At 37.5% G+C, this 69818-nt stretch overlaps 10 protein-coding genes and 2 pseudogenes across 10 annotated transcripts; 8 read left to right on the top strand and 4 right to left on the bottom strand.

Annotated features, from left to right (window-relative positions):
* The first annotated feature begins 11339 nt into the window (after window positions 1–11339).
* On the top strand, window positions 11340–15299 carry LOC137735398 (uncharacterized). Its single transcript, XM_068474825.1, has 3 exons — window positions 11340–13758; window positions 13841–14032; window positions 14561–15299. The coding sequence occupies exons 1-3, from the start codon at window positions 11504–11506 to the stop codon at window positions 15144–15146; spliced, it is 3033 nt and encodes a 1010-aa protein (XP_068330926.1). The 5' UTR covers window positions 11340–11503; the 3' UTR covers window positions 15147–15299.
* A 403-nt stretch (window positions 15300–15702) lies between these two features.
* LOC137735755 (putative pentatricopeptide repeat-containing protein At3g49142) lies at window positions 15703–17953 on the top strand. The gene has a single exon (XM_068475201.1). The coding sequence runs from the start codon at window positions 15850–15852 to the stop codon at window positions 17884–17886; it is 2037 nt and encodes a 678-aa protein (XP_068331302.1). The 5' UTR covers window positions 15703–15849; the 3' UTR covers window positions 17887–17953.
* Window positions 17954–18891: 938 nt separating this feature from the next.
* On the top strand, window positions 18892–19847 carry LOC137735414 (acidic endochitinase-like; annotated as a pseudogene).
* Window positions 19848–21030: 1183 nt separating this feature from the next.
* Window positions 21031–21735, top strand: LOC137735413 (hevamine-A-like; annotated as a pseudogene).
* A 4307-nt stretch (window positions 21736–26042) lies between these two features.
* Window positions 26043–27009, top strand: LOC137735526 (hevamine-A-like). The gene has a single exon (XM_068474954.1). It carries the CDS (start codon window positions 26046–26048, stop codon window positions 26949–26951), a length of 906 nt encoding a protein of 301 aa, XP_068331055.1. The 5' UTR covers window positions 26043–26045; the 3' UTR covers window positions 26952–27009.
* A 1009-nt stretch (window positions 27010–28018) lies between these two features.
* On the bottom strand, window positions 28019–32136 carry LOC137734718 (plastidial pyruvate kinase 2-like). Its single transcript, XM_068473985.1, has 12 exons — window positions 31610–32136; window positions 30859–31137; window positions 30573–30738; window positions 30360–30494; window positions 30135–30245; window positions 29941–30029; window positions 29742–29804; window positions 29459–29634; window positions 29249–29351; window positions 29010–29158; window positions 28670–28778; window positions 28019–28394 (listed from the first exon to the last, which is right to left on the bottom strand). The coding sequence occupies exons 1-12, from the start codon at window positions 31853–31855 to the stop codon at window positions 28287–28289; spliced, it is 1734 nt and encodes a 577-aa protein (XP_068330086.1). The 5' UTR covers window positions 31856–32136; the 3' UTR covers window positions 28019–28286.
* A 2538-nt stretch (window positions 32137–34674) lies between these two features.
* On the top strand, window positions 34675–37682 carry LOC137735736 (receptor-like protein EIX2). Its single transcript, XM_068475177.1, has one exon. The coding sequence runs from the start codon at window positions 34675–34677 to the stop codon at window positions 37567–37569; it is 2895 nt and encodes a 964-aa protein (XP_068331278.1). The 3' UTR covers window positions 37570–37682.
* Window positions 37683–37869: 187 nt separating this feature from the next.
* Window positions 37870–44313, bottom strand: LOC137735737 (uncharacterized). Its single transcript, XM_068475178.1, has 16 exons — window positions 42580–44313; window positions 41748–42153; window positions 41542–41664; window positions 41104–41245; window positions 40662–40954; window positions 40503–40558; window positions 40242–40336; window positions 39845–39947; window positions 39636–39730; window positions 39499–39561; window positions 39170–39245; window positions 38944–39052; window positions 38613–38725; window positions 38419–38477; window positions 38192–38300; window positions 37870–38060 (listed from the first exon to the last, which is right to left on the bottom strand). The coding sequence occupies exons 2-16, from the start codon at window positions 42136–42138 to the stop codon at window positions 37926–37928; spliced, it is 1962 nt and encodes a 653-aa protein (XP_068331279.1). The 5' UTR covers window positions 42139–42153; window positions 42580–44313; the 3' UTR covers window positions 37870–37925.
* A 2294-nt stretch (window positions 44314–46607) lies between these two features.
* Window positions 46608–47688, top strand: LOC137735670 (hevamine-A-like). The gene has a single exon (XM_068475118.1). It carries the CDS (start codon window positions 46633–46635, stop codon window positions 47527–47529), a length of 897 nt encoding a protein of 298 aa, XP_068331219.1. The 5' UTR covers window positions 46608–46632; the 3' UTR covers window positions 47530–47688.
* Window positions 47689–47795: 107 nt separating this feature from the next.
* LOC137733216 (G-type lectin S-receptor-like serine/threonine-protein kinase At5g24080) lies at window positions 47796–51411 on the bottom strand. The gene is made up of 5 exons (XM_068472372.1): window positions 51152–51411; window positions 49147–50501; window positions 48886–49066; window positions 48257–48710; window positions 47796–48146 (listed from the first exon to the last, which is right to left on the bottom strand). The coding sequence occupies exons 1-5, from the start codon at window positions 51409–51411 to the stop codon at window positions 47805–47807; spliced, it is 2592 nt and encodes an 863-aa protein (XP_068328473.1). The 3' UTR covers window positions 47796–47804.
* Window positions 51412–53210: 1799 nt separating this feature from the next.
* LOC137733148 (hevamine-A-like) lies at window positions 53211–54110 on the bottom strand. Its single transcript, XM_068472307.1, has one exon. It carries the CDS (start codon window positions 54108–54110, stop codon window positions 53211–53213), a length of 900 nt encoding a protein of 299 aa, XP_068328408.1.
* Window positions 54111–62073: 7963 nt separating this feature from the next.
* On the top strand, window positions 62074–63231 carry LOC137735583 (probable membrane-associated kinase regulator 6). Its single transcript, XM_068475014.1, has 2 exons — window positions 62074–62919; window positions 63038–63231. The coding sequence occupies exons 1-2, from the start codon at window positions 62211–62213 to the stop codon at window positions 63043–63045; spliced, it is 717 nt and encodes a 238-aa protein (XP_068331115.1). The 5' UTR covers window positions 62074–62210; the 3' UTR covers window positions 63046–63231.
* Window positions 63232–69818: the final 6587 nt, after the last annotated feature.

The raw sequence follows: 69818 nt of genomic DNA, 5'->3' as shown, positions 1-69818 counted from the left end.
ATCTTTGAGTGGTTGATTGGGGACGAAACTGGGTCATTCTCTTCACTGTCAGGAACGATCAAGGTAATGGGTATTTCTCTTACTATTTTGTTTGGTTCCTCAGAATGGAGAAAATGATCAGAAAGTTGGATTTATGTGTTTTATGTGTTGGGTTGTGAGAAATTGAGTTTATCTGTCTAATTGGTGTGATTCATTTATGTACTTTATATATATTACGAGCAGCGGAGCAGAGACAGTGTGGCATTGAAAATCGCAATCCAAACTAATCGATTTCGATTCCAGGAAGAACAAATACAAGCTTTTGTTCACAAGGACATCGAATCGGACTCAGTCGTTTTCGTTCTCAGTGAAGAGCGTTCTGGACAAGCCTTATTAGCTCAAGAATCCGATCATCGAACAAGGTCCTCCTTCTCATCTTCTCTGTTCTTTGATATATAGATATATATATATTAAAAAAAAAAAACCATGCTTTAATGCTTTGATTGTTCATCACTCGCATTTTACCTAGTTAGTTTCAGAAAAGGATTGGGAACCACCATCTGGTTGTGATTAATTTACATGAAAAGTGTATTAAAAAAATCCATTCTTTGTTAGTCTGATGGTCATAATTTGCTATCCGTTTTTCCATTCAAACTCAACTTTTGAGGAGTTTTTGGAAGTGGGGTTTGTTTATTAGATGGCTAAGAGCTTGAAAATCATCTTTTTAAGCTGGACTTTTGCTATCTTGAATCGATAGATGGCACGAATTAGCTGATGGGTTCAGATTCTTTTTTTATGCTGACATGGTAAATATGTGGTTGGTTACAAAATTCATATGGTTGCTTGTTTCATAGAATGGATTTCTGACATTTGTTGTATGTAGCAAGTAATATTATGTGATATACTTGTTTCATTGGATGGGTCTTTGGAGTAGCCAAAATGTCAAATGTTTGAGTTCAAAAATGAATTTTTCATATTTTCTCTGCGAATGCTTTAATGATAGACTTGGGTCTTTGAATTACGTTGTGTGTTTTAACGATGGTTCCTGTTTGGATTTAATAAGAGAAGTCTCGTTTTCATTGTGGTCTTTGAATTAAGTCGTATTGTCATGCATGTGTCCTTGGAAGAGGTAAATGAGTTACTCTTAGGTCACACTACTCTTATTTTGTTTGATACTCGCATGCATAAAATGCCTTTTTATTTATCATCTAGTTCGTGAAAACTGAGTATATAGTACATACTACATAGAATTGAGTATATATGTGTTTTGTGCATTCATAAGTGAATGTAGCTTTTAGCTTTGTATTAATTTCAATGTTTCCGTTTACATTGTTCTAGTACGTGTCCGAGAGATGTCACATAAGGACTTTGAAAATGACCTTGATGATAAAGCTAATTGGGCAAAACCTATTGAAGACTACTTCATTAGTATGTTGTATGAAGAGACAAAAAAAAAAAAAAAAGGCTTGCAAACCAACACTTTAGAAAAGAATCAGTGGGATGCGATTGACATGAAGTTGTTTGACAAATATGGTAAGAGATACACTCGTGAAAAATTGAAGCAAAAATATAATTGGTTGCGGAAGATTCACCGTGAGTTTGCCAAGCTTGTTAATCATACTGGGATGGGTTGGGACCCTGTTGCAAACACTGTTCAAGCAAGTGTGGTCAACGTATATTAAAATTTTACAGAAAAACAAGTTTGCTAGCCGTTTCCGTAGCAAAGGGTGTTCTCATTATGAGGTGCTTGGACAGATTTTCAATAATACCACTGCTACTGGTCAAATGCAGTATGCATCCACCAATTTTCCTCCAAATTCTGATTTTGAGAGAGAGTTAGAAGCTGGGTTTCTTACCACTGGTGCACACATTAGACAAAGTACCAGAAGTGGTTCAAGGGCATTTAGTGAGGGACATGAAGGAACCAGTACCAAGCATTGTGCTCTTTTTCCTCCAAGTGATCTTTCCTCGAAGTCAAAGTCATCCAAGTCAACCAAAATGGACGAAGCTATTGCAGCTTGGGCAAAGTCACTTAATGCCAAGACTGAGGCTACATTAGAAAAGGTTAAGCGTAAAAGAGAGAGGGAAGTACCCTCCCCATTGAGTGAGTTAAGTACCATTGAAGATTGTATGGAAGTACAATCTATTTATAAGATTATTCTCCTAAAAACTTGAATTGTTCTTAAAACTAACTTGAATTGTATGGAAGTACAATCTATAAGATTGTATAATATAAGATTATTCATTTATTTCAAATATTATGAGGCAAGTAAGTGCGGCACAATTCTCATCTAATTAGAGAAAAGCATACACACACACACACACATTTATTCATATTTATTTTCGGAAAAACTTCATTAATATGTTTCAATACAATTACCTTGGGATTGTCAGGGATATGATGGGATTTAATTAAAAAATATCCTTCAACGTAACAGGATGAGATATAATACATACATATTCATTTGAGAAAGCTAAGGGCATGTTTAGTATTCTATTTAAATTTTTTTATTATTTCTTAAAACATTTCTTGAAAACAATTTTCTTTAAGATTCAAAAACTCGATTAGTTTGCAATTTAAAAATTTTAAATTTTACGACTTAAATTAGACAAGGAGATTTAAAAGAGGAGTTCGCAGGAGAGAGAGAAAGAGGAGAGAGGAGGAAAAAAGTAATAGATGATTGAAGGAAGGAGAAAGAAGAGAGGATTGGACGAGACAGATAGGAAGATGAGTGAGAGAAATAACCAAGAGAATGAAGATAGCGGATTGGAAGAGAGACGAAAAAGGTAAAAAAAAAAAAAAAAAAAAGGAGAGAAAGAAGAAAAGAGAGATTTGGAGTGAGATGGGAGGAGGGAGAGAAAAGAAAGGAGTGAATTTAAGTTTAAAAACTCTAAAAACTCACTTTTTATATTTTTAGAGAATAGACTATATTTTTTAATTAGTCTTGAATTCAGTTTTTTAAAATAGTCCTACCAAATAAGTTTTTAAAGCCTAAAACTTGAAAATTGTTTTTGAGTTTAAAAAGTTGGATTCAAGTAGAGTAACAAACAGACTCTAAAGAACTCTCTAAAAATGAGAGTCTTTATGAACTTTCAGGTACTTCACAGTTTAACGTTAATTTTTGTAATAATATTATAAAATATTATGTCAAAGCATAAAATGATAGAGAATTTATTGAGAGCCTCACTTTTTTTTCCTTGAATAATTGATATTATCGACAATAAGGAGAGAGGGGTGGGCTTAGCCTCACAATGGGTTAGCAATAATGTAATTCAAATTCGCCTTTGGCGAGAATCGAACATAAGACCTTTCATTTACCAGTAAAGAGGAATACCACACTAAGTGGCTTGAGAGCCTCACTTTTTGGAGTAGGATTCTCTTCCCTCTTTTTTTCCCTCTCCTTCCCTCCCCTCCTATTTGAACGGTCACGGTTAAGCCACGTTAACATCTTATATTAATTTTTTATAGCAAGAGAAAGACAAAATAAGAGAATGTGAAATGAGAAGATGGAAGTGGATGGAAAGAGGAGGAGAGAGAATTCTAGTCCCTAATTATTAGAGGGTGTTGTAACTTGTAAGTTGTATACATGAATCGTATGTAATTATGTAGCTCTACTCACCCTGTGACGTTTAAAGCTACGGGGAAAAATGGGGGAAAACGGCCCACAATTGTTCTTTTTAAAATTTATTTGGTCAAGAAGCTCACAATTATTTTACTCTAAAGCTAACAATCCACTAACGTGGAGAGTGTGGTGCACAAAGTTCACAATTACGTTTAGTTTTGTCTAGATTGTGGTTGTATTTTGCACGAAGTTCTACTTTGGCTTGTGAAATCTAATATGTCGAAATTCAAAGAGAATGGGTTGAATTTATCGGTATTTTACGTAGCACGTAAGTGTTGACTTCTCACATGGTAATAAAGTTGAGTTTCCAATAGAACATAAGATGATTTCAGTTTGTCCAATAATTATTTATTACATTGGTAAGGCAAGTTTAAGACTAACTTCATAAATCGTGTAGACATTAATTAAGTGGCCACATATTCCCACAATCTGTACACACAAGCTGTGAAGGGATGATGTTGCAATTTGGATAACCACATCTATGGCAGGTTAATGCTTCAAATGGTGGAGCACTCGGCGATATAGATATTGGAGGTAGAATCACTTGAGAATTGTCAGATGTAACACGTGCAGAATCAGACAGTGCCGTTTCAAGTTCTTGTTGCTTTCTCATTTTCCATCCACGATATAGAGAATGTCCCATAGCCCACAGAAAGAAGCCAATGATAAAAGCCATGACAAACCACAAAATCACGACTTGAGTGTCGGATAATGATGGAGCAATATTCTTGAAATACGCCATCTATACATATACCACAAGACAATTACAGCTTGAAGTCAGTATAAGAAACGAAGCCAGAAACCAATTAAACAAGTGTCACCAATAATTTGGGAGGTGGCGGTGGCTAGAGTCGTTGAGGTCGATTGGGGTTTCCATCTTCCGGCCGTGCCGAGTAATTCAGACGGTTTCTTTAATGACAGGTGTGATATTTTGTTGGACCATGTCATCACCTAAGTATTGTCCAAGAAACTAGGATTTTACTTTTGCACTAATTTACCAGAAAAAACACAGATATCGTACGTACCTTTGGTGTCATCAGATCAACTGTTGGGCTTGCATTCACTGGATTGATATCATTCTCATCAACAGCAGCAGCTCCCATGAAAATCTTGTTTTTCACACACACAACAAAAAATTATATTTATTAAAAAGAGAAAGAGCAAAACAACAACAACAACAACAAAAAAAAGAAACGAGCAAAACAGCAAAATGCATCTCAATTGCAATGGAACGAATTAAATAACTAGAATGTATTAATCAATACCCTCACCTTCGGATGGGTGAGAACGATCGCAGCAGCAAAGCATAATAACCACATTATCTTCGTCTTCAAAGCGAGAGCAGAGGAGGAGCTGTGTGATTCAAATGCCATTTGTTTTGGATGCGAAACCTTAATGAACTTTGATAAATACTACGTCAAAACTTTTTACTGCAAAGTGTTTTATAAGTCGTATAGCTTTATTGCAAAGTGTTTTATTGCAGAGTGTAATAAAGCTATACTGACTAATAAGACATTTTGCAATAAAGTCGGAAAACACTTTGCAACGCTTTATTACACTTTTCCCCGCAGCTTCATTGCAAAGTGTTATTTTTCGTGCAAAATATAACCACAATCTAGACAAAACTAAACGTAATTGTGAACTTCGTGCACCACACTCTCCACGTTAGTGGATTGTTAGCTTTAGAGTAAAATAGTTGTGAGCTTCTTGACCAAATAAATTTTAAAAAGAACAATTGTGAGCCGTTTTCCCCCACTTTTTCCCGCAGCTTTAAACTTCACAGGGTGAGTGGAGCTACATAATTACATATGATTTATGTATACAACTTACAAGTTACAACACCCCTTAATAATTAGGGACCATGATTCTCTCTCCTTCTCTTTCCATCCACTTCCATCTCCTCCTTTCACATTCTTTTATTTTTTTCCTTCTCTTGCAAAAAAAAAATAATATAAGATGTTGACGTGGTTTAACTGTGACCGTTCAAATAGGAGGGGAGGGAAAAAAAGAGGGGAGAGAATCCTACTCCAATAATTAGTGGAGCTCACATGCGATAACTGTATACAACGTTTTACTCATAATTAATAATGGGTTGCAAAATGGCCGGGTTAATTACACTAACACCTCCTGAGGTTTATCGAGTTTTCACAAAGCCCCCTCATGTTTTAATTTACTTTCACATAACCCCTTTAGTCAAAATTTTGCTAATAAATGGACAACTTTATCCGTGTAACTAATTAATTAAATAATAAAGTAATATATTAGAAAACAAATATTAAAAATAAATAGATTAAACATTAAAAAATAATTTAAAATTTTAAAATGAAATAAATCAAATGCAAACCTTTATCAGGTTACTGTTAGTAAAAACATTAGGCTGGCATTACGGGAGAGTCTTCATCAATTTAAGAATAGAAATTGCCTCATCAGTCAGATTGTTTAGACAAAGATGAAAAATTTCTTAATTTTTCTTTAGATTAAGGGCAAAAACCTCAAGAGCATAAAGACACTGCTTCTTCTTAATGGCGTCGGACAAGGCCTCGGTGACAGTGTTGACCTAGGCCTTAGCATTGTTCTTTCGATCCACCTTATTCTTCACATTTTTCAAAGAGGAGCGAGCGGAGATGAAGCGGAAAGAGTGAAATTTTTCTGTAAGTCACTGGAGTCAATGTATCCGAGACGCCCGGGAACTCACCTCTCTCCCAATGGAGTTTTTGTTGAGAGGAAGAAGATGCGGGATGAGAAGGGAAGAGAATGAGAGAAAGATTGAAGAAGCCAATGATGTCTTTGGCCTGCAAATTTGTTAAAGTAGTGACGGGGTAGTGAGTAGTGAAGGTGGGGCAAGGGAGAGGAAAAGGATGAAGGCGACAATGGTGGGACAACGAGAAAGGAAAATAGTGGGGAGTGGAATTATGGAAGGGGTTTAGGTTTACTCTTTTTTTTTCCTTTTCTATTTTTAAGTTTTTAATTTATTCTTTTAATGTTTAATTAAAATTTTCAATGTTTAATTCATTTTTAATGTTCTTTTACTAACATATTTCTATTTAATTAATTAGTTATAAGGGTAAAGTTGTCAATTTATTAGTAGAACTTTGACTGAAGGGGTTATTTGAAAGTGAATAAAAACGTGAGGGGGTGTTAGTGTAATGTCTCAAATGTGAGGGGGTTTTGTGAAAACTCGATAAACCTCAAGGGGTGTTAATGTAATTAACCCAAAAATGGTCAGCTCATAAGGCACACTTAAATATGAGGAGCGTACCTTGTATACATCAGTTGCATCTGTTTCTAAAAAATAACTCGTACTTGAGAACATACAAGTATGTGATTGAGTGACCGTTTTATGTTTAACGATTAAATCATCTCTCTCTCTCTCTCTCTCTCTCATGCACACACAACATATATCATTAAAATTTAGTGTTATTTTTCTCCACATGTGATGGAAACATTAAGTTTGATTATAATAAATGACAAATTCAATACTTAATTAATTATTATAAATAAATCATTTCTAACTATGTCCAAATCTCAAATCTGAAAACGCTTAACGTATAATATATATTTTGTTCAATGTTTTTTATTTAACCCATCACAACATATATACCACATAGGTTAGATAGCTTTGTTAATTAATTTGCTTCTCTCATGCCTCCCTCTACTTGGTAAAAAACATTCGCATCATTTCACGTAACCAGCCAAAACGACCGTCCCGTCCCCATTTGATATCTCACGTGATATCTTGCCCACACCCCCTCCCTAATAAAACAAACAATCGCCTCTCTCTCTCTCTCTCTCTCTCTCTCTCTCTCTCTCTCTCTCTCAATCAAGTTCATAAGAACCATGAAAGATACTTGAAGTTGTAATTCAAATATTAATTATTTGTTGTTTAATTTCTACCTGTTCGTTGTTGTTTCATATTAATTATTTGTTGTTTAATTTCTACTTCTTGTTTAATTTCTACTTGTCGTTTAATTATTTGTTGTTTAATTTGTACTTGTTCTTATGATTAGGTTGCTCCTATTATTTGTACTTGTTTAATTTCTACTTGTCGTTTAATTATTTGTTGTTTAATTTCTACTTAGATAATACAAATAGTGCTAGTCATACAACTTACATTGTAGTTATCCATGCAAACGAAAAGTGGATGATCATAAATTCGTAGTAGTCTAACCTTGAAGAGCTAACCATGCATGCATCAGCTCATGCGCCAAAGTTGAACCAGTCCTTACCCTGTATGTATGTAATAAAATATCAAGAAAATATTAAGAACTATTTTAAATTCACACAACACAGAATCTTAAGCATGTGTAGCAATCGATCATAGATTCATAGGTATCCCTCGTGATCAAACTTGTCGGTGAAATTCTGATTTCTTATAGTAATTACCGCATTATTTATCATCCTTAGATTAATTTAAATTTTGAGATCTGTGTCACATCCCGTCCCGGGGCGGATCACTTCCCGGGTCCGCTCCACCACCGTAGCACGATATTGTCCGTTTTGGGCTTACCATTCCCTCACGGTTTTATTTTTGGAAACTCACGAGCAACTTTCCAGTGGGTCACCCATCATGGGATTGCTCTAGCCCCCCTTCTCGCTTAACTTCGGAGTTCCTACGGAATCCGAAGCCAGTGAGCTCCCAAAAGGCCTCGTGTTAGGTAGGGATGAGAATATACATATAAGGATCACTCCCCTGGGCGATGTGGGATGTCACAATTCACCCCCCTTAGGGGCCCGACGTCCTCGTCGGCACACACGCGACCAAGGTTAGGCTCTGATACCAAATTGTCATATCCCGGCCCGGGGCGGATCACTTCCCGGCCCCGCTCCACCACCGTAGCACGATATTGTCCGTTTTGGACTTACCATTCCCTCACGGTTTTATTTTGGGAACTCACGAGCAACTTCCCAGTGGGTCACCCATCATGGGATTGCTCTAGCCCCCCTTCTCGCTTAACTTCGGAGTTCCTACGGAATCCGAAGCCAGTGAGCTCCCAAAAGGCCTCGTGCTAGGTAGGGATGAGAATATACATATAAGGATCACTCCCCTGTGCGATGTGGGATGTCACATCTGTATAATGAATAGACATAAATCTCAAAATTTATACTCATCAAACGGTAATAAATAGAGTGATGAACGTAAAATACACTCCAAATTTAGTAGTTGTAGGACAAAAGGACCATTAGTTGTCAATAATACGGCAACATAATTCATGGGGTCATCTTAATCTAACATGCCGGTTCCATTAGTTATTTTTGAATATGAACATTTACTCATGAGTGTTTGGTGTTTTGTAACTTACAGAAATTTGGAAGTTGCAGAACTCTTTTTAAGTTAGTTTTTTTCGAAAGCTATTTACACTAAAACAACTCACAACAATATCCCGCCTAAAATGAGATTGTCATAACTAAGAATTAAATTTGCATAAGTCCGTATGTTGCAAAATTTCCTTAATTTTTTACCGTAATGATTTTAGAATTTGTCCGACATATGAGTTTTGTAAAACCCACATGTGGTCTCGATTAGATTAATTCATCCAAGGAGTCATATTTTTACATGACTTAGGGTAATGGTTTAATATAGGTTTTGATTGTTTTAGTCTATGCGGTCTCGAATACATGTTAGGCTAGATTTTTGTGTTATCAAAATTTTAGCTGTTTGTGCAAATTTAGTCGACTGTAGTTTAGCTTTTAGAGTTTTTACTTTTGCAGACACGTCCAGATTCATGTCATTTACATATTTTTATGTATTTGTTGTCTTTTTACTAATAAATATCGTTGTTTTTTTATAAAAAAAATCTTAAATTGATGGAAGAAAAATACAACACCTTAAAAATGCATTGGCGAAATCATTTTGAACAATTACAACTAGTAGTTAATTGCACTGGGGTTTGCTCAATAATTGAAGTAGTAAAAAGGAAAAAACAAAACCCTTGGATCCCAAATCCCCTTAATAAATTGTGAAGGGAAGAAACCCTAAGATTTTCCGTGTGGTTAAATAATCTTTTGACTAAAATACGTACAGACGGACAAGTAAAAATAAATAGAGAAATGTTTAGAGTACTCTCTAAAAAGTGAGGCTCTCAAGCCATTTAGTGTGGTATTCCTCTTTATTGGTAAGTGAGAAATCTTAAATTCGATTCTTGCTAAAGGCAAATTTGAATCACATTATTACTAGCCTATTGTGAGGCTAAGTCCACCCTTCTCTTCTTATTGTTGATAATATCGATTGCTCAAAAAAAAAAAAAGTGAGGCTCTCAATAAATTCTCTATCACTTTATGATTTGACACAATATTTTATAATATTATTATAAAAATTAACGTTAAACTGTGAAGTACTTGAAAATTTATAAAGACTCATTTTTAGAGAGTTCCTTAGCTTTCTCAAATGAATATATATGTATTATATCTCATCCTGTTCTATTGAAGGATATTTTTTAATTAAATCCCATCATATCTCTGACAATCCCAGGGTTATTGTATTGAAACATATTAATGAAGTTTTTTCAAAAATAAAATATGAATAAATGTGTGTGTATATATATACACATATATATATGTTTTTCTTTAATCAGACGAGAACTGTGCCGTACTTACTTACCTTATAATATTTGAAGTAAATGAATAATCTTATATTATAAATAATCTAATATTATTCATTTACTTTTAAAAATCACATAATATAATCTTATATAAAAAACGTTGCCTTTTTTTCACATGAAGAAGTACTTTAAATATTTTTAATTTTAGTTTTATTTTTCCCCACTGATGTCAAGAGCTCTTTTATCCTCTAAGGGGGCGTTTGTTTGCCCTCACTAAGTGTCATTGGATTAGACTAGACTAACTATTAGTCAAATCCTGTGTTTGATATCACGCGGAACTAGTGTTAATGAGACTAGCCCGGACTCGCCTAGACTAAAGGCATCACTAAAGGTTCTTAGCGGGAGTCCCTGAAAACCATAGGACTAGCTAAGAACTGCCTTTCTCCGCTCTTTGTTTCACTCTCTCCTACTCTCTCCCTCTCTCCTTGCCCAGAACCCAGAATTATGAGACCTCATATCTGCTTTTCCCGTGCACATCTCTAGTTTATCGTCGAGCTCGCTGTCAAAAGGCAGTGCTTCTCCTCTGTTCAGATCATCGACTTCGTCAACTCCCAATATCGTTCTCGACCATCACCTTCATCCGCCGGGACATCGTTGACAAACTCCACGATGCCAGCCAAAACCCAGAAGACAAAAAATACCAATCTGCCAAAACCCAAATGAAATTCAAAAGCTTGTGAAAAGTTTAGGAAAAAAAAAACCCATATGACAAATCAGAAGCTTTTGTTGAGAATTAATGAAAAATAAAATGGAATTTGAAGATGAGGGAGAAAGTGGTGAAAAAGAATGGTGATGAGGGAGAAAGTAAAAAGAGAGACACAGAGGCAGTTGGACGGGAAGGAGGAAAAAATGGAGAGCATTCTAGAGAGAAAAGGTGCTCTAGAAAGGTAAAAGAAAAAAGAAAAAGAAAAAAAATGTAAAAGATAGAATTAAATATTATTATTTTTATTATTTTAGTTCTTAATCCGATATTACATCAAACGCTTCACTAAGTTAGTCCAGCTTAGTCTAGTCTAAGTCAGTTCAGCTTAATTCCTAAAGTTAGTCCAGTCCGATTTAGTCCGGTGTAACAAACGCACCCTAAAAGCGCTTTCAACAAATTCAGAAGCACGCCAAACAGGTCCTTCAATGTGATTAAAAATATTTCCTTTACCGCCAAAATTTAATTTCCCGCCCAAGCATCTACCGTACCGCCGTTTTCTCGTCGAACGACAGCGTTTGGGTTTACTGCCTTTATTCATCATTTGCATCTCACTTCTTCTCTGCAGTTAAAGTCCGTCTCTTTTTCCGCCTGCAAATGCGATGGCATCTGATCGGAGCTCCGGCGACCCAATCGCCGACTACGGCAAAACGCAGCGCATCGTCCTCCTCCTAGACCTCAACCCATTTCTCCACCTCCAAAACCCAGCTCCATTTCTCACCGCCCTCCTTGCCGCCGTCAAAACCCTTCTCTCCTTCCCTCCTTTCTCCTCATCTCTCTTCGCCTTCAGACCTTTCTTCTCCTCCCTCTCTCCGCTGCTCTCCTCCTCTAAGATCCCCACTTCCCTCTCCCTCTCTTTCCACCTCCCAGGCCCATCTTTCAACTCCCTCTCCCGAACCCTCAATTCCCTCCCCGCATTTCGCCGCGACCCGTTGTCGCCACCCCGGGCTTCTAACCTCGCCGCCTCCTTGCGCCAGCTCGTGCACGATTACGCCTGGGACCCCGTGGTCTGCGATCCGGTAACGGGTATGTTTTCGAATTGTGATTCGATTGCTGTGAGGTCCAATTTGGTTGTTCTGTTTTCGCCCCTTTGTGTACCTACCAACTGTTTGACAGAATTCCTGAATGTGGGTGGTGGTGACGAGTCTTTGGAAAATGTGAATGCGTTTTCCGAGAGATTCCGGGGTTTCTTTGAGAATGTGAATGATGCATTTACAAGTAGGGATATTCAATGTAGTTGGGTTGATGTCAGGTATGAATTAGAATGTGGTGAGGGTGAGGTTGGGAACGATGAGGATAAGACGAGATTTGAGTTTTTCGAGAGTGAGGTTAGGAGTTTGGGATGGGGATTTTGTTCAACTGATTCGATTGTTCTTGGTTCTGCTCTTGTTCCTTTTGGTTTGATTTATCCAGAGATTGGGATTTCATCCAAGTTTTTCGGTTGTAGTGATAGTCATAAGAAAGTCAATATGCAGTTGAGTCTCGAGATATTAGATGTAAGTGGGAAGCCTTTGGAATGCAAGTTTTGTGATCTTCAATTGGTTGATTTGAAGATGTTGCCTAGAAATGCAGCTGATGATGCATTCTTTTCCCTAGAAATCATGAATTCACAAACAAAAAGTGGTAAACTGAAGGAATTGTTCTGGGGGAATTTTGGTAAAGGCGCGACAAAGTTTCAGGTTATGGCTTTGCAAAAGTATAACGAATTTTCGAAATTCAGGGGGCACTTATCTGATCCTCTCCTTGTATGTGAAGGTTCGGAAAAACCTGGTAAAGATGGAAAAGAAAGTTCTGGCAATTATTACGCAGATAAGGTTCTAGAAATGCTAGCAGTGGACTTGGGTGAGAATGCAAAGAGAAAATTGGCACCCAGTTGGCAGATTCTCTTGAGTTTCTTATATAGGAATGGTCATGGAGCATTGGTGTCTCTTTCAAATGACAGTGGTGTATCATATACTGCAATCCTTAAGCCTTTCACAGTTTCTTCGGCTCTGCTGTTTATTGTGGATGAAGGATTTCAGCCTCAGACAGAAGTGCGGGATATTGGTGGAGCAAAAGCGGACCAATTAAGTCCAAAGATGAAGAATGAGATTTGCAAACCGAATGCTGATTTGGACCAAACTGGGCCACCTAATAAGCATTCTACAGGCAAGGATGGAAGGAAGCGGAATATCAAAAGAAATTCACATTTGTTACAAGATCTCACATGGAGTGCTTTCTGCAAGGCAGCATTTGCCCACTCAGAGCTAGGTTTGGAAGAGGTTTACTTTGCCAGGGAATGTTATAACTCAAAAAAGATGAGATTTCTGAAATGCTGGATGAAACAGATTAAAAAGTCTAGCGATCGTGGCCTAATAGTGGAGAAAGAATCCCAGTCAGACGACCTCCATAAAAAAGAGATGGGCATTAGGTTGGATAACTTGCACCAAGAAAGTGAACAGCCAATTTCTTCATCTCCTTCCATTGGACAAAATTCTTTGACTGTGGCTTCTGGTATACAAGATGAAGCTGCTTTGGAATTTAGATCAGAAACGTCGGAAGCTTTTTTCAGTAGTCTATCCAACAAGATCCAGCAAGGACTTGAATATGAAGCGGTAGACTTGGGGGCTTTGGCATATCGGCTTGTGAATTTATCCATATATTGGTTAAATAAAAAGCGGGAAACAGAAGCCCTGTCAGAGAGTCAAACTCCTCTTGTAAATTCTGGTGCTACTGATGATTTGGTTGCTGCTGAGGTGTTAAAACTTCTACTCAGAGAGCCCAAGGATATCAATGCAAGGCAGAAAAGCTGCAGCCTCTCTGTTAAAGCATCTGATTCAGAATCTGAAGGGCTTGCTTCGGGAAATATGGTTCGAGAGTATCCTTTTTCATTTATAACTAAACTACTATGATAATTTGTCTCTGGTTTACATTCACACTTTTCCTTCACCGAGTACTAGATATGAATTGCAGATATTTTTCAGGATGGAGATACTACAATCAGAGGTTGGTGCAAGTATTCCAGAGTCTATGAAACAGAAGTTTGTAAAACATATTTGCTCGTTTTTGGAGAAAATTCGGTGTCATCTGGAGGGAGGCTTCTTTGGTGACTGGAGTGTAGATGATTATGTTGAAAAAATCATAAAAAGCAGGTAATGAGTCTCTACAGGGTTGAAAACTCCTACCTCTGAAATCGTAATCTTTACCTTCTATTGATGTTTATTGAGACATCACGGTCTTCTCTAAAAGGCTAGAGCACACTAAATTCAATCTATGATTCACATCTTAACATTTAGGCATGTCCGGTGCCACTGTTTTCCATTTTTGCTGTTGGATATTACGTCTCGTCTACCAAATGCTGTCCTATGTACTTTTGAATTGTGCAAAATTTAAGGGAAGTGTTTATCTTTATTATTTTAGAGGAGTTAAGTGTCTTTCCATTTTAGTGTAAATATGCAGGATTTCAGCCAGTTATTCGCACATCGTACCCATGTTTTTCTGAGTGAGTTGGGAGTGCACATACAACTTTTGCAATAACATATTAATCTACAATATGATTCTTGAACATGGAGTTAAATGATCTGTCATTTGTTTTCCCTAAAGTACATTTGCCGGCACTCCATTTTTTTTTAGATGAAGATTAAGCTGATAGACTAATCTTTGAACTCCCATACTTTCAGGTACCGTGAGACACTTGAGGACGTGGTTCACAAAATCTATAAGAAAATGGATTTGTTGCTGTTTGCTGACGAGGAAGAACTCCCTAATAGTTTACTCAACAGTGAGGACAGCGATCGATCCTGTAGAGAAAAACCAAAGAGAGATGAAGTGGATGAAAATTACAAAATCTGGGACTCATTGTCAGCAGGTGAGTCCCTTGGTCTGCTGAAAACTGACAGTGGAAGACCGACAGCTGAAGAGGTTAAACAAAATGACGACCATGCTCGCAAGTTAGTTGAAGCTCAAGAGAGGAGAGAGAGAGCTCGAAGATTCGCTTCTTTCACAAGAAGGATGCCCGATTTGCAGAGAGTTTGGGCCCCAAAACAGCTAAAACCATTGAAACCAAAGCCAAATCCGCTTCGAAAGCTGTTTAAAAGGAAGGATCATAGAGGTTCATGTGATGACAGGGTATGTGAAACCCCAATGACAGGAATCAAACGCTCGTGCTCGCAACGCAGCTGGGATGACGATGAAGATTGCCGAGAATACAGTAGCCAGCCATGTGGTTCTGTTTCGAAAGCATTGTTCCAGGATGATGACCAGTGAAATGGAGCTGCAATCGGACATGGAAAGCATATAATATACAGTCTTACCAAAGGCAGTTCAACTTAAACCATTTGATTTTTCAAGTGCAAGCTTTCTCTCTTTAATTGTATTATTAATTTTCTGTAAAACAGTTCTATTATTTTCTTAGCGGTATTCAACAACAAAAATTAATAAAAAACAAGTGTGATTTTTAATTTTTCAGAACTGTCAAGACCCGTTTCATTTTTCCCATTTAACATGCCAAAAAAACTGTCGTTGCTATCTGATCACGTCATTCATAGAGCACTACTCACGTGAGACTATTTCGGTAGCAACGGAATTGGAAAAAGTATACAGAAAGAGTTTTTTTCTTTATTTTTTTATTTTATTTTTTGGGGTAACAGAAGAGTTATTTTATTTTATATTAGCATTAGGTTGAAAGTTGTTGTGGTGATAGCAAAAGCAGGGAAGTAGAAGCAAGAGGTCTTAAAAGAAAACTGTGTAATAAAGCTTCTAAAATACAGAAAAAAGTTATTGGCTTATCAAATTATCTATCGGGCAATGAAAAAATTGTTTTGTATTCTTATCTCATCAAACTCTACATTATTTTTATCAGTGTGAGAATTCTTCTAATCGGCAGTTGTACCGAAGTTTCTTCCAAAAATTAGAGAGTTGCTAAACTAAACTAACCCAAACCCATGTTCACAACACCACAGTCCAATTCATGAGAGCCATTACTCCCATTTCCCGCCAGTTTACAACTGCCAGACAACTACCAGCCATCATAACATCCCCTCGAAAAACCGAGCCTTTGCTACAGGACCCAGTTCTTGCACACCAAGTGTTTGGTAAAATACTAGATCAAATCCCAGATATCAAAACACTGAAGAAACTCCATTCCAGCATCCTCGTCAACCAGAGTCTCCATTCGGACGCATCGCTGGGCATTAAACTCATGAGGGCCTATGCTGCTTGCGGAGAACCAGGAATCGCACGCCACATATTCGACGAAATTCCTGCGAAGAATGTTGTCTTCTTTAATGTCATGATCAGGAGCTATGTGAACAACCATTTGTACCATGATGCTCTCCTTGTTTACAAAACTATGTCTGCCAAGGGTTTTGACCCGGATAATTATACGTACCCTTGTGTGCTGAAGGCGTGTTCCGGGTCGGATAATTTGTGGGTTGGGTTGCAAATTCATGGTGCTGTTGTGAAAGTTGGCCTTGATGTGAATTTGTTTATTGGGAATGGTTTGATTGCCATGTATGGGAAATGCGGTTGTTTGGTGGAGGCTCGGAGTGTTCTTGATGAGATAACTTGTAAAGATGTGGTTTCTTGTAATTCTTTGGTTGCCGGGTATGCTCAAAATGGACGGTTCAATGATGCGTTAGAGGTTTGTAGGGAAATGGAGGCGTTCAGGCTTAAACCAGATGCCGGTACCATGGCTAGCCTATTCCCAGCTGTGTCCAACACTTCATCGGAGAACGTTTTGTATGTTAAGGATATGTTTATGAAATTGGTGAAAAAGAGTTTGGTTTCGTGGAATGTGATGATAGCGGTGTATGTGAATAATTTATTGCCCAGTGAAGCAGTTAATATTTTCTTACAGATGGAAGCGAGTGGAATAGAGCCTGATGTAGTCACAATCGCCAGTGTTCTTCCCGCTTGTGGGGATCTTTCGGCTCTGTTGTTAGGGAAACGAATTCATGAATATGTTGAGAAAAAGAGACTCAGGCCAAATTTGTCGTTGGAGAATGCATTGATTGATATGTATGCTAAGTGTGGATGTTTACAAGATGCAAGAGAAGTATTTGATGCCATGAAATTTCCGGATGTTGTATCATGGACTTCAATGATGTCTGCATATGGTAGGTGTGGACAAGGTCGTGATGCCATGACACTCTTTAGGAAAATGCAAGAATCAGGCTTGATTCCGGATTCAATTGCATTTGTATCAGTAATGGCTGCGTGCAGCCACGCAGGATTGCTGGATGAGGGGCAGCATTACTTTAAAATGATGACTGAGGAGTACAGGATAGAGCCTAGGATAGAACACTGTGCTTGCATGGTTGATTTGTTTGGGCGTGCCGGAAAAGTGGATGAGGCCTATAGTTTTGTCAAACAGATGTCACTGGAGCCTAATGAAAGAGTGTGGGGTGCTCTGCTTAGTGCTTGCCGGGTATACTCTAACATGAATGTTGGACTTCTAGCTGCTGATCGCCTTTTCCAATTAGCTCCCGAGCAGTCAGGTTATTATGTCTTGTTATCAAACATCTATGCAAAAGCCGGTAGATGGCAAGATGTCACAACTGTCCGATCAATAATGAAGAGCCGAGGAATCAAGAAAATTCCCGGTGTCAGCAATGTTGAGCTCAACGATCAGGTCCATACTTTTCTTGCTGGTGATAGATCACATCCTCAATCTAAAGAAATATACGAAGAGTTAGACGTGTTGGTAGGGAAAATGAAGGAGTTAGGCTATATCCCTGAGACTGATTCCGCTCTCCATGATGTCGAGGAGGAGGAGAAGGAATGCCATCTAGCAGTTCACAGCGAGAAGTTGGCAGTAGTGTTAGCCATTCTAAATACAGAGCCAGGGACACCGATCAGAATTACCAAGAATCTTCGTGTTTGTGGCGATTGTCATATTGCAATTAAGCTCATTTCCAAAATAGCGGAACGGGAAATTGTTGTCAGGGATACTAATCGCTTTCACCATTTCAAGGACGGTATATGTTCTTGCGGAGATTATTGGTGACTGATAAGCCTCCACCCGCTACTCGCACAATGTTGCCATATACCTCGGACTTCTTAAAACCTTCAAGCGCAAGACATGAACTAAATGACTCTGAATGGTGACTGCATTGGTAGAGCATCATGTGGTCAGTGGCGGTTTTGGGCATGTGCATATAGGTGCCCTTGCACTGAGCCGCCAACCCTAAAGGTCCCCCCTAAAAGATGATGTCATCTACATATGTAACAACTTGGTTTGTGGCAAAACTTTAATTTTTGAAATTTTTTCTAGGTTCAATGTGTGAATAAGAGAAATATGACCTATGTTTTTAGTTTGGTTATGACAGCTCTGCTGTAAATTGTATTTTATTTATTTTTTTTCATGATTTTTTATTTGAATATAACTCACAAGTAATAATACGCATTTAGATCTCTTATTAATACAACTATGGACAAATAAATTAGCTTTGTAGTAGGAGCTTTTATGCAATGGCCCATTTACTATCTTCCGCACAAGGCCTTAAAATCTCAGAGCTGCCCCTGCATGTGGTATAGTGAACCCTTTGCTGGCTGCAATAGTTGGTCACCAGTCAATTTGTTAACCATCGAAGTTTTGTTTGATAACCATTTCATCTGTACTCTTGATAGCGAAGCATGAACTTCATCAAACAAAATCATCTCTGTCAAACTGATCACAACACAACACACGTGGCTCTCTAGTAGATAATTTTTATGTTCCAAATTATTTTATCAATTATGTAACTTTGTCTTTCAAATGTTTTTGTAAGACCACGAAATAGTTCAAAGTCATGAGACATCAAATTCAAGGTCAAGATATAGCAGCCAGCAATTTGGCATCATCTTAGATGGTATTGGGAGAGTATGCTCCTTCTCTCACACAGCATATTCCATTTGGTTTCCTACTTACAAACTTCCAAACGACACGTCTAAACCTTAAATCGACATGCCCCCTGCGCCTATAAATGCATGTACCCTCCCAAGCACTTTGATCAACAACCAAAAACACACGTACAAAAATGGCAACCAAAACACAAACCCTAGCCCTAACGCTGTCCCTCTTGGTCCTCATTTCTTCATGCAAGTCCTCCGAATCTGCCGGAATTGCAACGTATTGGGGCCAAAACACCAACGAAGGAACCCTAGCAGATGCTTGCAACACAGGCAACTACCAGTTTGTTAACATAGCTTTCCTCACGACTTTCGGCAACAACCAACCCCCTGTCCTGAACCTCGCCGGCCACTGCGACCCCGGCAGTACTTGCAAGGGGCTGAGCTCCGACATCAGAGCCTGCCAATCCAAAAACAAAAAAAAGTCCTCCTCTCGATTGGAGGGTCTGCCGGAAGTTACTTTCTCACTTCAGCTGATGATGCCAGGCAAGTTGCTGATTAATTACATCTGGAACAACTTCCTAGGTGGTCAGTCAGCTTCGCGCCCGCTTGGAGACGCTGTTTTAGACGGCGTTGATTTCGACATTGGGGCAGGTGGTGGGCAGTTCTATGATGAGCTTGCCAGGTCACTCAACGAACACAACGGACAGTCAAAAACAGTCTATTTAGCTGCAGCTCCACAATGTCCGTTTCGGATACTCACCTAGGCGGCGCTATCCAAACCGGCTTGTTTGACTATGTTTGGGTCCAGTTCTACAACAACGCCGAATGCCATTATGCAAACGGTAATGCCGACGCTCTTTTGAGCAAGTGGAACCAATGGGCCTCGGTTCCCGCCAGCCAGGTGTTCTTGGGGTTACCGGCTGCTCCAAGCGGCGGATTTGTTCCTGCTGATGCTCTCAAGTCACAGGTTCTTCCAGCTATTAAGAATTCGCCTAAGTATAGAGGAGTTATGCTTTGGAGCATGCAGTTTGACAACGGTTATAGCGCAACCATTAAGGACAGCATCTAATTAAGTTCTCTACCTGGCTTGCTTGTCCATATTATGTTGCTAAATAAGTTCCCAATAATGTAATCTCGACACACCAGATAAATTAAGTGTTTCAAGGTTGTTTGATTAAAACTATTTGGTTGAGTTGATCTATACTCTCCATCTAAATTTAGGGATCGTTTGGAAGTGATTTTAAAATAACTGAAAACGCTTTTAGAAAAAGTGTTTTTGGGTTTCAAAAGTACTTGAAGTGTTTTCTATAAGAAGCACCAATATATTCTTTTTGCATGAAACACTTTAAGTGATTTTCTGGGATTCACTTGCATTTTAACTAAGGATTGGTTTCAAAAACAGTTTCACCGAAAGCGTTTTCAGTTATTTTAAAAGCACTTCCAAATAAGCTCGCACTTAATTAAGTAATCTAAAATAAGTATAAATTGGGATCAGGATCCATCATCCACCACACCTTCAACAATTCGAACAACTAGTGAAAAGAGCAAGTTCGTTATTCTTAACCAACTCTCACAGTAGCATATGACTATATTCGATCGCTCTAATTCTTCAACAAATGGCAAGGGGTCAATTTATTTGGGGTTTTATCACAAATGATCTATGAAACAGATCTAATACTCATTATTTTGGTCCCTTAATTTGAAAATCGATCAAAATTTACAAACTGAAATGCATCAATTTAATTATTTGGATTAATAAAAATAAAAATTTAGAATTTCCGTGTGAGAAATAAAAACTTGAAATTAAGACCTCAATTCCCAGGTTTAAATTCATGTAAATAGTTGTCCTATTCAAAATTTCGCCAATGAAGTTTAAAAACAAAAAATACAAATAAGTCAACCAAGAACGACCACAACCACCACATGTCATCATCACATACCATTATCATTGTTGTTGCCGCCACCATCATTACCGCATTTACCACCACCATTACTAGCACATTTCCTAACTATAATCTCTCATGTTAATGACTCCCACGTCGATTCAATTTTGTATTTATTCAAACAATAAAGCTCACAAATTCTGAAAAACAAAATTCCCTGTTCAATTTGCGTGTTTAGAATCTTTTACACACTGTAACAGATCATTATTAATCTTGCTTTTAAGTCAATGATAGCTTATGTAAAGCAAACCGTGTCTCCATGGTCAACTGTTCAAAGGTATAATTGGGCACTTCAAACCCATGTAAAAATTAAAAAAAGAAAAAAAAAACATAACTTCATCAGTTTCCACGATAACACTAGAAGTCTAGCAAGCATGGGTGGAAACTCCCGAGCCCCAGTTCTACTCCTTGTCTTCTTAGCGCAGCTCGTTCGATTCAAAATCTGCGACGCCGGCATCGCCATCTACTGGGCCAAAACGGGAACAAAGGTACCCTAGCCGAAACCTGTGCCGCGGGGAAATACTCGTACGTTAACATATAGCCTTCCTCAACAAATTTGGCAGCGGCCAGACCCCCCAAATCAACCTTGCAGGCCACTGCACCCAGCATCCAATGGTTGCGCTATCGTCAGCAGTGGCATAACGAGTTGCCAAAACCGAGGAACCAGGGTGTTCCTGTCTCTGGGAGGCGGAATTGGAAACTACTGTCTTTCATCAGCTGCTGATGCAAAAGATTTCGCTGATTATCTATGGACCAATTTCTTAGGTGGCAAGAAATCAACTTCGCGCCCATGTTTTGGACGGCGTTAATTTTGACGTACAGCACGGTTCTACTCAGTAATGCTGACGCTCTTTTGAGTTGTCAGTGGAACCAATGGGCCTCGGTTCCCGCCAGCCAGGTGTTTTTGGGGATACCGGCGGCTCCTGAGGCTGCTAAGAGCAGTGGATTTATTCCTGCTGATGCTCTCAATTCATAGGTTCTTCCAACTATTAAGAATTCGCCCCAAGTATTGAGGAGTTATGCTTTGGAGCAGGCAGTGTGACAATGGCTATAGCGCACCCATCAAGGACAGCATCTAATTAAGTTCTCTTCCTGGCTTGCTTATCCACACTACGTTGCTAAACAAGTTTTTATTTTTATTAAATGATTATTATTAAAGCGGGGGAAAGGGTTCCAAACTTCTTGGGAATGACAATTTCGAACCCAAAATGCATGAATGCTAAATAAGTTTTCAATAATGCAATCTGAATGCATAAAACCGACCTCATTGCTGAGACATATTTTAAAAGATGTGGGCCATACCACTTATATTAAAGTGTGTTAGCGATGATATTACTTTTGTATGTTTAAATACTCATGACTTTTATTTTAGTGAACGAGTTACTCATAAGTTACGCATCATTGTTAACATGTTTTTCCTTAACCTACTGGCTAGAGTTAATTACATGCATATGTATTTTTGACAGTAAAACATCTTCTTGCATATACTAATTTTTGGAACTGGAATAAAATAATTTTACATGTGTGGGCATGGACGGATGCAGCATATGCGCATCGGGGGCAGCTATTCCCAATCAATTCTTTTTGTCATGAAAAATGCTTCAACTAAAACTGTAAATTACCTATATACTCAGAAATGAAGTTTTATTCCATACACTCAACTCAAAATATCCTCTCACGTTTTATACTTTTCCTACTCTCTCACCCTTCCGAGCCATGTAATTTTTCTATTAGTTAATCGTTTACAATTTTACTGTTCTAAGCACTGTTACTCAAAATCATGTTGGACAATAAATTAATAGCATTGTATCAAAATTTTAATTGAATTTCATTATTCTTTGCCCCCGCTAAAAAATGTTTTTGACTGTCCATTTGGGTGGGTATGAAATGAAATTATATATAGGTCCAAATAAATTGTCAATGGTATGTATGAAGGCTAGCTAGCTCATGCATACTAATATGTGAATAGACTGATAGTGAAGGCTATCTTTATACTATAACTTCGATCAGGGATCCATCATCCACCACACCTTCAACATTCCAAACAATAGTGGTGAAAAGAGCAAGTTGTTTATTCCTAACCCACTAACACAGTGGTAGTCTATAACTATTTGATCGCTCTAATTAAACTCTTCATCAAATGGCATAAGGTCAACTTATTTCAGTTTTGACGTAAATAGTTCATGAAATTGACTCAAACTTATTATTTTAGTCACTCAATTTAAAAATCGATTTAATAAAAAAAAAAAAAAAAAAAAACTTTTAAAGGCAACCATAGCCCAAGAGATGTCATCTCCTCCATCCCATCTGGCATCTTCCACACAGATGGAGATTCTCTCCCCCTCCATTTTTTTCTCTCCTCCCTTCCTCCCCTCCTCTCACAAACTTTTTTCTTCTCTGTCTCTACAAAGATAAAATCTTGAGCGTTCAAACAAGAAGGTAGGGAAGGGAGAGAAAAAAAAAAAGAGAGGAGAGACTCCTTGTCCTTCCCACCCTAATCCCAGCCCAGCCACACCCACACACCTTCGTCTGCCTACAAGAATAGTGATTATTAGGGGCGGTGGATTAGAGGCGGATATAAAGATTTGCCCTTATTAATCTTTATTAGGGACATAAATATAGATTTGTCTCTATTAATTGTAATAGAGGAGAAACAATAAGTGCCCCTATTAGTGTTACTACTTTTAGGGGCAAAAAAAACCACATCTACAAAATTTAGTTATTAGTGGTGGATAAATGAGCCTCTAATATATATATTTTTAACTTAATAATTTACATTAGAAGCATTTATCTCCTTATATTTAACTTTATTTTTTAATTATTAATCAAATAAATAAGACATTTATCAAAACCTTAATTCTAGTATAACCTACACGCACATTCCCCATGTTTCTCTCTTGATCTTCTTTCACGGCACAAACTCCTCATCTCCATTTTTCTTGTTCCTTCATATTCTTCTTATCATCTCCATTTTCTTGTTGATTCTTCATACCTCATTCCATTTTTCTTGCTTCTTCATATTCTTTTTCTCATTTCCATTTTTCTTGTTCCATCGTATTCTTCTTCTCGTCTCCATTTTTCTTGTTCCTTCATATTTTTATCCTCTTTCTTCACTTCTTGTTCTAGATCTGATATTGTTTTCTCTTCATATCTATTTTTTCTTAATTTTCTACCTTTCAATATTCCCTTTGATGAGTCTAATATAGCAAAAGACAGATTTAAAAAGGTTTATAGTAGAGAAAAAAACTAAACTTATTTAGCTTGATTGAAGTTTTTTTTTTCTCTCAAACTGTTGTTTTGCAGGTAAATTTGACGGTGGGGTGTGAAAATTTGGAAGTGAAATTTGTTAGATGTGTTCTTCATACATATTTTTTTTTTCATTTTTTTTTTGTATAATATAGGTGTGTTATCAAAAAGATAAATTACATCATAAACCCCTATTGGTTTAATTTAGGTTTTATTTTTTGTTTGTTTTGGAGGTTTTGTTTTGTTGATGTTTTGTGAACCGTAGGTACATAATTTGATTGTTTTAATTTGTTCATTTCTTTTCATGGCTGTGAGTTCTACATAATTTGATTGTTTTGATTCTTATCTTGTCTAAAAATAGTTTTACTCTAATTTGCTTTTACTTTCTGTGGTGTATCTATCGGATGGATCATGGAAGACACATACTTTTAACTTTTCATCATTTCGGTGTTTCAGATGCAGAAGATTGATAAGACATATAAATTTTGTTTAGACTACCATTTCTATCTAATAGGCTTAAACTTCTTCATGATACTTGTACCATTTGTATATAATCAATGAAGTATGAAGCATTTTAATATTAATTTTTTTATTGACATTTTATTTTTTTGTCTGGGATTGTGGGGGAAAATAAAAATAATCGTAAACATATTTGACCCTAAAAAACGTTTTTAATTAATATAATTTCCAAAATGCAATAACAATAAATATAAATGCATTAAATATATAATAAAGTATGGGCTTTAATAATTGCCCCTAATACTTTAAACATTTGTACCTAATATTGTTTGCACGTCAGACTTGCCTACATAGCAACAAAACTAATAGGGGCGAAAATAAGTGCTTATTTGCGCTTATTTATTAATAGCAACGCTCTTTTTAGATGCAATTTTAATATCCGCCACTCCTAACTATTAGGTGTAGAAATCCTCAATTATTGCCCCTATTTCTAATTAATAGGTGCAAATGTATTGGCCTCTACTTGTTCATAGTTTTGTATTTGTGTATGCATGTATCATGCCAGCTTGATAACAATTCAGATTCCCCTTCAACTAATGAAAAATTAGAAGAATATGTTAGGATGCTAAGTGACATTTTGACAGTATAGGTTATGTTCTGTATCTGAGTAGTTGAAGGGAATCTGAACTGCTATGAAGCTGGCATAACAAGCCCTCAACTCATTAATCTGTTAGACTTTGCCATGAAAAATTACAAGCCCTTATATTTTAATCCACCGCCACTGATCGAGTATATTATACTTAGGACGTGCGAAGTTGTAGTTTGACTGAAATTTTGGTTGAATTTAAATTTATTCTATATGTTTTATGTAGCCTCTAACTCCAATTTTTTATTCTTTAGGTTACCTCTAACCCCAATTTAATTCGCCAATATATAGATAATATCTACAATAGATATAACAATATGTTCGGATGAGAGAAAAAATTTAGACAAAATTCAAAATTTATACAGTGAGATGCATCAATTTTATTGTTTGGATTCAATAAATATAGAAATTTAGAATTTCCTTATGGGAAAAAAAACTTGAAATTTAGGACCTCTAATTCTCAAGTTTAAATGTCATATCCAAAATTCCACCGGAGAGAGTTTAAAATAAAAAACACAAAAATACTCAACTATAAGTGACCACCACTACCACATGTCACCACCATATACCATTATCACTGCTGGCACCCACCTCCATCACTATTGCAACCATAATGCATTACCGCCCGCCGCCACCACCCACCATCATCATAGCAATTGTCGCCACCATTACTAGCACATCTCCTAATTATAATTTTCCATTTATATATTATTACTCTATACACAGATCTAATTTTGTATTTAACTAAACAATAAAATTCACAAATTTTAAAAATAAAATTTCGTCTTTTCAATTTCCGTCATCTTAAAATTTCTTAATAATCTTAAATTTATTCTCCAATCACATTAAAATCATCATTAATCTTGCTTTTAAGTCAATGATACCTTTCGACCGAAAAAAAAGGGTCAATTATTCCTTGTCCAGCAAACCGTGCCCTCTCCACAGTCAACTGTTCAAAGGTATAGTTGGGCACTTTAAACTCGTATAAAAAAACGCAACTTCATTAGTTTTCACGATAACACTAAAAGTCTAGCAAGAATGGCTGGAAACTCCCAAGCTCCATTTCTACTCCTTATCCTCTTAGCGCAGCTCGTTGGATTCGAACTCTGCGACGCCGGCGCCGGCATCGCCATCTACTGGGGCCAAAACGGGAATGAAGGTACCCTAGCCGAAACATGTGCCACGGGGAAATACTCGTACGTGAACATAGCCTTCCTCAACAAATTTGGCAGCGGCCAGACCCCCGAAATCAACCTTGCAGGCCACTGCAACCCGGCATCCGGTGGTTGCGCTATCGTCAGCAGTGGCATAACGAGTTGCCAAAGCCGAGGAATCAAGGTGTTGCTGTCTATCGGAGGCGGAGTTGGAAACTACTCTCTAGCATCAGCTGCTGATGCAAAAGATGTCGCTGGTTATCTATGGAACAATTTCTTGGGCGGCAAGAAATCAACTTCTCGCCCCTTAGGCGACGCTGTTTTGGATGGTGTTGATTTTGACATAGAGCTCGGTTCTACTCAGTACTGGGACGTCCTCGCGCGACGCCTCAAGGCGTATAGCAAGCCGAGAAGAAGTGTGTATGTAGCAGGAGCTCCTCAATGTCCGTTTCCTGATAAGTTTCTCGGGGATGCTCTTAATACAGGGCTTTTCGACTATGTTTGGGTTCAGTTCTATAACAATCCTTCGTGCCAGTACAGCTCGGGTAGCACCGATAACCTTATAAAGTCGTGGAACCGATGGACTACATCGGTCAAGGCAGGGAAGATATTTATGGGGTTGCCGGCCGCTCCTGAGGCGGCCGGAAGTGGGTATATACCGGCTGCTGTGCTGAAATCGAAAATTCTACCGGTCATAAAGAAGTCGTCGAAGTATGGTGGTGTGATGTTATGGTCCAAGTTTTATGATGATAAAAGTGGATATAGTTCTTCCATTATCGGCAGTGTGTGACTTTTGACTTTTGTAACTCTATGTTTTGGTTTGTCCGTAAAATACATCTCAATAAATAAATCGGATTTCATTATCCTAATGAATGTTGTTTAATTTTGTTTATGAAGTCCGTATATATCAACATTTTTTGTTTGACTTTCGAAATTTTGTTAAGATTTATTTTTAGCAACGCCATCTGGAATTCGTTTGTAAATTTATTTTATTCATGTAACTCAAAAGTTGTCATTTTACTCTTTGAAACTCAAAATTCGTTTCACTTTACCCTTTGTAACTCGATTTTGATCTCATGCCCCCTAGTACTCAAGGGTCGTCATTTGCTTTATATAACTCAAAATTCGATCAACATTACCTAATTATGTTATTTTGTTATCTTTGTTTGATTTGGATGGAACAAACTAATCAATTCAATTTTTTTTCATCTTTGTAACTCAAGCACAACAACCCAAAAAAATTCAAATTCTTAATTTCTTCTTTTAAACTTAATATTATTAAATATTTATACATGGTGGAGATTTATAATCAAATTCAATGACATATGTGGCATAATCTTATTGGGTGGTGGGTTTCACATACATACTGGAGCAACTTTTGAGTTTCAAGAGAAAGAGAGTCACAAGTTAAAATAGAACGAATTTTGAATTTCAGAGAATAAAGTGAGAACTTTTGAATTTCAGGAAAAAGAGAGTTCACAAGTTAAAATGCAACAAATTTTGATTTTCAAAAAGTAGAGTGATGATTTTTAAGTTACGGGATAAGTAAGATTAAAATTAACTTTAAAAAACGTAACTATAAATAACCTTTTTCAATAAACAAGAAATCCGCCTCATTCCATCAATGCCCCTTCAAAGTTCTAACCATTTGTAGAATCACGTCATCGGCAGAACAACTTTCAAGCACGAAACTCCCTCAATCTTAGTCCCACACTCGTGCAGCGGACGTAAAATCTACCCTAGCCAGTGGTCAACGGCTATGCGACAAACAGTAAGCAGCGGATATCAGAAGGTGACGATCTGTTTCCTCAATCAAACTATTAAAGGAAATTACAGTTTGAGTAACAAGTTAAGACATTTCATTCCAACTGCCAAATTTATAACTTAATTAACAACTTCTTGTTCTTCTGAAACATACACCAAAATTATTTAAGAAAAAATGGGAAACCAAAAAATAAGCATACAGGATCACAAAAAAGTGTGCAATACAAGAAAAAACAACCAAAGCAAGAAACTACCACAACAATTCTGCTGGAACTACAACAGATATGCTATCGTTGGAAATTATCGTAGTGTAGACAAAGAAATCCATGTTACGAGGGCGACTTTTCCATCTCCGTTGCACCTAAATTTTGCGCACTTGAATGTTGTGAGTGGATTGGAGCCGCCAAATGGGTTGCCTGCCACTTTGAACGAGTGCGACCTCTTCTCCTGCCTTTACCAATCCTTGCTTCTGTAAACAAAACACCGGAAAATGCATCATCAGTGTTGGCATGGTTGAATAGCATATAGCTATGTTAGTACAAATCAGAACCAAAAGTGTCGTATGAAAAAGCTAAGAGAAACGAAAAATATTGATCCTGCCAAGATTGATTCAAGGATGAGCCATTAAGGGAAATGAAACCCGATATAAAAATGGCCGATTGGAAAATTCCCGTATGTGACCAAATGCAAATTTAAATTACTCTATGTCGCCGTGAATTTAGGAAATATGCAGCAAAACGTCACCTTCAGCACGGTCAAGGCATTGCTAAAGCTTGTTTCAGAATCTTCTGTGAACTCCATGTATATGGGACATACGCCTTGATACAAAGCCAACCTCCGTTGTATGCTTTTACTGCATCGCCATCGAAGTACTTGATCAGTCAAAAAATCAAATTCACTTTCCTAATGAATAGAACTTGCACAGCATATTTTAACTGGTACAGTTACAAATTTAACAAAATTCATGCTGTGCACCTGCCCGGAGGAGGGGGATGACAAATCTATCAAGGAGAATAAAAAAAAAAAAAACTCTAGTAACACTATCACAAATAATGCCTTTGTGACAGGTAACATGAAAACTCACTCATTCGTAAAGGCAAATATGGTCCCGGTAGGTCGGTAATGGCTCAATAGAACAGCCATGAAACCAGTTCTGGTAAAGACAACGATTGAGGTACCAAGAGTATTGGACATCATGGTTGCATGGTAAGCAAACATCTCACTCATGTGGTTCTGCAGGAAAGACGACATCAGAGTCGGTTGAAACTGAAAGAATAAGATGCTGCCTACTGAAACTGAATGAATAAGTATATGTTCCCTAACCTTGAAAGCTTTACCAAGATTGGCTGGCACCGCGCCACCCAAGATGGTCGCCTCAGTCCGAAGTGCGACAGTGTGCATAACTTTCACTGCCTTCAAAGGATACCTACATGGATATGAAATCTCTTTATTACATTATGCTACGGTCTAAATGTTAGTATATAGTCCAAAACTGGTTCCGACGGTATAATTCCAATAGCCACAACAACTTACTTTCCATGAGCAGTCTCTCCAGAAAGCATAATTCCATCAGAACCCTCTCTAACAGCAATGGCAATGTCGGATACCTCAGCTCTGGTTGGTGTTGGGTGAACAATCATGCTTTCCAGCATATTTGTTGCCACAATAACAGCCTTTCCCATGCTACGGCATATCCTGATTATCTCTTCCTACATTTTGAAATAAAAGAGAGAGTTCAGAATGCACTAAATGAACTCAACTTAATGTAACAATCTTGTTAAGTGGATTCAATTGCAATGTGTCTGTCGTTAAGTACCTGCAAAAGCGGAACTTCCTCAACAGGGAGCTCTGCACCAAGATCTCCTCTTGCAACCATTGCCTAAAATCAGATAATCGCATGTCAGCATTATCTTCAAAATGTGTTATTCACATAATAAGATGCAAATATCCAGGAGAAAGAGCATGTAAATCATTTATTAAGCATCACGTTTCCACTCATTGATTTGAGAAATTACCCCATCGGATGCTGTGATAATCGAATGCAAATTCGGGATAGAGTCTGCACTTTCTATTTTTACAATAACGTGTATATCTGCATTATTACCTGCAATATAAAATAGGTTAACATACATTCATTCAAAAGCATTACACAAAATGTAGTATTCAGATGTATTATCTGAATATATGATAAAAGTATTTGGAAAGTTACTTTGCAGATAATTCTTCAATTCATGAACAACTTGCGCATCTTTGACAAATGAAACAGCGTAGAAGTCAACTTTATTGTCCACTCCAAATTTAATATCTTCCCAATCTTTCTCTGCAATAAATAAGTTTAGACAACTATATCATTAGGAAAACAGATCATAAAGAAATAAAAGAAAACATCTTTAATAGATTGTAAAGGATTGAATCAACAATTTAGGAGTCCAACCAGTGATAGAAGGCAATGTTGCACTTTTCCCTCGCACATTCAAATGTCGCCTAGACTTAAGCTCTCCTCCATCAACAACTTCACATTTCACTGATTCTTCTGTCTTGGACTTCACCAGAAATGACATCATACCACCTACAGCACAAATCAAGATCCAGAGCATATATAAACATAATCAATTTTTAACCAAAATAAAAGTAAAATTCAGCATACCATCAACCAGAAGCATGTCTCCCGGTGCTACATCATTAACGAAATCATCATAGTTCACACTAACACAATCTGATGTGCCAACCCCTCTTTTAATTGTAAAGGTAAATTCCTGCCCACTTTCTAAATTGATTGACTGTGGCAGGTCACCGCTCCTAACCTCAGGACCCTGATACAGAACAACATCATCAATGGAATGACCTAGATATTCTCCGAATAGTAAAAGATAAGCAATTCAAACTAATGACTTGATATTGAAGGAAACAAGAAACAATAAGGGAAGCCTTGCCTTGGTATCAAGCATGATCGCAATGGCATTGTCTTCATGTTGCTCATTATATTCTTTAACCAAGTCGATAACTTTTTGATGAGACGCATGATCTCCATGTGACATATTCATACGAGCAACATTCATTCCGGCCTCAGCCAACTTCCAGATCATTTCGCGCGTGTTGGTGGAAGGACCAATTGTGCAAACAATCTTTGTCTTACGTTTGACCACAGGCTTTGACCACATACCCACTGCTGTGTTGTCGAGTTGCCGAATTGCCCTCAACTGATCCTCTATCTGATCAGCAACACAAGCTAAACAAACTAAGCATACATTCTAAAAGCACGCAAACTTTAAATGAAATCTCTAAGTCATTCTAATAAAAGTACTTATGAGCATAAGAGCTTTCTATAAAAGCAATTCCAAGGAGGTCCTTCCTCGGCCACCAAAAGAAACATCTCTACAGTCTAAGAAGCTAAACATCGAGTAATCAGTCTAATTACTATCAATTCAACATCGAAAAAAACAAAAGAAATTCACTTTTCGTCATGATTTCCTACAATTTCTGGGCAACGAAACAGATTATACTTTTTTTTCATAATTAAAGTATCAAACTTGCCATCCAAGCGAGTCGAACGTGAGACCTCGGAGTTACTATATAAGGAGGAATATCACTTAGACCACATTGGCATTGTTAATGGGAGCAACCAAACACATCAAGCTCCCAAAAAAAAAAAAGGAAGATTGAATAGTAGCACCTAGCACGAACCTTCGGTGAGTCTTCGGGCGAGACGGGAACGACCTCCGTCTGAAGGGGACTCTTGGCAGTTATCTCAGACCTCCTATTCCCAAACACTCTCCAGCTCCATCCCTTCTGCTTCTCCTCAAAAGCCATAACTTTGTATGCAAAGCTCGTCGGCGGCTTCAGCTTGTCGGCGGCGCGGCCGCGTGAGGATCCAGAGCTGGGAGAGAGGATCGAGCTCTGAATCGCCCGCATAGCCACCACCTGCGCCATTTTGTTTGGAGAGAGAGAGAGAGAGAGGCAGGGAGATTCGGGTTTTTGGAAGGGGAATGCGGAGGTTCTGAAGGAGAGGAGGAAGGTGAGGGGGAAGTGCGTGGCGGAGGGATTTAAAAGAACGTATGTATGTAGGTAGGGAGTGATTAAATTGTGTTGAAGTCGCCGCTGAATTTGGCGGAGGTTTTGAGGCGACAGATGGATAAAGAGTGTTTAGGAGGGACGGGAGGGCTTTGGATGTATCGAACAGAAGTAAAAAGTAGTTCAACTTCTTTCGTTCAAAGCGGAGCTTGTCTCGAAAGGGGCACGGGTGGATCACGATCATGAGACGGTTTTGGGCCTGTTTCGGACCAACACTTCTGCCTACGCATATGCTAGGTATATTTCACATGCGGGCTGCTGGGTTTGCTTGCGAAGACCACTAACTTGCATAACTGGTGTACCGTTATCGTGATTTTCCAGAGTACTTTAGCATTTCTCTTTCATTTGATTTATAAAACTTGGGCTACACCTGAAGAGTGCGGGTAAGGCTGCGTACGTTGGACGTACTCTTGATTCTCACAAAGTGAAGAACCTTGTTGAATTGGGGTCATTCTTTTATTATAGTATGGCAGTGTGATTATTTTTCACCGAGCTTACTAAAGTGGTGAAATCATTCATTTTTCTTAAACATACGATGTAAGGGACTTGTGTGGATGGGGAAGGTTTCTTCTAGGCAATCAAACCTTTAGGTCATCTCTAACCGATCCGGTCAAAGGGTCATTGGGCTAAAAATAGCTTAGAATGACACGAAAACTACCTCCAACCGAGGGCTAGGCCAAAGGGTTTATGGACCCCACTGGGCCCAAACTCCTAAATCAAGCCAACTGCCTGGCCATTTCAGCCCTCCAGCGCCAGAATGTCAAGCTTGAGATTTTGCCAACCCTCCAGCTTCAGAATGTTAAGTTGACATTTTGCCAGCTCTCCAACTTAGCCTATTTGAATGCCAACGGCTGCTTGGCGTCAGCATGACGCCAGCTAGCAATGGCTAGCTAATGTCATGCCGCCATCAGGTTACCGTTGGAATTAGATTTTTTTTTTTTTGGACAAATTAAAAAAATTCTAAACTTTTTTTTTCCTATAAATACCTACACCATTCCTACAATATTGAAAGTTGGAGATAAGAATCCTATCTAATATTTGCACAACCAATTACATCTCGACACGTGACATTCGAAATCATATCTGAAAGATTATTAAGATTACATAAAGATAAGAAATTTGGAGAGTTACTCACTTTAGCGGCACGTGTTACTCGAAATCCTATCCGAAAAATTATGGAGATTATATAAAAATAAGAAATTTGGAGAGTTACTCACGTTAGCGACACATGTCACTCGAAATCCTATCCAAAAAATTATTGAGATTATATAAAGATAAGAAATCTGGAGGCTTATTCATTTGGCGACAAGTGACACTCAAAATATGTCCGAAAACCTTATTTTAATATGGTAGTTTAATTTAATTAACCATATTAATTTAATTAAAATAATAAATTATGTTTGGCCTATGACCCTTTGACCCATTCAGTTGGAGATTGTATAAAATATGACCTATCAATGTTCATTAAAATATAATTTCTTGTCGAGCTATATGGCTAAAGAAAGCCTTTTGACCCTTATTCAGTTAGAGATGACCTTAGATGCCACTCGGGATAACATCCTAAAGATTGTAGTCCCACAATTACCCCAACTGTCACATTTTCCAAATTGTAGAGGTTGGATAGCTGATGAAACTTTTGGATTAATTCTCTCACATGAAGCGATTTATACTACCACATTTGCCCCCAACTGTCATTATAGACCAATGTTCATCCCTTCCCTCTCCTTCTCTCACATTTTTCATTTGTCTTTTTCTCTCTATAGAACAATTAATATAAGGTGTTGACGTGAATTAATCGTGATCATTCAAATAGGAGGGGAGGGAAGGAGAAGAAAAAAAAGAAGGAAGAGAATCCTAAAGAAAGAAGGGAATACTACTCCCTTGTTTTTTGGCTTGAATGCTCATTTATTATGGTCTACTAGTACCAAGCCGCTTAATATTGCAAGAGCAATTTCATGTAATTCTCCTGATCATCTTATTCTAATGGTCTATTCGTCGGGTTAAAACTTATCATTTTGATAATCCAGATCAATAAGTAAAAAATTAACGGTAGATATGGATTAGGTCAATTGGTTAAAATAAATTATCTTCTCCTTTGCACTCAAATTCGAATTCGCCTCATTGTAGATTAGAATAGCGAAAGACTAACACCTAATTCGTTAAAAATACCATAAAAAAAGTCTAAAAGTTGGGACAAAACACCTCAATCCACCTTATTATTCCAATTAAATTCTCATCTTCACATAGCTAGTCCTGGGTTTGATTCGTGGCAATGTTGAATCACGCAATGATGATCAAATGATGCTAAAATACTTTTGTAAGTCTTTTTAGCCTTGAAAAAGTAGACCAGCGTGGCTATGCCACAAGCTGGTCCTTAAGAAAAAAAAAAATGAAATCCCCATTTTTTTCTATTGATTTATAAATATTATCTTGGCATTTACTTTTGAGTTTGCCACCCATAGAAAGCTTAAGAACAAACAAATGGTCATAGACATATATTATATCAAATGAACACAATGACTTTCGGTTCCGTTTTGTTAGCAAAATGTATTAAAGTTAACTACATCCCTTTCACCTCTGCCCATCAGATTCCGTGCTGATATGAAACCAATCACAAACTGCAAATGATCAATCTTTAAAGCAACATCTCTTGCTTTTCACTTCCAAATTCACATACCATGTTGTTCGAAGTCATATATTCTGTCTTGTTTGTGCTTACATCTGTCAATTGTTGTTTGAGTGCCGGAATCAGTTCCAACGTCAGGTGCTTACAAACAGAAAAAACCGCTCTGCTTCAGTTCAAACAAGGCCTCGTCGACGAGTCCAATGTTCTTGCCTCTTGGGAAACCGGCAAAGATTGTTGTGAGTGGAGAGGAATCGCTTGCAGCAACGAAACAGGTCATGTTGTCGCACTAGATCTTTACTATAACTCTTCTGATGTTTATAATGTTGAAACTCCTTTGAGTGGTGTCATTGCTCCTTCTCTACTTGAATTGCCGTATCTAACTTACTTGGACCTCAGTTTCAATAATTTCAAAGGAAAAATTCCCAAGTTCATCGGTTCTTTAAGCCGGTTGAAGCAACTCAAACTGGCAGGTGCTAGCCTTAGCGGACCAATTCCTCCCCAACTTGGAAACCTCTCTAGTTTGTATGCTCTTGATCTTGCAAGGAACTATGTCACATTTGAAAATCTCGAGTGGTTATCTCATCTTTCTTCTTTGAGGTACTTGAACATATCGCGTCTTAATTTTTCCGAGGTTGTAAATTGGCCAGAGTCTATAAGCAAACTCCCTTCACTTGTTGAACTTCAGCTATCTTCATGTAATCTTCCCAATGTTGAACTGAGTTCGCTTTCTTTTGTCAATTCTTCTAAATCTCTTGAAGTCCTTGAACTCTCGGATAATTTTCTTAATCTTTCGATATTTTATTGGATGGCCAATGTTAGCACCAACCTTGTTCACATTGGTTTAGCTGGTGATCAGTTGCAAGGTCCCTTCCCAGATGTTTTTGCAAACATGGTTTCTCTCGTGTCTCTTGATCTCTCGTATAACAAACTTGAAGGCGGGATACCAAAGTCCTTTCGAAACCTTTGCAACTTAGAGTTGTTGAATTTATTGGAAAACAAACTTTCTGACAGAATTGAAGACTCTGTCGAAAACTTGTCTTGTGCTCAAGATACCCTCGAGTCCTTGTCCTTGAGTGGGAACCTATTTTCGGGTTCATTTCCTGATAACCTTACAAGATTTTCATCCTTGAAAGAATTGTACATTGATGGCACCAATGTAAGTGGATCTCTTCCAAAAAGTTTTCAGCCACTCTCCCAGCTAAGATCCTTGAGCCTAGTTCTAAACCAGTTCACCGGATCACTGCCTGATTTTACAGGTCTTTCCTTGTTAAGGCAGTTATTTATCTCCCAAAATCAACTCAATGGATCCATAACTGAGAGTATCGGACAACTTTCCAGCCTCGAAAATTTGGATCTTTCTTGGAATTCTTTAAATGGTGTCGTAACTGAAGCACACTTCTCCAATCTCTCGCGTTTAAACTCTTTGGATTTTTCTCATAATCCTTTGTCTTTCAACTTGAGCTCGGATTGGACTCCGCCTTTCCAAATCAAATCACTAGGATTGTCCTCTTGCAAGGTTGGCCCTGCTTTTCCAAAATGGATTCAAACTCAGACAAAACTTACTTCACTCTACATGGCTGATGCTGAGATTTCGGATTCTATACCTGATAAGTTTTGGGACCTGTCTTCCAGCTTACTCGAGTTAAACCTATCGATGAACCAAATCCATGGAAAGTTGCCAAATCTATCAACAAAAAACAGCACCTTTTTTTCGTTTGACTTGTCATCTAATCGCTTGGACGGTCCACTTCCGCCATTTCCTTCAAGTGTTGCCATCTTGCGTCTATCCAAAAACATGTTTTCCGGACCCTTATCTTCCTTTTGTGAAACAGAAACTCCAAACTTGTCTAATCTAGACCTTTCCGAGAACCAGCTATTTGGCAAACTTCCTAGTTGTTGGATGCAGTTTCAAGGATTGCTCTCTTTGAACATGGCTAAGAACAATTTCTCCGGAAAAATTCCAAGCTCATTAGGCTACTTAAAGAATGCTGCATTGTTACGCTTGCACGACAACAACCTTTCTGGAGAATTGCCTTCTTTGGAGAACTGTACAGAGTTAAGGGTTGTTGATCTCGGTGCCAATAAACTATCTGGAGAGATACCGACATGGATAGGCCCGAGCCTAACAAAGTTGCTGGTTCTTCGCTTAAGGTCAAACGAGTTTTATGGAAGCATACCCTTAAGCCTATGCAGTCTTCCTGCCCTTCATGTTTTGGACTTCTCCAAGAACAATATATCTGGGGCCTTGCCATATTGCCTCCCTAACATAACAGCTTTGTCTTCGATGTCCCCCGAGGTTGAGGATAACATTATTGTTGGGTTTGTGCAACTGATTTGGAAAGGAATAGAGATTGAGTTCGGCGAAAATCTTAAGCTTTTGAGAAGCATTGACATTTCAAGCAACAACTTAAATGGATACATTCCAGAAAGTGTAACAAGTTTGATGAAGTTGATTTCTCTGAACCTTTCAAGAAACAGTTTCACTGGGGTGCTTCCTAACAAATTTGGTCAGTTGGAGATGTTAGAATCGCTCGATTTGTCACGAAACCAGATATCTGGTAGCATTCCTTCGAGCTTTTCCAGCTTACATTATCTTAGTGTCTTGGACTTGTCATACAACAATTTAACAGGAAGGATTCCGCTAAGCACTCAACTTCAAACCTTCAATGCTTCTGCATTTACGGGAAATCTTGGACTTTGCGGGCAACCGCTCACACCAGAATGCCCGGGAGATAAAACAACTGAAGATCCTGCAGTCCCTAATGGCAGTGGAAGTGACAAGACCGAACAAGATGATGATGGTTTCATAAGCTTAGGATTTTATGTCAGCTTGGTGCTTGGTTTCGTCATAGGATTCTGGAGTGTCTGTGGTACTTTGGTTCTCAAGACATCTTGGAGATACGCCTATTTCCGGTTGTTGGATGATATCAAAGGTCGGATTATGTGACGACCGTTGCCTGTGAAGGAAAAGCTGCAGGGGAGATTTCAAAGGTAAACGGTAAAGCTCTACTCTCCTAATCCGTTACATACTTCCGAACTTATACAGAGACATTCGGTTGTACTTTCCGATTTGTAATAAAATGTCATCAACTATGATGCTTGTTTGTCTCAAGGCTTACGTTTCTCTGGCTAATATGATGTAAATATTTGAATTCCACGCGACATTAAAAAAGAATAGCTACACACTAATACAAGACACATTGCTCAGATGAAAGCCAGAACGAAACCAGTTCGAACACACCGGAAGTGAACTTCATTCAATGTCGGGCACACTAAGAACACGGAGATAAAAGTTTCAAACTTTTATGACATAGATGTTACTAGGACAGAGTTATCAGCCGATCCTGTTAAGAAGATGGGTAACGTCGGGTGCCAATCTACAGTAGTTATAGCAGCACTGTGTGGGAGAGAGCTCAACCCATACACATGACCCCGAACCTGAACCAAGTTAACGAAACAAAAATTTGTATCAACACAATGCATCGCCTAGATCTTCTAAATACTGCAATCAGGGAAACCCTAAACATAATGAAGCCACTCACACAAACGCATGGAGAAGAGAGAACAACCTGGTATATGGGCGCTCTTACCGAACCAGACGTTACCAATAGTCTCCTCCCAGTAGCATCTAAAGCCATTTCATGTCTGCAACTTTTTGAGCTCTCGGGGTCACAGAACCTACGGAATGGAAGAGAGCAGCGCTAGTTAATCAGGTGTATGGCGAAATAGTTTTGTTTGACAAGACTGCAGCGTAACTAATATCAACTAATAATATGGGATGCCAAAGAAAAAGTACCTGCTACAGTTTATTGACCAAAGGATTTGACCTTGGTTTTGCAAGCTCCATTCAAACACCTGACACCGCAAAAACAGTTCTGTTAGGCAAATACTTTTGAGAGGACAAAATTATAAGACCAGCAGCAGTTCAAGTAATAACGGGGGCAAATGCTCTAATCAAACTTCATGCGAAAATGAACATAAAGCACTTGCCATTCCATCTACTCCCAAACTGAAAATACTTGTCTCATCAGGGCCGAAAAGAATGGAGCTTATAGCAGAGTCATGCGCAGGCCACCCGGTTATTTGTAGATAGGCAGACATATCTTTGGCTTGTTAAGGTGTTCGTATATGTACGAGTATGTGTACATATACTGGCAAGCTAAGCTATGCAGAAGGGTGCACCAGTTTATGAATCCATTAAGACGAGGGATTAACCATACAGCTAAAATGCCTTCGTTGAGGGCAAAAATTTAACCACCTTGGAAAAATAAAAATAAATAACACAAGAAATGCAAAAGTGTTCAAAAATATGTGTGGATACCAAACATGTGAATCATTCCATCAGTTGCAGCGGCCGCTAAAATTTTCCCATTGTGATTGAAACTAAGGGATGTTATTGCAGGTGGATCTTTACCAAGAGGAAGAACTGTCTTCACGAAACCCAAAAGGTTAAGCACTAAAATTACAAGTGTCAGAAATGAAAGGCTTAAGAATATAAGTTGCTATAGCATGCATATATGATCTTCTGGTACAAAGAAAGCATATACCATAGCCTTCCACGTCTTCATATTCCACACAGTTAATGAAGCGAACCCCATACTATCAACATAACTTGATCCGTGCCTACAAATACAACAAAAGTCATGATTCTGACATTCATGAGAATTTAATCCCCAAACACACAAAAACACACATGAGCATATATGCATGTACGTAACGGTAAAAAGAACGGTTTCATGTTTGAATTATAATCATTTCACAGCAAAGTGCTCATATCATACTTCAGTTGAATAGAGCTGTTATAATAGGGGAAACTTTTTGGTCGAACACGGAGTCTGGTTTATGAAAATATGATAAGATTACAGAAAGAATGTACCCCTTGGATGCTGCCGCAGTAACAAAAATTGGCTCTACAGGGCTGCACTTTATATCCAGGATACTGTAGCAGGGGAAAAAAAGGGTAAATAACAGAGCAAAGAAGTACAGAATTGTACGAGTAATATCAGGAAGAACCTTGGAAATTCTTCCCTCGTGCTAAGATCACAGACAACTCTCTTTGCATCGACATTCCACGCTTTAATGCCTCCATTAGCAGCGCCTATGAGAAGCTTTTGTCAAAAGAACAAAAACACTTAAACTAGATATTCCAATGTCAAATAATCAAGTTAAGATTCCAATGCCAAGCAATATCTAAGTGCATTTTGAAAATCTAATCTGCATACCAATCGGTCAGATTTACACTCCCAGTCAAGTGACATAATCTTGGCTCCACAATAAATGGTTGCATTTCTAGATGCCGGAGTTGATGAGTCATAGGTCCATATCCTATTTAATGAACAAATACAGATTACGATTTGAAATCAGCCGATGGTCAAAGAGTTGAGAAATCAGCCAATAGTCAAGGAGTTGAGCAATAAATGTAGCACTTTCGTAACTACTAACTATAGAAATAAAGGAAAACTAATGAAAAGAGCTTGAAAACTTTGAGTTTTAACGAAAAGGACAAAAAGTTGTTGTAAGTGAATAGTACCAGGATTGACTTTTTAGAGTAAAAATATGGTTTTTCATTAAAGTGAACAGTATCAGGAGCTTTTTGCTAAGGTTGCCTATAAATAATACCTTACTGTTCCATCTTCAGATGCACTGGCTATATTATTTCCAGACGCAGAAAAGCGGCAGCGACTGATTGGACTTGTGTGGCCCATAAATGTCTCCTATGAACAATGATGATTCGAAAGTTACGGAGTATCCGATAAAATATAAACAGCTGAAGCTGAAAAAAAGTATCAGGAAAAAAGGAGCTACAAAAAATGCAAAATCGCAACAAATTGAATATGAGCTTGTAGCATCAAAACCAATCATGACTGAGAAGCAATTTACCTGGAAGTCAACCTTAAATTCAGTGAAGTCTTCTAAATGGCTTTCCCTGCCATTTTCTGTAGTCACATTCCATAGTTAGTAAACAGATAATCTCCGTAACAGCTACTGCACTGTCCCCACAACGCAAAGGGAAAATAATTCAGTATAGAAGTTACTTACCATTATAGGGGCCATCCTTGTATAGCTGAATACTATCAGCAGTTCCACCATCTCTAACGCAAGACGTTGATTGCGAACTTAAATTAGGATCAGACTTAGATATGTTAAACTCTGGTCTGTTTCCCATGTGTCCAGCAACAACCCAATCTGGATCCACCTCTGCTCCCCTTATTTGAAAAGTATCAGGAGGGCAAGTTTCCTGAGTATCTTTGGATATAAGATGATTTTCCTCATGCACTACACTTGATGAACTCCTGGTTCGTTCAGTGCTTGCATCGGCTACTGACGAACAACTACAGAGTTTCAAAAGTAAAATAAAGGAATAAGGAAGAGGCAAAAACATGATAGTCTCAAAATACTGATGATCCCTTGCACCAAGTCTATACAACTTATTTACATGATACTCTCAAGTCTAAAGGGAAGAAACAATGAAAAACTTCACCTTCTTAACTGGCATAATTGACCATCTTTTTCCTCCAACAAAGCCTGAAGTTTTGATAACTTGAGATTGAGTTGCTTGATGTCTTTTTTCAGACGGTTGACAGTAGTCTTTTCTGAGCTAATTTTCATAAGGGCTGGCATGCGTGGTTTAGTTAAGGGCATTTTCTTCAAAATTAGTCATATTGAATAATTAAAGTGCAGAAATCAATGTAAAACTAACCTGGTTTTCACTTGAAATATATAAACTCAAAAAAAATAAGAACAAGGTTGATATAAACAAAACTGGTTTCCATATGGTAGCTGAGAAATTCAAATTATCATAATATCGAAAGTCTACATAGTTGGGTGCCATGTGACAACAAGTACCAAGATCAACGAACAGCCCACTCTCAAAAGACAACATAAATAAAAATGAAATTAGCCAAATTCTGAAGGATATGAGTACCGTTGAAGATCTCACTAAAGAAATTTCTGACAGATAAACGCAAGGCCTCATACCATTCCTTTGAAAAGTATATACGAAACTCAGGATCAGAGTTTGGTTTCTTTACATATGGAATGGCTGCATCACACATATAAAAAGGTAAATCAACAAAAGATAGTAGATCACTATACAAAAATAGAAAGACAAAACGACAAACCCACCAAACCATGCAGTCCAATCCTGGCCTCTTTGCAACAAATCATTCCCAATCATTCCAAAGAACTCTAAAACTTTGTCTCTCCTCCCTGACTGGATGGCATTAACAACGTAGTAGCGTAGAATAGACACCTCCAGTTTTGAAAGAGTAGTCAAAAGTACTGTCTCGGATGATGAAGAGAGACACTGCTTGAAAAAACTGAATAGACCAACTAATTTTTCTGCCTGAAGCTTAGGTACATACACTGAGAAGATTAATTCCATTATCCTATCTACTTGAAACCCTTTACCGATATCCGTAGATAATTCAGAATCGAAAGCTTGCAAAGTGTTCGTGAATCCTCTAAACACAAGAAACTCCCTCACAAGCTCCTCAGCATACCGCATATTCTCCATCTTCCCCAGCTATGTCTACAAACACATATATTCACCTTAACTTGTATACCAGGTTATTACACATCCATGTCTCACATGGATCATATAACAAATACTAAAGGGTGCATCTTTCACTACTTATCACTGTTCTTCAAACAACAACAACAACAACAAAGCCTTATCCCACTAAGTGGGATACTGAAATGTTGCATTTTTCACTGATTTTTTTACAAAGAATTAAACTTTTAGTTGAAAAAAACTTAATTTTGATTAGTTTTACATTACATGTTGCCCGAAACTAAAAGGGTGATCAGGAAATCCTTAAACTCAGTTCATGATTGTATTTATGTGGTCATTGGTATCGAGTTGGAAGCATAATAATTAGAAGGGAAAGAGGGTTTAAAGGGATTTAGGGTTTGCAGAAATTGAAATTTCAGGAATTGGGGGAAGGAAAGATTTTACCTTGCGGAATTGCAGAGGAACCGGATGGGATTTGTATATTACAGTCAGAGGAGAGGAGGGGAGTTCGATTCAGCTTTCCAGTCCAGGTTGAGAAGGGTGGAAGGTGGGAAGGTGGGAAGGTGGAGTGAGTTTGGCGCTTAAATTATTGCTAATTTTATCATTGTGGTTGTTGAAGCCCAAATTTGTTGCGTTGAGCCCAAACGTAGTTAATTGGGCCATTTCTAATTGGGAGGACCTTGCAAGGGCATATTCTTGCGTGAAATTAGACGTATTATTCTTACAAGTGATATGAGACAAGCGAGATACTAACTATAATTCGGGATAATATCCCTGATTGTATACCGATTCCTCCATTTTTGGAGTCTCACTTCTTGATGTTCATATTTTTTTTTTTTGTTTCAAATAAAAAATTTGTTCAAACTTCGCGTATATAATAACCAAGTTGTTTGCAATTTCGAAAAGTCATCATGTGTCTTCTCTAGTTAAAAAAATGAGAGATGAAGAAGTGCAGAAAGGCTAGCTTAGACATCTAATAACATTTTCAAAACTAGACATATAGCTTACAATATTTCTATCTTTTGGATTCTGCCAAAGTTTATCAATTATAATTTATAGAACGATAAAAAGTTTAATAAAATTATTTGAACATACAAAATCGACACATTTGTCGACAATTTTGGTATATGATTATATGTACCAATTATTCTCTAACACCGTAAAGCCTATCAACTTCAGTAAAAGTCCACAAACTCAACAAAAATCCATCACTCCAACAAAACTACAAAAGTCTAACAAAAATCACGAGAAAAGGAAAATGCCAAGATGCAAGAAACTTCAAAGCAGTTTCTTGTGGAGAAAACTTATTTCTCTTTGCTGCGTCAAAGAGAGAAGTCTATCCCTCTTGCTATGGAACAGGATCCCCTCCAGATTCTTTTTATCTAGATCCTATGGACCAAATAATTTCAGTTGTTCACGTAAAATTATGATTCTGAGATCACTCTTCCTCTTCAACTTTCTCTCTCTCTCCTTCTCCTCAACATCCTTGCCTTCTTCTCCGACGGTGATCGACGAAGCAGAACTGCAGAGAAGAAGGAAGAAGAAGGAAATGAGAGTGGCTGAACGTCGTCATACTGCGTGGAAAAACAACCGGCACACATACAACTGAAGTCCTGTGAGAGCAAGCAAACTCAAAGTTGTGACGTAAATGTAAACTTTGCGCTTCAAGAGCTGAAAAACATCAACTTTGATAACTTCACCAGAGGTTTGACACTCCCTTAACTGTATGGACACATGGCTCTTAGGGGGTGGCTGCTTAGCCTCCTGTATCTTCTTGTATATGAGATCTTGCTCCAAATAGTTGACATCCAAGTGATACTGCACCCGGTAGAACATTGTCACGGCGTCTAGGAAGGCCATGAAGAATATTACTGAAGAAACTAGTATCATGCTGAAGGGCACCCACCATTCGCAACTGTAACTGGAATCCGAACCGTTCAGCCGCGGCCGTGACGAAAACCCTAGGAAAAATAGGGCTTGCAATAGAAGATAACCGATGGTTAAATTTTGAGCTCTTGTCTCGTGGTAACAGACGCGTTTTTCTTGCTTTCTGTTGATGATCTTCAACTCCTTGAAGCTTTTTTCTAGCTCTTCTAACTCCATGGTTAATTATGTACGAGGGATATTTAAGGTGCTTCTAAATTAAGCTCTAATATATAATAACTCAGAAGTACTTTTGCATTACACGATTGTATATATAGCCCCTTCGACTGTGCTTTCGGAGAAATTGCAAGTTCATTGCCATGTAACTTCCTCAAATCAAAGTCGTGATTTGCTTCTGACTTTTTCAACGATGGCCGTTTGACTTGAGAGGGATATTTGGGCTCTGCCATGTTACTTTGTTTGGGCTGAGTTCCAGTAGTCATGACCATGCCCAAGTGGATCGTCCTCTTTTCACGGATTATGTGTTTGTATCTGATTTTGCGCTCGGCCCATTGGTTTCGAGCCGTCAGATTAAAAGAAGGTTGATGATTTATAATAACTTTTTTAGATATTTAATGGTTTTGATAGTATTATCTCATGGGTTATTGGCAATTATCTTAAAGTGCTTGAGGATCAGGATTGACGTTTAGATGGAGTTTCAATTAATAGTATAATAGGACTAGATTCAAAATCTTGGTTTGAGTCAAAGAAGGCGAAGCATGATGATGAAGTTTCAGTCGAGAATAATTCCAAGTATATCCAGAGAATATGTCGAAGAATTGGAATATTATCAGAACTTTACCACTTGGTAGACTTAGGCATCAAGGATAAATATAGGGGATTTGCAACATAGAGAAGCCCCTTCAACTTCACAACTCAAAACGCTCTACGCAAAACCCTTCTCACAATGTTGAGAAAAACACTAACTATCATAACTCACCCATCAACACATCTTCAGTTTGGACTAAGAACACTGTGTTGACAACCAACAACATCTTTAATTTGGACTAACAACACTAGAGCCGTAGAACCAAGCGATCAAGAAGCACCTTCAGTTTGGACTAACAACACTGCTTCTAGTCGACTAGTTATCTATCCAAGTCTCGGCCGGTGAAAGGTTTTCAATTTATTCACCGAAAGAGGTCACTTCATTAGCTTACCAGCAAAGTGGAGTGTTCTATGATTGGTTACTCTCAAGTGCATTTTGTAGTTCAATATTCAGACGGCCGAATCATGTTCACCGTAAAAAAAACCTCATATTTTTTTATCACTTGTGTCTTTACAGTTTGAAATCGATTCAGCACATTTATATTCTAATGAAATAGTCGAGACAGCCGAGCCTGACAGGAGATCCTAAACTTTACAGTGATTTAGGCAACCTTTGTCTTCAAGTTCTAGAACCCAAGGCCGATACGTGTGCCTTTCTTGACCATAACGCATTCGCCACTGCCACCATATCCATTCTACTTATCCGACCGAGCTCGATTGCGAGTTGGCACGCCTGCATCATAAAAAGGACGTAGTTAGCTTATAATTACATATATGTACACTACGTAGACTTTGTAATTTCTAAAAATCAACACTACGAGTAAACCACAAAATCGATCACATTGTTGATCAATTTTATGTGTCTGTTGAGCATTATTGAATACACACACACGCACACATGGAAATCAGCAAAGATCAATGTCATTATACGCATTGTTGTATATGGCTTAAGTACACTTCAAAATCTAACGGTTGATTGATCTAAAATATGGTGTTATGAAAGAAAGGGGTCCGAAGATCCAAAGGATAAAAAGGGTCACGGTCTATAATAACCTTAATGTGAGTGTGATCGGTCAAGTATATATATTTATCTTAATATTTTATAAGGCACATATTTTGCAGCGTTCGTCTCTCCCTATCCACAGGACTTTTGTTTTGGAGTACATGCGGACAAGTGTGTACCAATCCACTCCTTGATTGGTTAAACAAAGATCATGCCTATCAAATTTGCCCAAATCTAAAATCATATGATCGTTGAATTAAGGGTTTAGGGTTTCTTTGTAGAATCATATTCGACCTTCTCTACATTACAAATGAATGTCTCAATAGTTTTCAACTTGTCTAATTTTAGCTAGGATAATCTATGTTATAAAAATGTACTGTTTGGATCGTTAAAATACATTAAGTGTGAGCTCCAAACGTGTGTAAAAAATTACGTAAAAAAAGTGGTGCCATAGATTTTTCCCCATAAATATAATAGCATTCACAAGTAGTTGTAAATAATTTTTGGAAGATAATTGTTGTCTCACCATTTTCCTTTTATTTGCAATGCAACTGACAAAGTGCATAAGGACAATGAATACATACCATATCAGCTCAAGCGTGCTTCAATGTAAAACTAGAAAATAATTAGCAATACTACAAAGAAAGGGCAAACGTAACTTCGATGCCACGCATCAATGAATATAACAAAATTGTCACCAGCAGCACATTACGGTCTCTTCTTCTATATAATGCAACACCTCTTTCATATTATTTCCCACCAAAACTTCCACAATCAAACCACACATAAACCTTTCTCAAGATATGGCTCCAAAGTCCACAATGTCCCTAGCATTGCTCTCTTTAGTGACACTAGTTCTGGCTTTGGGGGCTAATGCCGGTGGAATCGCTATATATTGGGGTCAAAATGGGAATGAAGGCACGTTAGCGGAAACTTGTGCTACAGGGAATTACCAATTTGTAAACGTAGCTTTTCTCACCACCTTCGGCAATGGCCGAACCCCCGCCATCAACCTAGCCGGTCACTGTGACCCAACGACCGATGAATGCACCAAGTTGAGCCCAGAGATCAGGTCATGCCAAGCCAAGGGGATTAAGGTCATACTTTCCATTGGAGGAGCTTCTGGGAGCTACTCTCTAACTTCAGCTGCTGATGCAAGGCAAGTTGCAACTTACTTGTGGAACAACTTCTTGGGAGGGCATTCGTCGTCGAGGCCATTGGGAGCTGCAGTATTGGATGGAATTGACTTTGATATTGAGGGAGGGACTGACCAATATTGGGATGACCTTGCTAGGTACCTATCTGGGTATAGCAAGAGAGGCAAGAAAGTTTACTTGACTGCTGCCCCACAATGTCCCTTTCCTGATGCTTGGATTGGAAATGCACTTAAGACAGGCCTCTTTGACAATGTTTGGGTTCAGTTCTACAACAACCCACCCTGTCAGTACACTTCCGGCGATGTGGCCAATCTGGAGGACGCTTGGAAGCAGTGGACTTCAGCCATCCCTGCACATAAGATTTTCTTGGGGTTGCCTGCTGCACCTCAGGCTGCCGGTAGCGGTTTTATTCCTGCTTCTGATCTCAACTCACAAGTCCTTCCGGCTATTAAAAACTCGGCTAAGTATGGAGGTGTCATGCTTTGGTCCAAGTATTATGATGATCTTGATGGATACAGCTCCTCCATCAAGAGTCATGTCTAAAATTTCAATATGTTTACTATTTGAAGAACAAAATGGATATCCACCCTTATGTACGTTGACTACATAAGTATGTATCTGCCAGTCTATATCGATTGAGTTTATGCAATGTCAATACTATTAATTTCCTAGGTTTTTATGAATGAATGGTATGATCATGAGTAAAAGAATGACTTAACGCAGTAATTGGATGTCAACTTTGATGAATTATAATTGAGCTTGTGAGGATCGTACAAGACTGACCAAATATGGTCCGTCATAACCCGATTTCTAGTCGACTATCTAGGGGACATTGTGGAGTAACTGCATGTAGCTTGAGATGAAGAAGGATGGGTATTGATGGTGAAGGAGCTGAAGTGATTGAATTCTCTCTTCATTGCCTTGTACACATGATCCAGGCCTTCATCAATTAACTCCAAAACCGTTTGGGGCATCGGTGGCATGTTGATGCCGACTGATCCTTCCAACATTCTCACTACTTCCCCCATTGTTGGTCTCATGAATATCTCATCTTGGATGCACCAAAAGGCAACTTTCAAGGCTCTAATGAGTTCTTCTTCTTCCACCGCTCCTTCGAGTCTCCTGTCTGCAACTTTCATGGGATTTCCACTTGTCATCTCCTACAATCATGATTAAAATTCATTTCATAAAACAAAAGTTTCCGCAAGATTTTAATGTTGACAAAAATTTTGCGCAAGAAAAAAAAATTATAATAAATTTTCTGTTATACCTTAAAAGCCCATCCAGGATAGAAAAAGTCATCTGCATCAAATGACATGTCAAGGTTTCTTCGACCGCCAACGATCTCTAGAAGAAGCATGCCGTAACTATAAACATCAGCCTTAACAGTTATAGGCCGGTTACTCACCCACTCTGGAGCCAAATAGCCTCTTGTTCCTCTGACCATGGTAACAACCTGTGAGTGCTCTCTTCCCATCAACTTAGCTAGTCCAAAATCGGAAACTTTAGGACAGAAATTTTCATCTAGCAGAATGTTTTCTGGTTTGATGTCACAATGTATAATTCGATCTCGGCATTGCTCATGAAAATATGCAATCCCTTGTGCAGTACCCACGGCTATATCAAACCGTGATTGCCAATCTAGCAACTTGTCTCGGGAATAATTTGAGCGAAATATCCATTTGTCCAGAGACCCATTTTTCATGAACTCATAAACTAAAAGCCTGCCAGCACAAGAAAATATGTTCAGTTTTTAGATCAATCAAATGTAGCATCTTAAGAATGTTTACTAGAATTCAGAAGACCATGTGTCATTGGCTACAAACGTTTTAAGAAGCTATGCATACACAATTGTTAATTTGGTGAGAAGCCTTTAGGTTTCTCAGGGTTATTGCTTACCGTTGTGAGCTCTCGGAGCAGTACCCGCATAGACGAACCAAGTTCATGTGATGCATGGAACCAATGGTGTTCACTTCAGTTATAAACTCCTTCTCCCCATGTGGTAAAACCCTTTCAAGTTTTTTTACAGCAACCAAAGTCCCATCTGCAAGGCTTCCCTTGTAGACACTCCCAAATCCCCCTGCAAAGTAGCATATTGTAAACAGAACCAACACTATAAGAAAATTGCAAATTACTATTACATATATAATCCATTCTTACCAGTTCCAAGAAGCTGTGAGAAATTCCACGTACGAATTTGTAGTTCGCGGTAACTAAGATTCAATGGAGCACCAGACAAGATTACTGAGCTTTCCAGTGTTCTCTTCAAGGATCTCCTCCTATGCACATTGTAATATAGCAAAAGACATAGGAGGGCAACAAGGAAGGTCATGCTAAGAACAATAGGAATAACCAAAACTTTTGTTTGCTGATTACCCGACCCCTTGGAAGACTCCCCGGATCCTTTTGCATTGCCCTCCAAGCCATTAGACCGAACCTTCACAAACAGAGTTGAACCAGGATCCTCATAGCCACCAAAATCCATGCTTCTCAAAACCCAACAGTATGGATTTTCGTCATCAAGGCCGTAAACTGAAGCAACACATTCACAATCAGCTAGACAAATATCTCCACATTTTGTTACATTCTCAACATCGCTGTAGTTTGCTATGACTGAAAATTCTGGAAAATAGTAATTGGTTTGCTGCACCGTTGAAATTCTGAACTGGGATGGCTGATAATTACTCCGCGAATCACATTTTCCTGCAAGTGATGAATTCTCTGAACAAAGACTTCCCCCATTTTCCTTGTAAGTCCCCGGTAGACATGTGCAAGAAGCATTAGTTTTACTCCTATCCAAGTTACATATCCCTTTACCACAAATTCCAGCAATGTCACATGGTGTTGAAACTGCAGCCCACTCTGGAACCCATTGCCTTGAGCCATTAACATCATTATCCCAACGATACAAGCGTAAATTCCCATTACTCTCGAGTATCAATCTTTGAAGAACCAATGATCTGGTTGATATGTTTGATGCCGCTGATAGTCCCCCATCATCGCCATCGTTCTTGTACACGTATACAGCTCCATCTGATGACTCCCCATACACAATTCCAAAGCTCCCTGCTTCATCTAAAACCGCTACAACATCCCCGGTTACATTTGATATGTCTGGTCCGTTCCAATAAGAATAGTTATAATATGATTCAGGGGAGGAATTGTATAAAGTTTCCGGCATGTTGTAAGTCAAGGCAAGGCTTAAAGAAGTGCGTTGTTGAAGCATTTTGAGTGCATAGTATCCACCATGTGAGGGGGACTTAGAAGTTGTTAGCTCTAAAGAGACTGAAAGAGGTTGGTTTGGGAGGAGAGTGTCAGATGGGTGTGAGAAACTCTGCCACACCGGGCGGTTGACATTGTCGTGGATAATGAAATTTCCGGATTCTTGCAACGTTGCTCCTTCAACACCAGCGCCGGAGGTGTTTGAGGTCCACGTGGTAGCGTCTCCATCCATGAGGACAAGGTTTCCGGTTGTGTCAAGCTCCAGGATCGCATTGTTGGAGACGGCTGAGTTTCTATATATTTAGATGATTGAGAGAAAATGAAATTTGTAGCCTGCAAAAGCTAATGTAAAGACTAGAGATGGAGAATTGGTTTGTGATCTTTTTGTTTTCTATTTAGTCAAAGTCTATTAATCATTCACTCCATACGCAACATTCTATATGCAAGATATTCGGCAAAATGAATGATCAAAATCAAAGATTAACAACATAGCGATCACATACCAAAAATTGATCATTTTAACAACTTAAATTTATAAATTGTTCGTTTCAACCAATTTTTCAAGATACTTTTTGTTCTTGAACTAGTTAAAGTATGCAACACATAAAAGTACATAGCCACCATATGGATGATGGTAAGCAGGCAAACAACGGGCAGACATGGTAGATAAATCCACGCGTCCTTCCTTCTTTATGAGAAAAACTACACTATCATTGTAAGTCAAACATAACATTTTCATTCATTTTAATTAAGACTTTTTCATGGACACAAGTTAAAAAATTATTAATCAAGTTTCAATGAAAAAGAAAAAGAAAACACATCAAGACAAAGAGCAAATATATTTGTCGTCGTAATATTGATGGACCTAGACCTACTGGTTAAATTTCATTTTGTCAATTTGCTTTTTCAAGGGATTAAAACAAGGAGGTTTTGGATGATTTACCTGTTAGCAGACCATACTATGGTTCGATCTCCGGGAAGCTCCGCAAACCAAATTGCCAGTTGAAGTCTGTCGTTTTCGTCCGACGTTGGAGTGAACCCTAAAGCAAATGTGCCATTATCTGAGACCAACGTTTGGTTCTCTCTAGCCAACAGCCTCGAACCCAAATCAATCCGGCTAGCCGAGCAGGCATCAAACCCAGCTACAACCAAGAAGAACATTGCCACCAAATAAGTAGAAAAATAAGTGGAGGACATTACCATTGGAGCCTGAATTGGCCAGAATGTTATTTGTTGAAGAACCGATTAAGCTAGAACAAGAAAACAAAGGTGGTTGCGTCTTATTTATTTGTTAAACTGAGAGTGAGAGGAAGACTTTCATGCATGGAAGAAGATTGAGAAATCATGACACGTATAAATAGTGGTGGGTGAGCTAAATATTGACAAAAGTTTCACCAATATTTGGTCGGCTGATAAGAGCAATTGGATATTGGGGCACGTGGTGAATGCAGTGTGGTGTAGTCTTCAATATTGGACTGTGAGTATTTGCATGAGAATAAATTGTGGCTTTCACACCCATATATCAGTGGGTATGGATATATGGAACTTGTGGTGAATGATTGAGTTAAAGTTCATCTTGCCATTGTTTATATATTATATAACATTTTCGGATGCTAATGTTATATAATATATAAACAATGGCAAGATGAACTTTAACTCAATCATTCATATGTAAATAGGTCTTGCCATTTGTTGAAATTCATATGTAAATAGGTTTTGACACTGAAAGCTCGAGTATTGCTGTTGCTTTCAAACATTTTATCCATTTTGTGATGTAATTGCTAGTTGAAATTTTGGAACTAAAATTATGATCTAGGGGAACCTTGTACTTAAGGCATATTAATTCTAGATTGATAAATATACAAAGATAAGGCAAGTGGATGATTGTCCTGGTGGTTATGATTTTTCTCTTTAACTCTTTAGATTTCGAGTTCAAATATTTTCCATCTCAAACATAAATGATTTTAATAATAATACTAGATATTAAAGTCGTAGATAAAAACTAAAAACAAACAATCTCAAATAGAACACAAGAGATTACGCAGTTTTGTATAGAAGCTTGCGTCTATAGGCGAAACATGTTGAGGAAATTCCACTAACAAATCCTAGCAAAATCAAATGAGAACGTAGAAGACTCTCCCAAAGAGCTTTCTAACTCTCAAACTTACAAACTGACTCTTACAATTGGTGGATTGCTTTGTGTTTTAAGTCCTTATTGATGCACGCATGTTCGCAAGTAATTACTTTTTTTTTTCTTTTGAATATTTCACACGTGATTTCTATTATTGTTACTTTGTTAATGTTGTGGCAAGGGAAAACTTGATGTGGATTTCTAGCAAACAAAATCATTTCTTGCACCTTGGGTCATCTTGCAGAGTCATATGATTAACTATCAAATGAACAAATCATTTTCTTGAAAATTAATTCTCTGACAAAAGTATATAGACGGCGATAACTTCAAAAAACCAGAACAAATATTTCTAGGTATTGACATCATTATGTGTCATCACTACGTATGAGTATTTCGAATAACCTTGCGTGTTGTTCTGTTAGATATGATAATTTTGGTTTTTAATATGATATTTCAATTTTCACCTTTCAAATAAATTAAGGGAACATTTAAAATTTTCTGATCCTGTTTAAATAACTTTTTTTTAGTTTGGCTAATCAAATCTGAGAGATGAGATATGTGAAGAAAATGAAAAATTCAAGTTCTCCGTTGAGTGTTGAATTTCCGAATTTTTTTGAAATATAAGTGGAAATATTATCCGTTTTCAATTGGCGAAGTTGACGATTTTCATATTACATTCAACCAAATTAATAACTAAGACACTTCTAGCAGAATCAGCTGTTTTTGAACATCCAATTTCTAGAATGTTTTTCTCAAGATTAATAGAAAGCTTCGAAATTAATTGTATTATATTGACGTAACATAAACTCGGTATAGGATACATATTGATATAGTCAAGGTAATAAGGAAGGATCCTTTTGTTCTTAAAATTCTAGACATCATTCTTGATGGAGGAGCTGTATCCATCAAGATCATCATAATACTTGGACCAAAGCATGACGCCTCCATACTTAGCCGAACTTTTAATAGCCGGAAGAACTTGTGAGCTAAGATCGGTAGCAGGAATAAACCCGCTACCAGCAGCCTGAGGTGCAGCAGGCAATCCCAAGAAAATCTTATCTGCAGGGATGGCTGAAGTCCACTGCTTCCACGCGTCTTCAAGGTTGGTCACATCCCCAGAAGCGTACTGGCAGGGAGGGTTGTTGTAGAACTGAACCCAAACATTGTCAAAGAGGCCTGTCTTAAGTGCATTTCCAACATAAGCATCAGGAAAGGGACATTGTGGGGCAGCAGTCAAGTAAACTTTCTTGTCTCTCTTGCTATATCCAGAGAGGTACCTTGCGAGGTCATCCCAATGTTGGTCAGTCCCTCCCTCGATGTCAAAATCAATTCCATCCAAAACGGCAGCTCCCAATGGCCTTGACGACGATTGCCCTCCCAAGAAATTATTCCACAAGTAAGTTGCAACTTGCCTTGCATCACCAGCTGAAGTTAGAGAGTAGCTCCCTGAAGCTCCTCCTATGGACAGTATGACTTTAATCCCCTTGGCTTGGCATGACTTGATTTCTGGGCTCAATTTGATGCATTCGTCTGTCGTTGGGTCACAGTGACCGGCTAGGTTGATTGCAGGGGTTTGGCCGTTGCCGAAGGTGGTGAGAAAAGCCACGTTTACAAATTGGTAATTCCCTGAAGCACATGTTTCTGCTAATGTGCCTTCGTTACCATTCTGACCCCAATATATTGCGATTCCACCGGCATTAGCCCCGAGAGCCAGAACTAGTGTCACTAAAGAGAGCAATGCTAGGAACATTGCTGTGGACTTTGAAGCCATAGTTTTAAGTTGTTTGTGGAAGTTTTGGTGAGAAATTATATGAAAGAGGTGTTGTTATATACAGGCAGAGAGAGAGAGAGAGCTATTGCCGTAGCGTACGTTTTGTGCTTTGTGACATTATGTTCATTGAAGCGTGACATTACATTTACGCAGCTGCGTCTTTCTTTGTAGTCTAGTTATTTTATAGTTTGTAGACCGAAGGCACGAGTGAGTTGATATGAAATGCACTGTCTATATGCACTTGTCCAGTTGTAATTCAAATTATAATACATTGTGTATCCGTTAATAGCTAAAGTTATAAACAATTTTGGAGCTATTCAAGATTTGTATCTTATATAGTGAGGATAAGATTACATTCAAGGAAACGAAAGGAAAGAATATGTCCACAAAAATATTAGTTTTTTATACAACGATATATCTATATTAAGAGTTGAAGGAATAAGTTGGTATTGAATTGACAATTCGCGATATTCAAATTTAAAATTTAATATCACTTAACTCTAGACTATAATACAAAGTGGCACACAAAAATATAAGTTAGAAACCCCTTGGTTTGGAGAATTTATTCACAAACGTGGCAACTAACAAATGATATGGGGTGCAAGTAATTGCATTGGAAATTCATATATGACCGATATTCCATTTCAAAAATTTATAACTGTGGAGATAAAATATAAAAAATAAAACCAAAACAAAACAAAAACTGTGGATTCACAAGGCATAGCCCAAAACTCTAAAAGTATGCTTATAGCCCATAGTTGGAGATAGCCTACAAGTTTGCCGGACTAATGTTCGATTTAATTTACACTAGCGTATGTCTATACATTTAGTGTGTGAACAATTTTTATTTTAAGGGGAATGAGAGAGAACGTGGAAGTAGGTAGGGAGAGAAATTTTTATTTTGTATTTTTTAAATTAGATTTAGAGATATATTAACATCATAGGTAGGTGAGACATTAAAAAAACTGTATAATTTAGGTGTGCAAAATTACTTTGCTACCCTTGATTTTATTTTGTGGTAGAAGACTAAATTATTTTTTCTCTCTCTTTTGAATGACAAAGAGGATTAATTGGATTATTACCCATGGTAAAAAAAATTAGGATTTAAGCTTGTGGTAAAAAACATTAGGATTTAAGCACTGTGGTGAATTTTATTAGGATTAAAGCTCAAAATTGAAATTTTCATCAACTCTCTGTTAATTATTAGTACATGAGTCTCATGTGCTAACAATTAACAGAGAATTAACAAAAATTTCAATTTTGAACCTAAATCCTAATAGACTTCACAACAGGGCTTAAATCCTTTTTTTTTTTTTTTTTAACCACAAGAGCAATCTTCCAACTACATCATCACCACGGAGACTATTACCCCAATTAAGCCTTTTTTTTTTTGAAAAATGGGGCTAAAAGCAAGAGCCCATTACAAACCTACTAAATAATAAATCTACACTGAAACATCCAAAGTCAATTCTCACGGATGAAACTAATTGGACAAGAAGGAGGAGTATCAAAATCAAAATAACCTAAATCTAAGGGGGGTATAGTTAAACTAAGATTTTAAAGGATTTTAAAAGTGATGGATTTTATAGGATTAAAGACTCCTACAAAATTTATATGGATTTTAAAGAATTGTGGTGGAAGGATTTGAAATCCTAGGGGGTGAGGTTGGATTCTTTTTAGTCTTGGACTCTTGGTTGTATATATTTTTTGCTCTCAAATCCCACAAAATCCACAATTTACTGAAATCCTCCAAAATCTTATTTTTTGAATACACTTAGACTTGGATGGATTTTAAAATCTTTTAATTGACTATACCTAGATTTGAATAGATTCTAAAATCCTTTGAAATTTTTTAATTGACTACACTAGGATTTTAAAATCTTTTAAAATCTTCTCAAATCCGAGTTTGACTACACCCCCTAAATTAAGACTATAGGTGACTAAACTGTGTTAACATGTAGTTTAGACCAATGGGCTCTAGGCTCCCTGGCGAAAAGAAAGAAAAGCTAATAAAATCCTGGGAAAACCTACCTAGTTAGGGTTTTTGGGAATGGCAATTAGCAAGATGAACAGACTGCGCGGCGGCAAGTACAAGGGAGAGAATGGTGGCGGCATGGGCAATGGGGAGGAAGGCGACAGCAATGGCGGGATGGTCGTGCGGAAGAAAGGCACGGAAGGTGCTGCTGTACAAACAAAGTCGAATATGGACGACAAGTCCTTGTACATATGTTTCATGGAGTGGAAGGGCTGTTGGGGTTTAAAAATGCTTCACTACTTTGGAGATGTTTATCTCACAAAGAAGAATGTAACGCAGCGGAATTGATAGGCAAGAGAAAGAAAGAACACTCAAAATATTACACAAAAATTTTCATTCACTCACAAACTTAGTACAAGAGGAAACACTCAAACACTCTCACACTTCTTACTTGACACTCTCACTTCTTACTACTTGTTCTCTTGGTTGTTACAAATGGTGTGGATGCCTTCTCCTTTTATAGGCATGGATGGAACCTTGGTGAAGCATGGAACCATCATGCTAGAGATATCTAGATAATTCCACTACTTTCCTAAGCTAGAATTATCTACACTAATCTTGCATGTTGGTGGAATCCTCACCATTCTTCTAGACTCTTCCACCAACTTGAACTTTGCTAAAACTCTCTAGCATGTGCATGGATCTTTCTTTGTGTATGGGCCGGATCAATTGTCTTGGGCCAAGACAAGATTACAATTCAACAAGGGCGAAATCTTTTCTTACGTTGTCTACGCCATCAAATTGAGTGATTTGTATTCGACATCATATTCCTGCCTTAATGTTCGCAATCGTGCTCCAAATGTTGGACTTGCTCCAAAGCCAAGAAGAATCCGAGAAAATGCCCTAGTTGCTCTAAAGGCAATGGTCAATTGCACTACGTGAATTCTATGCCCTGGGTTGTGTCGTATTTGGGTCTCAAAATCTTTTTGCCGATGGCAAGAAACGCCACTTTTTCTCTCCACGTGCCAATCCATATGGACCATTTCTGAGTAAGGAAGTTTATGGACTTGAGACCAATCCGACTTTGGATCCCAATTCGAAGATCAAAATTGGAGGCGGAAATCATATTTTGGGAAATTACTTGGAACGGGGAGCATCCAAACCCTGCTTGTGGAGCTGCATGGGAAACTCTACGCTCTCTCCTGTCAACAGAGTGATTGTGTCTCAAGCCGTCCATGTTTTCAGGTACGTACTTGTAGTTTTCCGGCTTTAGATGTACTTTTGGAGCATAATCGTGAACAGTTCCACGAATAGAAAAGATCAATGTACAGGTTAAGCATTAATTCTATTAATTCTTTCATCACAGAGATATTCTTAGTTTGTTTTCGGACTGAAATATCTTTTATTGATAATACTTTCCAGTTACCTGGTTGATGAATATATGCTATATATGCCCCTCCTTCCTTGGAAAAAGACTTTCATGTAACTGGAATGCTACTCTAGCGGTATCTCAATCCAAATAACCCACTGTCATGTGGAAAAATTGAAAGGCATGATGTAGGCTAAGTTGTGTGTATACAAAATTGAAAATTTACTCTTTTCTTGAAGACCAGAGTATCTATATGATTCATTTCTTGAAAATTTCCTACCTGTTCTGGATTATGTGTATGTGTGTATACAAAATTGAACCATTGTTTTCGATCGCTTATGTTTTTTTTTTTTTTTGAGATCCCGAGCGAGTTAAGTTTGTGATTGAAAAGTTCGGGTTCTTGTGCCAGATTTTTTGTTGCAAACCGATCTGATGTTTAAATGTTCATCTTTGCTGTTACAACTTAAAATGTCGGAAATTTGGAGTCCAACACAGGAAACAAAGGCTGAGGGAACTTAACAAATAAAGATTTGAGGGAATTAAACACATAAAAAGGTTTAGAGGTTGACTAAGCAGATATGAGATTTTTAAGTTAATCCCTTCCCTACAATGTACTGGGACCAAAAGTATATAGGATGTTCTTGTGCTGCGGCGTATGGAGTCAGTGCATGGCCTACAAAGAAGAAACAAACAAGTTGATTTATTTGTGTACTTTAGCGATCTTATTGTAATTATTAAAAAGAGGTCTTGGAAATTGGCCAGTAACATCATTTTTCAAATTCCAATTTTAGTGTGTCATCGATATCTGATTGTTAAGTCATCAATCTTTGACCGTTATGTCGTCGATATTTGATTGATATGTTGTTGATATTTAATTTTGATCAAGCCAACAATTGGGATTTGATTTATGATCATTTTCATAAATTTCTAAAGAAATTTTGATTGATGATGAGTATTCTCACAGAAGTAACTACCATAATATTTTTGAATGTTTGGAATCTTTAGCATTTGCTAATTGTCTTGAAAGGGGGACAGAAGAGGGGGACCAATTGGTTTCAAGTCACTCTCCTTTTCTGGGTTGTCACTAAATCCTGGGTTCATGTCCGATTTCTTTCTCCGACAGCCCTGGGGACCCCTGTCTTCTATTACTTTCGTAGCAAATTGTTTTATTAAAATAGTTCAGTTTTGAATCAAAAGAATGCAAATTTCTCTGAAAATTAATTTGAGCATGAGAAGATACTGTTTAGTAGTGGATGAAAAAGCTTGAGAATTCCTCTACCAGAAAACTTGAGCTATTTATGACGATGGTCTTCATTTGATTCCTTCCATTTGTGTGTAGGATTTCACTTTTCGTTGTTAAAGTAGAGGACCATGGGAGTGCTTGCCTAGCCAGTACTGATATCAGAAAATATTCTGTTTCCTTCAATTTTAATAGCTAAGAGTAAAAGAAATATGAGTAAATTACATTTTCATACTTTAGGTTTGGGATCTATTTCAATTCCTTACAACATCTTCAAAACATTTCACTTTCATACCTTAAGTATTATTTTATTTCAAAATAATACATCCGTTACATTTTCCATTCATGGATCAGTTAAGTGCTGATGTGGCTGCCACATATATGCCACGTGGTTACCAAATGTGTGCCAAGTGGCAAAAAAAAAATATTTTTTAATTTTTTTTAAACCGGAATTTTCTCAAAAAAAAAAAAAAAAAAAAAAAGGTAAATTACATTTTCATACCTCAGAGACTTATTTCAATTCCTTACAACATCTTCAAAACATTTCACTTTCATACCTTAAGTACTATTTTATTTCAAAGTAATACATCTGTTACATTTTTCATCCATAGATCCGTTAAGTGTTAACGTAGCTGCCAAATGTGTGCCATGTGGTAAAAAACAAAAAAAAATTAATTTTTTTTAAAACTTGAATTTAAAAATAAAAAAAATAAATAATAAAAAAAACCCATCCCCGACCCACCCCCTTCTCCCATCCATCATCACCCACCCCAAAATCCCACCCGAGCCACCCCTCTCTCCCATCCCCCATCACCCACCCCAAAATCCCACCGAGCCACCCCTCTCTCCCATCCCCCATCACCCACCCTCAAAAATCCCACCCGAGATTAGGTGGATCTACCACAAAACCAGTTCAAAAATCATCTCAAACTCTCCAAGATGAATCTACCACAAAACCACTCGAGATTAGGTGTGATTCGGGGTCTCTGTGCAAGGGAGGTGGGTCACAGGGTCCTAGGGGGTTGGGGGACGAATTGGGTTGCATTTTTTTTTTCCCTCTTCCTCTTGTTGTAGTTGTTGTTGTTGTTGTTGCAGGTAGGGAACTGGAGGGGGGTGGGGACGAACTAGGTTGCAGTTTGTTTGTTTTTTTTCCTCCCTCTATCTCTTCTTCTTCTTCTTGCATGTGGGGATTTTTTTTTTTGGTGGGGGGAGGGAGGGTGGTTGCAGTTTTTTTTTTTTTCTCCCTCTTCTTCTTCTTCTTCTTCAAGTTTTTGGGTTCTTCGGGGATGTGGGTCGCTGGGGGGAAGGGATAATGGCTTTTTTTTTTCTGAGAAAATTGAGGTTTTAAAAAAAAAAAATTAATTATTTTTTTTGCCACGTGGCATATATGTGGCAGTCACGTCAGCACTTAACAGATCCATGGATGGAAAATGTAACGGATGTATTATTTTGAAATAAAATAGTACTTAAAGTATGAAAGTGAAATGTTTGGAAGATGTTGTAAGGAATTGAAATAGGGCCCAAACTTGAGGTGTGAAAATGTAATTTACCCTCTTTTTTTTGGTAAAAAAAAAAAAAATTGCCACGTGGCACACATTTGGCAGCCACGTCAGCACTTAACGAATCCATAGATAGAAAATGTAACGGATATATTATTTTGAAATAAAATAGTACTTAAAGTGAAATGTTTTGAAGATGTTGTAAGGAATTGAATAAGTTCCAAACCTAAGGTATGAAAATGTAATTTACCCAAGAAATATATATACTCCCCCATCCTCGAATAATTAATTTTATTTAAGGAATATCTTGTGGTGCTTATTCTGTAACTTTTTCCAACGATTCAGATTGTTTATATTTTAATACATCATTCTCTAATCATTCTTGCAGAAAATTATGCAAATCTAAAATCATTAAGACATCCAATTGTAGTGAAGGAAATAAACGAATATAGTTCTTGAAAGAAACACTATTAAGACTACCATATATATATAGTCCAAAGGTTAAATGGTTTCGAATTTGAGGATTTTTTGTAGAAATGATTTTTGAGAGAAGACCTAAAAAATAGATGGTTATCTTTAAAATATGATGTAGAGTGGCTCTTACAAAGAATTCCTCAAATAAGCTTATTTTGAGAGATCCTTAAGTGGAAAAGGACTGTATGTGTGTGTATATATATATATATAATATTCTAATTTAAACTACAATAAGAGAATTCAAACTCGAGTATATAGAAGGTTACACATCCCTTCCCTTCGAGGTACGTTTGCAAGAAATTTCATAAGTTGTGCATTAAATTTGAATAGTGTGATACATAGATGTCGTAGGCAATCACGATGTTTGAACTTTTCTATTCTTTCGTTTTCCCTTTACTAGCTAGGTGTGGTCTATTGAGCCTAACAAAGGAAACACTTCACATTCTGGTTTATCTTTCCCTCATGCTCATGGTCCAATGTATGATACGTATCTACTAGGTACCTGAGCACATGGTGAGACAGCCAAAAAGAGGGGATGCATCCTTGGTCAGTAGTATGGTAATATCTCTCCAGAATACTTGCTAATTATAACAGGTCAGCCCTTTCTACAAAACCTAATTACATCTTTGAGACACTGATAATTTTTTCACAACAAAACCAATTTTGTATTCAGAACACCACTATAGTTGCATACAGCATATAATGATTGTGACGTAATAGAATAGTATTATACATTGTTTAGGTTCGGCTTTGTGCTGAGGTGGTTCGCAAGTGAGCATCACATGCTGAAATAATCCCCTCAAAACTGGTCTAAACCCTTCCCGCGCGAACTTTTTGATAAATACAATATAACATCATCAAAACTCGACCAGAAAAAAAAAATTAAAAAAAAAACCTCAAAATTAGAGAATGACAAAGAATAGAAAGCTAAACAGTTTTATATTTTCTAAAATACATATAATATGGGGAATGACTTGTGAGAGAATATATGTTGGAATTGGATAAATAATGGAGCTTATACATACATGCATGAATCTGCTTGCCTTGTACACAAATATCTTACTGTAATTACTCTCTACTTTTAGGAACTTATTTTGATTAAGCTCGTAATCAAATCCGGCTTAGAAATTAATCGAGCATGCATGAACCTGTTTGTAATTTTTTTTATTTAATTTGAAATTAAAATAAACATATGTAAAAAGATGCCATCTTCTTTGTGAACTTTTTAGAAGAAAAATGATTAAAACGAAAACTGGGGTTAACTACTGAAGCAGACACTACATTATAGATGCGTGGGGGCTCACATTTCTCTGTTTCTTTCCTCCTTTTCTCTTTTCCTAATTATCAAAACTCAAGTGTCTCTTGCCAGACAACCACATATACAATCGTTGGGGAGAGAAGGAGAGGAGAGAGGGAGGATATTAATGTATATATATGCAGTAGAAGATATGTTCCACATGTAAGAGTCCCTGGCCTGCTAGAAATTAGTAAATTCTCCTGCCTCTTTATATGTTCATATCTTTCTCATACAAGTTTGAAAGCCATGGAAGCGTCCCAGCCTCTTTCCATTGAAAGCTTTTCATACAGTTGGTTAGTAAACCTTAAACCAGCTTCTCTGGAGAGCCTTGACAACTCTCTCAGAACCTCGCTTGATGGGTCTGATGAATCTTCCTTCATCGAGATGGACCCAACAATGCCACCCTCTCAGAGATTCTTTATGAATTCCCAGCAGGATTTCAAATTTGACTTCCCTGCTGCCATTTCACAATCGCCTCTCACTACCCTAGTTCATGCCGATGAGCTCATTTCCAACGGCTACCTTTTGCCTCTTTCTGTTGAGTCCTTAATGAAGATGGAAGCATATCATTGTGACGAGGCCTCAAATTTCACTCCAGTCCCTTCACATTTACAAAAAGATGCTGCTCCAACTGATAATCATAATTCTAGAGATTGCTCTAAATCATTGAGGAGGTGTAGAAGATTGTCACGAAGAATATTCGAGAAGTACTTGAACTTTCTTAGGCCCTTGTATAGAAGGATTAGAGGTGACCACAACCATCATCACAAAGCGAATCCTAAAGGTGGAAATCTTGATAAAAGGAGCCATTCGGTAAAAAACTGCAGGGTGCATTCATCGGAAACTAGTCAATCCCCAAGAATAAGTGTAGCATATTCAGCCGATGATTGGCGGATGTCTTGTGATTCTGAGAGCTCAATCTATGAGGCAGTTCTCCATTGCAAAAGATCCATAGGTATATATGTTACTTTTTTCTTTTCACTTAATTTTTACATCAGTCTCATATTTTCTCTCTTTTTTTAAGAAAAAATGAGCCACTTAACTAATATCTATTGAAACATTGTTAATTTCAGGAAAATAAATGGATTGAGGGATGTGAACAAAGCAGTGATTAATAGAAGAAAGGGAGAGGAAGAAGAATTCACATGGAAGAGTGGAAATGAGAGGTCACAAGTCCAGATGATCATCGGCCACTTGTTCTTTGTCATCTTCCTCACTCTCTCCATATATATTTCTTGGATGATAATGTTTAAAAAAAAAAAAAAAAGATATATATATATATATTATAATTTTTTTTTTTTTTTTTTTTGGTTTTGTTCAATTCAAATTCTATGAAATATAATTAAAGAATGAAGCAGGCCACCGGACTTTAGAACCAAAAGATTTGATACGACATCCATCTGTTAGACGAAGCGAACCTCAGGATAATTCAACCGTGCATTGAGGAGTCCAACGTACTTCTAGGAGTTTGTTTCTGTTTTGAACTCCTCACTGATTAGGTTTCCTTGTTTCTAGGATGTATCTCTATAATCTTGTAATCCATAGTTTTCTGTTATGGATTCCTTGAAGTTTGAATCTCCTTGTGAATAGGGTTTTCAAACCCTCAGTTGTTATCTTGTTGAGCTGATAAATACAGGCAACCCATAGTTGAATGGGTATGCAAACAAAGTGAAATACCTACGATCTTAAATTTTATATGGTATCAGAGTTTTCTTTGTCTAACGACAAAGATTCTAGTCCTGTCATCTTTCCCAACACCGCTTCCATGACTAAAAACAATGTTCCAGTTGCTGCCCTTTCAATGCCTCGTCGGTCCATTCTCTCCTTCTACTCCACGTGCCACAACACATTATACATGTACTAAAACCCAACTCAAAAACACTGTTCATTAGCAGTGTTCTTCCATTTTCACCCCTGCTTCTTTTTTGTTATTTCAAGTTCGCCGGTTTGTTTGCTGTGAGGAGAAAATAGTGACGCGTGGGTCTTCACCGACTCAATTTCATTTATACAGAGTTTTCTTCCTTCTGGATGTTTCGTCTCGCTTTCCCCTCTCTTCACTCTCGCTCTTCACTTGCTCTCTGCAACCTTAAAACTCTCAAATCACAAGCCAACCATAACCAAACCCTCCTCAACTCTTCTTTCTCCCTTCTCTCTCTTTCCTCTCACTTTTATCTCTGTTACTCACTTAATACAAAGTGGCGTACGGCGACGATTTCGACGATTCCGCTCAAACGGTTGCTCTTCACATCAGGGAGCTTCTAGTATTTTATAAATGCCAACAAGCAAAATATTACCATTTTTTTTTTTTAACGTTGATAATTACAAAGATGCGTTTATAACAAATCATTAATCTGTCTACAGCAAGCTATGATACATTATGACATACTGTCGAACTTCCTACATGTACCTGCAAGGTTTTATTTAAACAAGTGGAAACTGATATCGTTAGACCAGCTGATCATCAGCCAAATAGAATATTTTGTTAAGCACGCCCCTGTGGAACCGTAAAGAACAATAAACAGATAGAGATTTTGATATAGGAATAATTTGATTGGATATGACAACTGGTCGTCCTTGCATATTCTTCATAATTCACATTTTTCGTCTAATCAAAACTTTGATTTCCAACCTAAAAAAAAAAAAAAAAAATCGAAAGTTGTGCATCAATTGTTAAAAAAATAGAAAGATTCTTCGTATATTTTTCTCTCTTATCTTGGGGTGCAAGGCTGTGGTAAAGAGACGTGTAATAGAGGCAAAGTATTATTGTGAGGAAAAGAAAGAAAGAAAGAGGTAACATGGCATAGAGTTTGTTGAGTTTGAGAGACATATGGAATGTATTTTTGGACTCATTTGAAGTAATCAATAGTCTGGTAGACCCCTCTTCACGCAGCCCTCATACCAAACCATATAGATTGTTTGCAACATAATCATATCCATGGCTTCCCTTCTGCCCATAAACCAATAATATTGTAGCCTACATTTGTGATATTTGTGCTCATATATTGTAGTGATGCTGCTACAAAAACAGACCAAAATGCTTAGTTTGATGATTAATTTGATTGAATTGATTATTAATTTCACATTGGAGAGATCGTCATAGTCATGGAGAATGCATTGAACCCCAAAAGATAGGCAGCTTTTTTTTTTTTTTTTAATTTTTTTATTTATAACAAAGCTATACTATTTTAAAATATCCTTATATACGAAATGGAGAATTCAAACTCAGGTTCAACAGACGAACAAAACACATTGACCTGACCAACTAAACTAAACATTTTACAGTAAAAATATGGTAAGAGTAAAAACTTATTGGTCCCCTTTAAGCACATGCATGCCCATTTGTTGTTTCAATCAGTTGAAGAAGCTGAGCTTTGAGTGTGGTCTAATATTAGCCAATGGGTACGTAATGAGGTAGGATGGTAAGAGAAATGGGGATAAGATGCACGAGATGAGAAGTTTGTCACATGCATATGTCACCAAAGCAGGATAAATAAAGGGACACGGACAAAATGTGCCTAAAAGAAATGCCAAAGTTGGATGACATTGCTTCTGTGTTTCTTTCTACTTATTTTTCTGTCGTCGTTTTGGATTTTTCTCCTTGTTGGCCAAGGAAGCACGACATTGAATAGCTCTATTATCTTGTTTTCCTCTTGTTGCTACAGCACCCCAGGGTCCTAGGCCCCTCCTCTTAGACGTTTGTGGGGACCAAAACTCCATACATGCTACTTGTCGCTGCTATTTCCTTCAGTCACTGTATCAACTAGCCCAAGTCATAATATCGAGTCTCAAGTTGAGGATATGGATGATTAACATTTATGTGGTTATGTCCTAAAAAAATATTCCATACGCACAAGAGCCTCACATTCTCACTGAGGTACTATTTCGAAAACTTAATAGAGTAATACTAAGTTGATGATGCATTGTTGTTCACTTGCATTAACAGTTAAGACCAATCCTCGTGTACAATTGATCATAACACTCTTCAACTTATTAAGAGATCATTGACGAATTTTAGGGCTTAGAGAAGACAGTCTTCAACACTATGATTAGTTTACAAGTTCTAACAAGTGTAAAGAGTTTGATGACTTACCAAAACCCTATAAACAAGAAGGCTTCTTGGGAACAACTTAGGGAAACATCATAACTCATAACTAAGATAATAAGAGAGAGCCCGGGGGACCAGAAACTTCTTATATGCCGTATGTCGGAAGTATATATTAAGATTACATGCATCCTTGTGACACGCAATGAAAAATGCATATAACTTCTTATGTATTTGTTGAGACCTTGTTTTCTGCAAAGGTAAGTAGGGCAGCGTCCTTGTCAAGGGAGTCAATTAACTTGGTTTTGATTGTTTTAGCAGAGAAAGAATGAATGTAGCCATCTCAGCACGGAAGATTCTAATCATATATAGATGTCAGTATATGGAGGAATGGAAAAAACCCTACTCAATTTTGAATGCCGCTCTTTTTGTGAACAGAACATGAACAGTGTCCTCCTTTCCCACTGATTAGTTGATATTCTTGGGATTCAATTCCCTAAACATGTAGCTTTCATCCCTTACATGCAGCGTTATCGTTTCAACTTGTCACATTGTTTTCTATTGAGACTGAGTGCATGCATGAACCTCTTCCTCCCAGTTAAAGTGGGATAAGGCTTTCATAAATTAAAATTCAATGTAAATGAACAAGAAATTAAAGCAGATTATGAACAATAATATTGTACATACTTGATACGGACATAAATCAAAAGCTTTGGTTTCATGCATCTGCCACTGTAATTTAACAAGAGCTGAAAACTTTAAAGTGCTCCATTTGTTTTACGTGAGAAATCATTATCAAGAGTAAAGAATGTAATTGAGTAAGCAAAACCAGCACTAGTCACTCCCAATATGCTAAAATTCACGCTCTGATACCAACGAACTTTGTGTAATAAGTATAAAGGAATCCTAAGACATAAAAGTTTGAAATCTATCTGACATAGAAAAAGTTATAGATAAAAGGGATGAAGAACAGTCATCCTTGATCCTTGGATAGTATTTTGGAATTCACAAGAAAATTGAGAAAAGCTCTCGAATTTTGAATAAATAATAACATGAGATTACAAACCTAAGGCCACGATGACCTATTTATAATGTAATTACACCCTACAAACCCTAGAAATCCAAATAGGAAAGGAATTAAACAAATACAAAATATCAAAAATATCTTAAAATATTAAAACCCAAATTAAACACATTAAACGACACAATTCGCCCAAAGTTCGACTAGGCTCGTTGTAAATCTCATCGTTTTCTTTGAATTCATGTATTACAAGTCCAAAGCTGACACGATAAATGAAAGTAATAACGTTAATTTGAACAACATGAAAAAGTTCATAACATCCAGTTTCGGGATATATCAGCAACAAATAATCTTTTAATCTGTGAATTACCAATCATCCAATCACTTTTCTTAGTTAAATGGTGCTTCCTTGTTTTAACTTTCTCACATGTAAAATAACACCAATCCTGTCATCAAAATATATGAAAGAAGCCTCAAAGTTTATTGCTTTATAAGGAAAACTAACTTAAAAACTTTGAGTTTTAACGATAAAGACAAAATAAAGGGTAAAGTGAATAGTAACATGATTGACTTTTTATTGTAAAAATGTGGTTTTTCGTTAAAGTGAACGGTACCAGGAGCTTTTCGTTAAAGTTCCCTTTATAATATGAAGATAACAACATTAATAGCAAAGAAAAAGTTGCTTTTATAACGACCTCACACCCTACCATCATTAGGAATCCCTAAATGGAAACAAAATGCAAAAGGAAAATTTTATTTGAACCCATAGAACCTCTTTCTACATCCAACTTAAATTTTGAATGTAAATTGTCTTTTTTACCCTATTGCATAATTACCATTAACTCAAAGATGAAATTAACAATAAAACTAAAATTTATCAATAAACACGTACCCAATAATCAAACCCTACCATCTTGGAATCTTTAACCTACGTTCATTCTAACTAAAACCTAAGACGATCTCATAGAGGGAAAAAAAATAAAATAATAAAAAAAAAACTCTTTTTGAATGATGGATGGTGATTTAGAAGTTTTTGAATTCCCCAACTAAAGTATGAATCGATTTTTGCAAGTTTTTTTTTCGTTTGATTTTAGTTTTTTTTTACAGATTTAGGAACAAAATCAGCACATTTTCTAAAGCATAATTACTAGCAGAAACATATATGGGATTAAAAAATTTAAAATCTAGCTACTTGTGCGAATGTCATGCTTTCTTCTCGTTTCATTCGTGAAGGGTGGAGGCTATACTTTGCTTGTAGTTTTGATGGCAGTGCATGGGTGGAAGCTATACTTTGTGTGCAGTTTTGATGGCAGTGCATAGCAGCAATATAGTGACTGTTCTTGAATTTGAAGGTGTTGAGGTCCATCTATCTGGTGAAACAAATATATGTAGTCTCCAAAAGCTTCCCCTTCTTTCTCTTGTTTCAATCAATATTATTTTTCATAATTTAATTCGGTTGTTGGATGTCGAAAATGTTTTGATTTCATTAAAATATGGGAACGTGAGGTTCAAGTAGGTTCATAGCATAGAAAAATATGCCTTCAATTTTAGAGTTTAAATTTTTATCTTGATTATGACAATTAAAACATAATCTTGTTTTGGTACGAGATTATTAGGTACCCTTATGGTCATGTAATGCGAAGAAACTGCGCCTCTACTTCTTTGCAAATTAGTGTAGGCCTTGCAAGGCTCTTACCCCTCAGCATTGCAAGAACGTGACTTTGTGAAATGCTTAGAGTGGAAGGCAAAAAGTTTAAGATGAGTTTTAAGACCATATTTGTCTCTATTGATTGTGATGAGGAAAAAAATGAACACTTTAAGTGCATGTCTTGGCTGGTAGTGTCGTTCAATGTTGTTCAATAATGCTATTTTCATAAAAGATTGAGTGACATGTTCCGAATATAATGGGTTGCAGAATGTTGATTTTGGGTCTTTACTTTCTAAATGGGTGTAAAGATAAATTTATATATTGAATTTGGCTTATGAGGGTAGTTTAGGTAATAAATTGGATTTAAAGAGATATTGAGAATTTAATCAAAAGTAATATGGGTGGGGAGAAGAAGTTGAGTGTCAAAAGAAGTTATATGGGTTCAAATAAAATTTACCAATGCAAAAATAACAAAAATTTAGAACTTATCATAAATGATGGCTTTCGGCCAAAAGGCCTTTATATGACGGGGAAAATGGTAAGATTTACTCGTCTTGCCATGTTAAACGAGATGAAGTCCTATGTCGTTAAATGTAAAAAATTTTGTGTCAATTGGGTAACCCCAGTTCAGGACCGGACTTTTTAGACCCATGGTTTACTGGCGTCCGTACGCGTTGTGGCCCAAACGAAAAGAAATAAAACATAATAAATTACTTTAAAAGGATGATTTTTCCTGCAAAGTGCAAAGCACACGAAACTTGAGAAATCGGAAAACCTAGCAAGCTAGGGTTTTTGGTGGATAGCAATTAGCATGGAGAAGTAAGGCGGCGATGGCGGGGCAAAGGGGAGAAATCCGGCAGCAAGAGACTGGCATGGTTGTCGAATGATGATGCATCAGAGGTCCTTGTATAGTATATTCCTATTCGTGATGAAGATGCAACCTTTGACGAATCCTAGTTTTTCTCCACAACCCTAGGTCCCTGCTAGTACGATTCAAAACAACCAGAATCAAATGACCTAGTTGCTTCGACGGCTATTGTCAACAAACTTTTTAAAATTTTCATCATCAAAAGTCCCAATTTTTTCCTTCCATTTGCCTAAACTTACAACATATGTAGAGCCAAAGCAAATCCATATCAAGCT

This window comes from Pyrus communis, chromosome 5 (genome assembly GCF_963583255.1).
Source record: "Pyrus communis chromosome 5, drPyrComm1.1, whole genome shotgun sequence".
Taxonomy (NCBI): domain Eukaryota; kingdom Viridiplantae; phylum Streptophyta; class Magnoliopsida; order Rosales; family Rosaceae; genus Pyrus; species Pyrus communis.
This window is presented reverse-complemented; position numbering and strand designations above follow the sequence as displayed.

What these genes read in the sequence shown, in the direction of transcription:
- LOC137735736 (XM_068475177.1), top strand. Translation starts at nt 34,675, where the DNA reads ATGTTGTTCGAAGTCATATATTCTGTCTTGTTTGTGCTTACATCTGTC.
- LOC137735755 (XM_068475201.1), top strand. Translation starts at nt 15,850, where the DNA reads ATGAGAGCCATTACTCCCATTTCCCGCCAGTTTACAACTGCCAGACAA.
- LOC137734718 (XM_068473985.1), bottom strand. Translation starts at nt 31,855, where the DNA reads ATGGCGCAGGTGGTGGCTATGCGGGCGATTCAGAGCTCGATCCTCTCT. An exon ending in AGGAAGTTCCGCTTTTGCAG is followed by an intron (nt 29,635 to 29,741) that starts GTACTTAACGAC and finishes TTCAAAATGTAG; the next exon opens with GAAGAGATAATCAGGATATG. An exon ending in ATATTTGCCTTTACGAATGA is followed by an intron (nt 28,779 to 29,009) that starts GTGAGTTTTCAT and finishes ATGGCGATGCAG; the next exon opens with TAAAAGCATACAACGGAGGT.
- LOC137735670 (XM_068475118.1), top strand. Translation starts at nt 46,633, where the DNA reads ATGGCTCCAAAGTCCACAATGTCCCTAGCATTGCTCTCTTTAGTGACA.
- LOC137735737 (XM_068475178.1), bottom strand. Translation starts at nt 42,138, where the DNA reads ATGGAGAATATGCGGTATGCTGAGGAGCTTGTGAGGGAGTTTCTTGTG. An exon ending in GGATTGGACTGCATGGTTTG is followed by an intron (nt 41,665 to 41,747) that starts GTGGGTTTGTCG and finishes TGTGTGATGCAG; the next exon opens with CCATTCCATATGTAAAGAAA. An exon ending in ACGAGGGAAGAATTTCCAAG is followed by an intron (nt 39,562 to 39,635) that starts GTTCTTCCTGAT and finishes CCCCTGCTACAG; the next exon opens with TATCCTGGATATAAAGTGCA.
- LOC137733148 (XM_068472307.1), bottom strand. Translation starts at nt 54,110, where the DNA reads ATGGCTTCAAAGTCCACAGCAATGTTCCTAGCATTGCTCTCTTTAGTG.
- LOC137735398 (XM_068474825.1), top strand. Translation starts at nt 11,504, where the DNA reads ATGGCATCTGATCGGAGCTCCGGCGACCCAATCGCCGACTACGGCAAA. An exon ending in TCGGGAAATATGGTTCGAGA is followed by an intron (nt 13,759 to 13,840) that starts GTATCCTTTTTC and finishes ACCGAGTACTAG; the next exon opens with ATATGAATTGCAGATATTTT. An exon ending in GAAAAAATCATAAAAAGCAG is followed by an intron (nt 14,033 to 14,560) that starts GTAATGAGTCTC and finishes CCATACTTTCAG; the next exon opens with GTACCGTGAGACACTTGAGG.
- LOC137735583 (XM_068475014.1), top strand. Translation starts at nt 62,211, where the DNA reads ATGGAAGCGTCCCAGCCTCTTTCCATTGAAAGCTTTTCATACAGTTGG.
- LOC137733216 (XM_068472372.1), bottom strand. Translation starts at nt 51,411, where the DNA reads ATGGTAATGTCCTCCACTTATTTTTCTACTTATTTGGTGGCAATGTTC. An exon ending in ATAGTATGGTCTGCTAACAG is followed by an intron (nt 50,502 to 51,151) that starts GTAAATCATCCA and finishes CTAAATATATAG; the next exon opens with AAACTCAGCCGTCTCCAACA. An exon ending in CTCACAGCTTCTTGGAACTG is followed by an intron (nt 49,067 to 49,146) that starts GTAAGAATGGAT and finishes GCTACTTTGCAG; the next exon opens with GGGGATTTGGGAGTGTCTAC.
- LOC137735526 (XM_068474954.1), top strand. Translation starts at nt 26,046, where the DNA reads ATGGCTGGAAACTCCCAAGCTCCATTTCTACTCCTTATCCTCTTAGCG.